This window comes from Triticum aestivum, chromosome 5A (genome assembly GCF_018294505.1).
Source record: "Triticum aestivum cultivar Chinese Spring chromosome 5A, IWGSC CS RefSeq v2.1, whole genome shotgun sequence".
Taxonomy (NCBI): domain Eukaryota; kingdom Viridiplantae; phylum Streptophyta; class Magnoliopsida; order Poales; family Poaceae; genus Triticum; species Triticum aestivum.
In genome coordinates this window covers 184622223-184694311 of record NC_057806.1, presented here as the reverse complement: position 1 = coordinate 184694311, position 72089 = coordinate 184622223, and positions in this window count along the sequence as shown.

Below are 72089 nucleotides of genomic sequence, written 5' to 3'. Positions count from 1 at the left end.
GAACTCGCTACTTTTACATCCTTAAGATAATTCCGTTCTCATTAAAGGGTGATGCTAAGATATGGTTTAATTCTCTTGATCCTAGTTGTGTGCGTAGTCCAGGATATGCTTTATTACTTCTCTGCTAAATATTTCCCTGCTCATAAGAAACAAGCTGCCTTAAGGGATATATATAATTTTGTGCAAATTGAAAAAGAGAGTCTCCCACAAGCTTGGGGGAGGCTTCTCCAATTACTTAATGCATTGCTTGATAACCCTCTTAAGAAAAATGAAATACATGATATCTTTTATAATGGACTAACCGATGCTTCCAGAGATTACCTGGATAGTTGTGCTGGTTCTGTTTTCAGGGAAAGAACACCAGATGAAGCTGAAATTCTACTGAATAATATGTTGAAAACTGAAAATAATTGGGCACTTCCTGAGCCAACTCCTAAGCCTATCCCTAAACCAACTCCGAAGAAAAGGGGTGTTCTATTTCTCAGTCCTGAAGATATGCAAGAGGCAAAGAAATCCATGAAAGAAAAGGGTATTAAAGCTGAAGATGTTAAGAATTTACCTCCTATTGAATAAATACATGGTCTTAATTTACCGCGTGTTGAAGAAATATATGGTTTTAATCCATCACCTATTGAAGAAACACATGGTATTGATAACCCGACACAGGTAGTAAAGGTAAATTCTCTCTATAGATATGATAAAGCTAAAATCCCATTTACTAAGTTTGCTAGCCCATGCTTAGATGAGTTTGATAAATTTATGGTTAAGCAAGAAGACTTCAATGCTTATTTTGGTAGAGAATTAAAATGCAGTGCTGATATGCTTGAACATTTGGGTGATTATATGGCTAATGTCAAAGGTGAACTTAAACTTATTAGTAAAACATGCTTCTATGGTTACCACTCAAGTAGAACAAGTAATTAAAGCTCAAAATGATTTGCTCAATGAATTGAATAGTAAGAATAAGGACTATGCTGTTAGAGTGGCTACTAGAACTGGTAAAATACCTAAGAATTGAGCAATCTGGTAATGAACCTGGAACTAGTGATAATGTTGATGAGAATGTTCATGTTGATGCTCAACCTAGCAATGATAATGATATAGAAATTGAACCTGTTGTTGATCTTGATAACCCACAATCAAAGAATCAATGTTATGGTAAGAAAGACTTTGTTGCTAGGAAACATGGTAAAGAAAGAGAACCATGGGTTCAAAAACCCATGCCTTTTCCTCCCAAACCATCCAAGGAAAAGGATGATGAGGATTTTGAGCGCTTTGCTGAAATGATTAGACCTATCTTTTTGCGTATGTGATTAACTGATATGCTCAAAATGAATCCTTATGCTAAGTACATGAAAGAAATTGTTACTAATAAAAGAAATATACCGAAAGCTGAAATTTCCACCATGCTTGCTAATTATACTTTTAAGGGTGGAATACCAAAGAAACTTGGAGATCCAGGAGTACCCACTATACCATGCTCCATTAAAAGAAACTATGTTAAAACTGCTTTATGTGATCTTGGAGCCGGTGTGAGTGTTATGCCTCTCTCTTTATATCGTAGACTTGAATTGAATAAGTTGACACCTACTGAAATATCTTTGCAAATGGCTGATAAATCAACTGCTATACCTGTCGGTATTTGTGAGGATGTGCCTGTTGTGGTTGCAAACGTTACTATTTTAACATACTTTGTTATTCTTGATATTCCCGACGACGATAGTATGTCTATTATTCTCGGAAGACCCTTTTTGAATACTGCAGGGGCTGTTATTGATTGCACCAAAGGCAATGTCACTTTTCATATTAATGGTAATGAGCATACGGTACACTTTCCGAGGAAACAACCTCAAGTCCACAGTATCAATTCTATTGGAAAAATTCCATCAATTATTTTTGGAGGTTTTGAATTTCCTCTTCCTACTGTCAAGAAGAAATATGATATTCTAATTATTGGGGATGTGCATATCCCCGTTGAGGTAACCTAGTGATATTCGAAAATTCTCCAGTTCCATGTTATTCGGAATGAGTTTGTTAACAAGACTTGATCAACCTTGTTACTGGATTCCTTTTGATGATCATGAGATGGATGAATTTAGAAAACACAACTCTCTGTACCCTCTTTCTACTTTCTTTTATTTATATTAAATAAGCAAAAATAGTAATTTTTGTCTATTTTCTGATTATCCGTGCAATAAAAAAATACCCCGAAAATAAAAGTTCTCCAAATGCCCTGAAATTTAAATATGATTTTTTCTGGAATATTTGAGAATATTTGGCACTGAGAACACAGCAGGGGGGTCATCCACCTGGCCACGAGGGTGGAGGGCGTGCCCTACCCCCTAGGCGCGCCCCCTGCCTCGTGGGCCCATGGTGGCCCTCGTCCACTTATTACTGCACCCACACACTCCTTCTTCCTCCAACAAACACCATTATCCAGCTCAAGCACGAGTTCTAGCTCATTTTGCTGCGATTTTCGATCTCCTTGCTCAAAGCAACTCTCACAAAACTGCTTTGGGGATTGTTCCTTGGTATGTGACTCCTCCAATAGTCCAATTTGTTTTTTTTCTAGTGCTTTATTCATTGCATATTTTTGATGCTTAGGTGACCCTATTCTTGAGCTTGCATGTCGAATGTATATGGTTCCAAGTAGTTTTGATGCATGATATAGGCTCTAGGCACTTGTAGGAGTAGTTGCTATCAATTTTGTTGAGTTTGGTTCACTTTTATTTTGAAGTTACTAAAAATTTTAGAAATTTTTCAGAGGAATAAATATGCTTAGGAAAATGTACCAAGGTGGTTCTTCAAGGAAACAAGGACCCAGGCTTGCAATGCGTGATGCTGATGATGAGCCACCAAGGGACGCTCCAGTGCGGCCTTGTGAATGGCCTTTAGAGGACTTCATGGATCGGGCAGGAATTAAGGAAGAATTTAACGCATATTTGTGTAATGCTGATCTTGTGAGCTTCGAGGCAGAAAAATGCCGTCAATGCCACTATCTCACTAGTTCCTTTGTGAGGAAGTCTGAATTTTCATCTTCACGTAATTCTCAAACTGTCCTATTTGATCTTTATGAAAATTCTTACACTATGGACTTAGGGGACTTTACCACTGCTTGCAAACTTCCACAATGGGGTAGTGCTAGTGAACCTTGCAAATCGGAATTTAGAGATTTTCTTGGTAGTATAACTGTGGGGGAATCTAGAGATATAGCACAAGCTATCATCGGGAGCATTCACTTTCCTGCTATACATTATTTTGCTCTCTTCATAGGTAGATGCATTAACGGTAAAGGTGAAGCTTGTCACATGTGTGTCCCTGACCTCAGTATTCTTAGGAGTGCTATGTTAGGAGATAAATCTTATAATTTGGGAGCCATTGTTGCACGTAGGTTGCATCTTAATAGATTTAATGGAGATTTCTTTGATGGAATTTATGCAACCAACATAGCTAATTTTCTTGGTATAACCATACGTGAGGATGATATTGAGTTGCCTCCTGCTTATTTGGATTATGAGGCTATGGTTCGTCATCAGTTTGTTGAGAGGAACGATCAGTTCCTCTAGTACTGACTAATCTTGGACAGACGACGCACCTATCACGTCGCTCTCCCTGCTTCTACTTTCTTTGACTTTCAGGCAAAAAGGAGATATTTTATAACCAGAGAGGAGGCAGAAGAGTATAAGAGGAGAGCTGAGATAGCTCGCCTCCAAGCTACAACCCATGATGCAATGACGGCTGCATCTCAGTACGACCCCAACTACAACTTTGGATATTCGCGAGGCCATCCGTGGCATTAGACCAACTTAGGCCAAAAGCCTAAGCTTGGGGGAGTACTTATTTCTCACCGACATTACATTCACGTTCACACACTCATTACTAGATGTCGGTGCTCATACTTTTTCATTGTAATATCCATGCTAGTTTATTTCCTTTTTATGCTTTCTTCTTGTGTGTTTAATAAACTTTAAGAAAAACCAAAAAAAATTAGTTGTAGCTTTTAGTTAGTTTACTTTCCATGCTTGTAGTAGTAATTAAAAAGAAAACCCAAAAAGATTTCTTGTTCTTCTTTTTTTTGTTGGGAGGTAGCTTTCCTGTGTATATAGTTTTATTTCTTTTATTTTCTTTGGGGGTCGATAGGAGAAGATCATGATTAAATTGTTGAAGTGGCTCTTAGATGCATTATTGTTGATATGACAAAAGAGCCCATATTGCCTTGTCATCTCTTGTTTATTGAATGCTTGCAGATTACAGCTTAGTACAATGCAGGTGCACCATTATTATTATTTACATCATTCGGTCATGCAAGTGAAACGCAATTATGACGATATATGATGGATTGATTGAGATGAGAGAAGCTGGTATGAACTCGACCTCTCTTATTTTTGTAAATATGATTAGTTCGTAGTTCCTGATTCAGCCTATTATGAATAAACATGTTTGCAATGACAATTAGAGATTATAGTTGCTTATGCCATGCTTAATTCGCTAGGAGCTTATAATGGTTTACCTTGTGTGCCAACATGCTATTAAAATGGTGGTGATGTGGTGTGATAGGGTGGTATCCTCTTTTGAACGATTCGAGTGGCTTGACTTGGCACATGTTCATGCATGTAGTTGAAACAAAATCAACATAGCCTCTACGATATTTATGTTCATGGTGCATTATATCCTACTCATGCTTGCATTCAGTGTTGATCAATTTTAATGCATGTTCATGACTGTTGTCGCTCTCTAGCTGGTCGCTTCCCAGTCTTTTTCTAGCCTTCACCTGTACTAAGTGGGAATACTTCTTGTGCATCCAATCCCATAAACCCCAAAGTTATGCCATATGAGTCCACTATACCTACCTATATACGGTATCTACCTATCGTTCCAAGTAAATTTGTATGTGCCAAACTCTAAACCTTCAAACAAATATCCTGTTTTGTATGATCGAATAGCTCATGTATCAACTAGGGCTGTCCGTATCTTCCATGTTAAGCGGGTTATTGTCAAAAGTGTGGACTCCACTCCTCACTCACAAGAAAGTGGCTAGTCACCGGGATGCCCAGTCCCATGCTTTATGCAAATCAAATCAAAAGAATTGCAAACAAAACTCCCCCTGGGACTCTTGTTAATTGGAGGCACTCGTTGTTTCGAGCAAGCCATGGATTGATGCTTGTTGGTGGAGGGGGAGTATAAACTTTACCATTCTGTTTGGGAACCGCCTGTAATGTGTGTAGCATGGAAGATATCGTCATCTCTTGGTTGTTATGTTGACAATGAAAGTATACTGCTCAAAATTTTATTCATCTCTCTTTTAAAACCGAGCTCTGGCACCTCTACAAATCCCTGCTTCCCTCTGCAAAGGGCCTATCTATTTACTTTCATGTTGAGTCATCATCCTCTTATTAAAAAGCACCAGTTGGAGAGCACTACTGTCATTTGCATTCATTACTGTTAGTTTACATTGAGTATGACTTGACTGGATCTCTTTTACCATGAATTACAATGTCTAGTCAGTCCTTGATCATTAAAGGTGCTCTGCATTTATGTTTTGCGGTCTCAAAAAGGGCTAGTGAGATACCATTTGTTATATCATATTATGATTGTTTTGAGAAAGTGTTGTGATCCGAGATTTATTATTATTGCTCGCTAGTTGATTGTGAATATGGTTAGTTTATAATCTTTGCCGAAAACTTGAATGCTGGCTTTACATATTTACAACAACAAGAGCAAACAGAGTTTGTAAAAGTTTTTCTTTATCACTTTTAGTTGGTCAATTGAATTGCTTGAGGACAAGCAAAGGTTTAAGCTTGGGGGAGTTGATACGTCTCCGTCGTATCTACTTTTCCAAACACTTTTGCCCTTGTTTTGGACTCTAACTTGCATAATTTGAATGGAACTAACCCAGACTAACGTTGTTTTCAACAGAATTGCCATGGTGTTATTTATGTGCAGAAACAAAAGTTCTCGGAATGAGTTGAAACTTCACGGAGCGTATTTTTGGAAATAATAAAAAATACTGGCAAAAGATCAATGCCAGGGGGCCCACACCCTAGCCACGAGGGTGGGGGGCGCGCCTGCCCCCTGGGCGCACCCCCCTACCTCATGGGCCCCCTGGAGCTCCTCGGCCCTCAACTCCAACTCTATATATTCGTGTTCGGAGAGAAAAAATCAGGGAGAAAGATTCATCACGTTTTATGATACGGAGCCGCCGCCAAGCCCTAAACTCTCTCGGGAGGGCTGATCTGGAGTCCGTTCGAGGCTCCGGAGAGGGGATTCCGTCGCCATCGTCATCATCAACCATCCTCCATCACCAATTTCATGATGCTCACCGTGGTGCGTGAGTAATTCCATCGTAGGCTTGTTGGACGGTGATGTGTTGGATGAGATTTATCATGTAATCGAGTTAGTTTTGTTAGGGTTTGATCCCTAGTATCCACTATGTTCTGAGATTGATGTTGCTATGACTTTGCTATGCTTAATGCTTGTCACTAGGGCCCGAGTGCCATGATTTCAGATCTGAACCTATTATGTTTTCATGAATATATGTGAGTTCTTGATCCTATCTTGCAAGTCTATAGTCACCTACTATGTATTATGATCCGGCAACCCCGAAGTGACAATAATCGGGATGTAACGCCCCGAGTTTGTTGCGCTAGGTATCTTCCAGTTATTCGTTGTCTTTGCCATCTTTTTTCGCTTGCGTGTTGCATCTTGCCATGCCATCATCCGCATTGCATCTTCATGTTTTCAAAACTTGCATCCGTCCGGGTTCCTCCAGTTCCATCCGTTGTCCGTTCTGAGCCCAGCCACACTCGCAGGCGCCCGCGGCACCTCCGAAATAGTTTTTTATAAGTGGACGGAAAATGTTCTTATGTTGAAAGTTGGCATGCGGTGTTGTTATGTTGTCAGTAGGTCGCCTGCCAAGTTTCATCGCATCCAGAGTCCGTTTGACGCCCCAACAGTTAACTATAGCGGCAATATAGTCGGTCAAATCACCGGACGTTTTCGGTCTCCGAAAACTGCTGCGGGTCTCTCTCTCTCTTCTCTCCCACTACCCTCAGGCTTCTACACAGTCACAACCAACCCCTCCTGAGCCCCCCTTGAATCAGTGCATCGAACCCCTTGCGCACGCGTCCGAAAGCTATCCCGGACCCGACCCGGGCAGTCGTCACCGTTGGATTCAGATCATCCCCAAACATCTATAAACCATCTCCGTTTAGTTAATTGGGCTCGCTAACCTATTTATCCGAGACTGTCCGATTTTAATCGAAGGGTCAAACCTAATCTTATTGTCCCTATATAGACCAACCCCTACCCAAAAAAAAGAACAACACCCCCACTGGGCCAACCAACCCAATTGGCAAAGGCCCAGCCGGCCACCCCACTCCCCCCATAACCCCCACCCCTGGTGAAACCCTAACCCAACCACCCGCACCCCCCACGTCGTTCCCATCCTCCCGATCCAATCTGGATCGGGGACGAAACCCCCACTTCCCTCGCTCCTCGCTCCCCCCTGCCCGATCTGGACCGGCCACGGCGCCCCGTCCCCGTCTCCCTGTCGCGCCACCGCCTTCCATCGACGCCCTTCGCGCCTCCGTCCTCCTCCGTGGCATCACCTCATTGGCGCCGCTTCCTTGCCGGGCCGCCCCGTTCCCCCGCCTCTGCTTCGCCCGTCGTCGCCGGACTGCCTTCGCCTCGTCCTCTCCCTCGTCAGACCTCCCCGACCTCCGTTGAGCCCGCTGCCCTTGACCCCTCCATCGTATGGTGAGCGCCACGCCCTCTCCTCGCTCCTTGTTCAGACGACCGCACGCGCGCGTCCGTGCTCGCCGCGCTCGCGCCGCGGCCAACGTCGCCCTTCGCCCAGACGCGCGCCCGCGCCTCCCTGCTAGCCCAGCCACGCCCGCGCACTGTCACGGCCCTGCCTCTGCGCCTGTCGCCGCACCATCCCGCAGCTCCGTCCGGCGCTCGTGCCGCTGCCCTGTTTGCCGCGGCCGCCCTTGCTCGGCCAGGTCCTCCCGTGTGGTCACCCGCACCCACCCCCACAAGCGCTCACCGCGGTCGGGCCGTGCCCTGGCCACGCGCCGCTCTGTCCGGCCGCACCCAACCGCGGCCGTCCCACCGGCCGCTCCCCTGCGTCAATGCCCCGCTAGCGACCGCTGCTCCCGCTGCCGCCCCTGGCTCCGCCTCGGCCGCTCCCCGACAGGCCACACTCGACCTCCCGGCCGCGCGCCCATGCGCTGGCCTCGCTGGCCTCACCGCTACCACCTCAGGCGACCGGCCTCGCCGTGCCGATGGCCGCCCCCTGTTGACCCGGGCATATGCCCAATCGGGCTGGGTGCCCGCGCCCGTTAGCGCTAACCCAGCGCACGCAAGGCCCCTGTGGGCCTATGAAAGATAGGCCCCACCTCCAGAACAATTTATAAAAAAGGGGGGAATTAAAAAATATATATATAATAAAAATAAAATTAATTAATTAATTAAAGAAATAATTAACTTAATTAATTTTGATTAACTAAACTAAACAACTAATTAATCTGGTTAAACATGTTATCTAATTAACCTGGTTAGTTAATTAGCTAATTAATTAGTATGACAGTGGGGCCCACCCCCCTAATTAGTACTAATTAGGGTAATTAAATTGTTTAATTAAAATGTGTCTCTGACCAGTGGGACCCACTGGTCAGGTTGACTAGTCAACCACTGTTGACTGCTGACGTCAGCATGACATCATGCTGATGTCATAAATCCAAATTCGAATTAATTTAAATAAATAATTAAATTCCAGAAATTAATAAAATCTTTAGAAAATCATATCTTTTAATCCGTAACTCGGATTAAATTATTTTCAACATGAAAGTTGCTCAGAACGACGAGACGAATCTGGATACGCAGCCCATTCGTCCGCCACGCATCCCTAGGATAGCAAACACGCAACTTTCCCCTTCATCGGTACCACCTTGTACCACGTTAGGGCACACCTAGCATCAGCTTTGCCATGTCATGCATCGTCATGCATTTGTTTGCATTATATTTATTGTTTCTTGCCCCTCTTCTCTCGCTAGACATCGAGACTGACGTCGCTGCTACCCAGTACGACTACGGTGTTGACAACCCCTCTCTCTTGCCACAGCAACTAGGCAAGCCCCCCCCCCTTGATCACTAGATATCGCCTACTCTCCACTATACTGCTTGCATTAGAGTAGCGTAGCATGTTACTGCTTTCCGTTAATCCTATCCTGATGCATAGCCTGTTCTTGCTACTACTGTTGTTACCTTTACCTGTAATCCTAATGCTTAGTATAGGATGCTAGTTTATCATCAGTGGCCCTACATTCTTGTCCGTCTGCCATGCTATACTATCGGGCCGTGATCACTCGGGAGGTGATCACGGGTATATACTATATACTTTATACATGATACATGTGATGACTAAAAGACGGGTCGGCTCGTAGGAGTACCCGCGTGTGGATCTTTGTGGCGAAGCGATAGGGCAGGTTGAGACCACCTAGGAGAGAGGTGGGCCTGGCCCTCGTTGGCGTTTGCGGATACTTAACACGTTTAACGAGATCTTGGTATTTGATCTGAGTCTGGCTACTGGCCTATACGCACTAACCACCTACGCGGGGACAGTTATGGGCACTCGACGTCGTGGTATCAGCCGAAACCTTCGTGACGTCAGCAACTGAGCGGCGCACACCGGATTGGACTGGAACGCCTGCTAGGCTAGGTCTGCTTCCGGCCGCCCTCGCAACATGCAGGTGTGCAATGGGCGATGGGCCCAGACCCCTGCGCCATAGGATTTAGACCGACGTGTTGACCTCTCTGTTGTGCCTAGGTAGGGCTGCGACGTGTTGATCTTCCGAGGCCGGGCATGACCCAGGAAAGTGTCTCCGGCCAAATGGGATCGAGCGTGTTGGGTTACGTGGTGCACCCCTGCAGGGAAGTTAATCTATTCGAATAGCCGTGATCTTCGGTAACAGGACGACTTGGAGTTGTACCTTGACCTTATGACAACTAGAACCAGATACTTAATAAAACACACCCTTCCAAGTGCCAGATACAACCCGGTGGTCGCTCTCTAACAGGGCGACAAGGAGAGGACCGCCGGGTAGGATTATGCTACACGATGCTACTTGGTGGACTTACCGTCTACTCTCTTCTCCTGCTGCAAGATGGAGGTTACCAGAAGCATAGTCTTCGATAGGACTAGCTATCCCCCTCTTATTCCGGCATTCTGCAGTTCAGTCCACATATGATACCCTTATTCCATTTGATACCAATGCATACATATGTAGTGTAGCTCCTTGCTTGCGAGTACTTTGGATAAGTATTCACGGTTGCTTTGCTTCCCCTTTTTCCCCTTTTCTATACCCGATCGCTGCGACCAGACGATGGAGTCCAGGAGCCAGACGCCACAGTCGATGACGACTACTACTACTCAGGAGGTGCCTACTACTACGTGCAGCCGCTGACGCCGACCAGGAGTAGTTTAGGAGGATCCCAGGAAGGAGGCATGCGCCTCTTTCGATCTGTATCCCAGTTTGTGCTAGCCTTCTTAAGGCAAACTTGGTTAACTTATGTCTGTACTCAGATATTGTTGCTTCCACTGACTTGTCTAGATTGAGCTCTTGTATTCGAGCCCTCGAGGCCCCTGGCTTGTAATATGATGCTTGTATGACTTATTTTATTTGTAGAGTTGTTTTGTGATATCTTCTCGTGAGTCCCTGATCTTGATCGTACACATTTGCGTGTATGATTAGTGTATGATTGAATCGGGGGCGTCACAAGTTGGTATCAGAGCCGACTGCCTGTAGGAATCCCCCTTCCACACTCCTTGGCCAAAGTCGAGTCTAGACATTACAAACTTTTACTAACATGGATGTGTGCCTTACGGGCCCACGTCGCCATCTGGGTGGTATTAGGATCTTTTACTCCTCGATCCTTACTCTGGGACTCTGAACTCTCTCCTACTCGGGTTAAACGATTTTACTAACTTTAACATTAGGATCCCGTGACCACGTTCACCCCAAAGTTGGATAAGCCCTAGCTATTCATTAGAGTAGTATATTGAACATTATCCACACTGTTAGTTGACTCCTTTGAAACATCTTTGTTTTCAGATGGAACCCATGAGACAGGTCGTGCGCCACACGACGGCCATTGGTGCCTCAGGATCACCTGCTGTGTTGGTTGAGATGATGACCTATCTGGGTTATCGCTGGCACCCTGAGTACACCGTCTATGAGGAGTATCAGGACTTCAACCAGGAGTAGTACCGTGCCATCGTCCACGTCTACTCTTGGGAGTATGACTCCACTACCGTGCTGCACACTGCTCATGGTGTTGGAGTGACTACCGATATGGCGGTTCATGATGCTGCTTATGCTGCTCTGACACGTCTTCATGGAGAGTATCAGGAGTTGGACACCTCCCCCTTCAGGCACATTGCTATCGCATCCGATGTTGGTGCGGAGGGATACTACACTGCTGCCTACTCCACTGTCACCCGAGAGCCCTTCTACCATCAGAACCTGGTTCTGCATGATGATGGGATGGATAGAGCTAACCAAGCTCTTGGCCACGAGTTGTACACCATTCGTCAGCGCCTGTATCGTGCTCTAACACTATTGCACCCCTTTGTCCGATCTGGTGATCTATCGTGTTCTGCGATCTACCCTGCCAGGACCGTGATGCCCCAGGGCGTCGGCTGGCCAGATGTGGGAGGCTACTCTCCCGCACTTGGTCCTCTCCTGCCACCTGCGCATCGGGTTCCACACCAGAGTATCCGCGGACCCCAGGCTACTCGCATGGAGGTCTTCCCTTTGCGTCATTACCAGTTGTCAGGCTACACCTACCTCCACAGTTCCTACTGGGACTGATGTAGGCTTGCTTGTTAGTGTTAGGTGCATTCGCCGCGAGCCTGCGTGCCGCCTATGATGATCTTAGTCTGTGTACTAAACTCTGTGTACCGAACTCTATGCATGATCACTTTTGTAAGATGTGCCAACTACTATGTAGTATCTATCGTGTTCCTTTCATTATGCATGTTTCATCATGAATGATTCTTGCCCTCGCGATTTCTCAATGCTAAACTAGTCATGTTATATATTAGCAGGATGGTTAGACCAGGTGGTCGTGGTCGTGGTCATGGTGGCAACGCCCCACCACCGCGTGAGTACATGGCTGGTATAATCCAACAGCTTGAGATGAATCGCCAGTTCATGGAGAATATGATGGCTCAGTTTCCTCGCCCCAATATGAACCAGCAGCCAACCCTAGTAACTCTGCAGGACTTCATGCGCCTGAACCCAACTGTGTACTGCAGCTCAACTGCGCCTCTGGATGATGATGACTGGCTCCGTGACATCACCTATGAGATGGAGTCTGCTGATGTAGCCCCTGCCAGCTATGTCACCTTTGCTTCCTTCTTCTTGAAGGGACCCGCTGCTCAATGGTGGGACAGCCACAGACGTACTTTGCCAGTTTGAACAATCGTCACCTAGCCAGACTTCCAAGCTGCTTTCCGTGCTCGCTTCATTCCTCAGGGAGTCATGGACCGTAAGAAGCGCGAGTTTCGCAACCTCACTCAGGGCAACAAAACTGTGGAAGCTTATCAGCGGGAGTTTCTGGATCTGTCCCGTTATGCTGAAGAAGACATTGCAACTGATGCACGCAGATAGGAGAAGTTCCATGATGGCCTTCAAGCTGATATCAAGCTCGCACTTCTAGTGCATGACTTTGCTGATTTCGCCACCCTGGTGAACAAGGCCATCAATGTCGAAACTGGTCTGCAGGAATACCAGGGCTCTCACAGGCGCAACCGTGACACGGGCTCATCTTCGGGCCCGCCCTCGCAGAAGCGCAAGATATGGATTCCCAACAGCATGTACCAGCCAACTGCACCTGCCCCAAGGCAGCCCTATGCTGCACCTCGTCTGCCTGCTCCTCCAACTAGGCAGCCAAGACTTCCAGCTCCACCACCACAAGCTCCTGTTCCCACTCCCAACAATGGTCTGTGCTTCAGGTGTGGTCAACCAGGGCACCGTGCTAGGGAATGCAACCAGAACCAAAATCAACTGGCCCTCCCAACAACTGGTCGTGGAAGCAACCAGCCCCGCAACAACAATGCCAAGTCTTATGGTCGTGTTCATGCCAACCACGTTGATCTCAATGAAGTTCTAGACCAGCCCGCTACCGTGATGGGTACACTCCTCATAAATTCAGCACCATCATCTTTTTTATTTGATACAGGTGCATCACATTCATTCATGTCAGAGGATTTTACATTCATGCATGGCATTAAAAGCGAGGACATGAACACTTCGCTATTAGTACACACTCCTGCAGGCCAATGTCAGACCTCCATGATTTGCAACGATGTCCCTGTTGAAATCGAAGGACTGGAATTCCTTGCCTCTCCCATCGTACTGAAGTCCTGTAGCATCGACCTCCTTCTGGGAATGGATTGGTTGAAAGCCCATACTGCTTCTAATGTTTGCGCCACTAAGGTCGTCCATCTGCTACACCCTTCTGATGAAATGATTGCTTACCAAGCTCATCTAGTTCAGAACACCGAGGCACGGCTTTATGCCTTGAATGCGTTGAACGCCGCACCACTCGAGGGCATTAAAAACATTCCCGTCGTTCGTGAATTCCAAGACGTCTTCCCAGAAGAACTTCCAGGGATTCGCCATGCTAGAGCTGTCGAATTCATCATCGACTTGAAACCTAGCACCACCCCTATAGCCGAACGACCCTACAAGATGCCGCCACATGAACTCATTGAGCTTAAGGAGGAAATCGACAAATCTCTTGTCAAAGGTTTCATTTGCGCAAGTTGCTCTCCTTGGGGAGCACCTTCTCTCTTTGTTAAAAAGAAGGATGGGACAAACCGATTAGTCCAAGACTACCATCCTATAAACCAAGCTACCATTCAGAATAAATACCCTCTTCCTCGGATCAATGTTCTTTATGATCAACTGGCTGGCTCATAAGTGTTCTCCAAACTCGACTTGAGGTTGGGTTACCACCAGATCCGTGTTCGTGAAGAGGAAATCCCAAAAACCGCCTTCGTGACTCGGTATGGGTCTTACGAGTACACAGTCATGTCATTCGGCTTAACGAATGCTCCCGCCACTTTCTCTCGCCTGATGAATTATATATATTCATGGATTACCTCGACAAGTTCGTCGTGGTTTATCTGGATGATATCCTTGTATTTTCCAAGAACAAAGAAGAACATGCTGAACATCTTCGTCTTGTGCTGGAAAAGCTTCGAGAGCATCAACTGTATGCTAAGTATTCCAAGTGTGAATTCTGGCTCCCCGAAGTAACCTATCTTGGGCATGTCATCTCCAAGGATGGTATTGCCGTCAACCCTGAACGAGTTCAGGCTATTCTCGATTGGACGCCTCCGAAGAATGTCAAGCAAGTCCAAAGTTTTCTCGGTCTCGCCAGCTATTGCCATCGATTCGTCGAGAACTTCTCCAAGATTGCCAGGCCTCTGACTAATCTTTTGCATAAGGGTGTCAAGTTCGACTGGACAGACAAGTGTCAGGAAAGTTTCCAGGCACTCAAAGACAAGTTGACCTCTGCCCCAGTGCTTGCTCCGCCTGATACTAAGAAGGACTTCGTCATTTACTGCGACGCTTCCCGTCAAGGATTAGGATGTGTCCTAATGCAAGAGCGCAGAGTGATTGCTTATGCCTCTCGTCAACTGCGCCCTCATGAAGAAAACTACCTAGTTCATGACCTCGAGCTTGCTGCTGTCATTCATTCACTAAAGCAGTGGTGACATTACCTTCTCGGTAATTGTTGTGGAATATCCACCGACCACCAAAGTCTGAAGTATCTGTTTACTCAGCCAGATCTGAACCTCCGTCAGCAGAGATGGATGGAGACTGCTGCAGACTTTAACGTGGGTATATCCTATACCCTCGACAAGGCTAATGTAATGGCTGATGCCTTGAGCCGCAACTATTACTGCAATCACCTCCAGGTTCACAAAGTTCAGCCCTCGCTTGTCAAAGAGTTTAGAAAGCTGAACCTTCATATTGTTCCTCCTGGTGCACTCGCTCCCCCTCCCCCGAAGTTCCGCAAGATGAACCTCCGTGTTGTTTCCCAGGGTTCCCTCAATACCCTAGCTATCGAACCAGATCTCTTGGAATCCATCAAGAGAATTCAGGGATATGACTCTCAAGTCCACAAGATTAAACGCCATCTAAAAGAAGGAAAGCTCTCATTCTTCACTATCACCGATGATGGCGCCTTGTACTTCAAAGGCCGCATAGTGGTGCCATGTTCAGGGATAAACAATGATATGACACAAGAGATTATGAAAGAAGCTCACGATACGCCTCTATCTATCCATCCTGGTAGTACCAAGATGTATCAGGATATTCGCCAGAGATTCTGGTGGTCTAACATGAAGCAAGACATTGCTCGATATGTTGCTGAGTGTGACGTTTGCCGCCGTATCAAAGCAGAGTATCAAAGGCCTGCTGGAACTCTGCAACCTATCTCTATTCCTGAATGGAAATGGGACCATGTTGAAATGGACTTCGTCACTGGATTTCCCAAATCGCAGAAAGGTAATGATGCTATTCTTGTCGTCATTGACCAGCTTTCTAAAGTTGCACATTTTTTGGCGATCAAAGAGACAATCACTGCTAGTCAGCTTGCTACTCTCTACATGACCAGAATTGTTTCACTTCACGGTATTCCACTGGTTATCAGTTCAGACCGTGGCAGCTTATTCACTTCAAGATTTTGGGCAAGTTTCCAAGAAGCTATGGGAACTCATCTGTCGTTTAGTACGGCATTTCATCCTTAGTCGCAAGGACAGGTTGAACGTGTCAACCAAGTTCTCGAAGACATGCTTCGAGCTTGTGTAATTTCCTTCGGCAAGAAATGGGAGGAATCTCTTCCATATGCCGAGTTCTCTTATAATAATAGCTATCAACCTAGTCTGAAGATGTCCCCCTTCGAAGTGTTATATGGACGAAAGTGTCGGACCCCTCTGAACTGGTCAGAAACTGGGGAACGTCCACTCTTCGGTCCGGATATTATCCAACATGCCGAAGAACAAGTCCGCATTATTCGCGAGAATCTCAAGACTGCTCAGTCACGTCAGAAAAGTTAGTATGACCGTCATCACCAAGACATGGTCTATCAACCTGGCGAAAAGGCTTATCTTCGAGTTACACCAATGAAGGGTGCTCACCGCTTCGGGATCAAGGGCAAGCTAGCTCCTCGCTATATCGGCCCCTTCACTATTCTCGAAAGGCGTGGAAAGGTGGCATATCAACTGGAGCTTCCGCCGAACCTTTCCCAGGTTCACGATGTGTTCCATGTGTCACAACTCCGCTGTTGCTTCAAGGATCCAATCCGAGCAGTGGATCATGAAGTGCTTGAATTGCAATAGGACCTCTCCTATAAAGAGCATCCGGTCCACATTCTTGAGCAAGTTGAATGCCGCACACGTCAGAAGGCGATCAAGTTCCTCAAAGTCCAGTGGTCGAATCACTCTGAAGACGAAGCCACTTGGGAACGCGAGGACCGTCTGCGAGATGAATACCCCGCACTGTTTCGATCTACCTCTTAAATCTCGGGACGATATTTCTTGTAGTGGAGTAGAATAGTGACGCCCGGGTATTTAAGCTACAGTAACTCCCTGTTAATCATGCCATGTCATCGTGGTTACTGTTGTTGATCTCACGTTAGTGCAAACCGTTTCATACTTAAATTCTAAATAAGTCAAATGACAAAAGTTTTCAAAATATTAAACAAAAATGTTCGGTGCGTGAGAATTATTGCTATGGTAATTATATTGAAGAAAGCATAATTTTACGAAATGCATAAATATTATAAATGAGAAAAAACAAAAATGTAAATAAAATAAAGGAAAGAAAATACAAAAAAATAGAAAACCAAAACTAACAAAAAAAAGAACAACACCCCCACTGGGCCAACCAGCCCAACTTGGCAAAGGCCCAGCCGGCCACCCCACTCCCCGCATAACCCCCACCCCTGGTCAAACACTAACCCAACCACCCGCACCCCCACGTCATTCCCCTTCCCCCCTCCCGATCCAATATGGATCGGGGACGAAACCCCCACTCCCCTCGCTCCTCGCTCCCCCCTGGCCCATCTGGACCGGGCACGGCGCCCCATCCCAGTCTCCCTGTCGCGCCGCCAGCTGCCATCGACGCCCGCCGCGCCTCCGTCCTCCTTCGCGGCATGACCTTGTCGGCGCCGCTTCCTCGCCGGGCCGCCCCGTTTCCCCGCCTCTGCTTTGCCCGTCGACGCCGGACTGCCGTCGCCTCGTCCTCTCCCTCGTCGGACCTCCCCGACCTCCGTCGAGCCCGCTGCCCTTGACCCCTGCATTGTACGGTGAGGGCCACGCCCTCTCCTCTCTCCCTGTCCAGACGCCCGCACGCGCATGTTCGTCACCGCGCTCGCGCCGCGGCCGACATCACCCTGCGCCCAGACGCGCGCCCGCGCCTCCCTGCTAGCCCAGCAGCGCCCGCGCACCGTCACGGCCCTGCCTCTGCGCCCATCGCCGCGCCGTCCCGCAGCTCCGTCCGGCGCTCGCGCCGCTGCCCTGTCTGCCGCGGCCGCCCTTGCTCGCCCGCGTCCTCCCGCGCGGTCGCCCGCACCCACCCCCGCATGCGCTCACCATGGTCGGGTCGCGCCCTGGCCACGCACCGCTCTGTCCGGCCGCACCCAACCGCGGCCGTCCCACCGGCCGCTCCCCTGCGCCAACGCCCCGCTGGCGACCGCGGCTCCCGCTGCCGCCCCTGGCTCGGCCGTCGGCCGCTCCCCTACAGGCCACGCTCGACCTCCCGGCCGCACGCCCACGCGCTGGCCTCGCTGGCCTCATCGCTGCCACCTCAGGCGACCGGCCTCGCCGTGCCGATGGCCGCCCCCTGTTGACCCGGGCATATGCCCAATCGGGCTGCATGCCCGCGCCCGTTAGCGCTAACCCAGCGCACGCAAGGCCCCTGTGGGCCTATGACAGATAGGCCCCACCTCCTGAAAGATATATAAAAAAGGGGGAATTAAAAAAATAAAATTAGTTAATTAATTAATTAAAGAAATAATTAACTTAATTAATTTTGATTAACTAAACTAAACAACTAATTAATCTAGTTAAACATTAGTTATCTAATTAACCTGGTTAGTTAATTAGCTAATTAATTAGTATGACAGTGGAGCCCACCCCCCTAATTAGTACTAATTAGGGTAATTAAATTGTTTAACTAAAATGTGTCTCTGACCAGTGGGACCCACTGGTCAGGTTGACCAGTCAACCACTGTTGACTGCTGACGTCAGCATGACATCATGCTGATGTCATAAATCCAAATTCGAATTAATTTAAATAATTAATCAAATTCCAGAAATTAATAAAATCTTTAGAAAATTATATCTTTTAATTCGCAACTCGGATTAAATTATTTTCAACATGAAAGTTGTTCAAAACGACGAGACGAATCCGGATACGCAGCCCGTTCATCCGCCATGCATCCCTAGCATAGCAAACAAGCAACTTTCCTCCTCCGGTTCATCTGTCCGAAAACGCAAAACACCGGGAATACTTTCCCGAATGTTTTCCCCCTTCACCGGTACCACCTCGTACCGCGTTAGGGCACACCTAGCATCAGCTTTGTCATGTCATGCATCGTCATGCATTTGTTTGCATTATATTTGTTGTTTCTTCCCCCTTTTCTCTCTCTAGACATCGAGACCGATGCCGTTGCTACCCAGTACGACTACGGTGTTGACGACCCCTCTCTCTTGCCAGAGCAACCAGGCAAGCCCCCCCCCCCTTGATCACCAGATATCGCCTACTCTCCTCTATACTGCTTGCATTAGAGTAGTGTAGCATGTTACTGCTCTCCGTTAATCCTATCCTGATGCATAGCCTGTCCTTGCTACTACTGTTGTTACCTTTACCTACAATCCTAATGCTTAGTATAGGATGCTAGTTTATCATCAGTGGCCCTACGTTCTTGTCCGTCTGCCATGCTATACTATCGGGCCGTGATCACTTGGGAGGTGATCACGGGTATATACTATATACTTTATACATGATACATGTGATGACTAAAAGACGGGTCGGCTTGTAGGAGTACCCGTGAGTGGATCTTTGTGGCGAAGCGACAGGGCAGGTTGAGACCACCTAGGAGAGAGGTGGGCCTGGCCCTGGTCGGCGTTCACGGATACTTAACACGTTTAGCGAGATCTTGGTATTTGATCTGAGTCTGGCTACTGGCCTATACGCACTAACCATCTACGCGGGGATAGTTATGGGCACTCGACGTCGTGGTATCAGCCGAAGCCTTCGTGACGTCAGTGACTGAGCGGCACGCGCCGGATTGGACTGGAACGCCTGCTAGGCTTGGTCTGCTTCCGGCCGCCCTCGCAACATGCAGGTCTGCAATGGGCGATGGGCCCAGACCCCTGCGCCATAGGATTTAGACCGGCGTGCTGACCTCTCTGTTGTGCCTAGGTAGGGCTGCGACGTGTTGATCTTCCGAGGCCGGGCATGACCTAGGAAAGTGTGTCCGGCCAAATGGGATCGAGCGTGTTGGGTTATGTGGTGCACCCCTGCAGGGAAGTTAATCTATTCAAATAGCCGTGATCTTCGGTAACAGGACGACTTGGAGTTGTACCTTGACCTTATGACAACTAGAACCGGATACTTAATAAAATACACCCTTCCAAGTGCCAGATACAACCCGGTGGTCGCTCTCTAATAGGGCGACGAGGAGAGGACCGCCGGGTAGGAATATGCTACACGATGCTACTTGGTGAACTTACCATCTACTCTCTTCTCCTGCTGCAAGATGGAGGTTACCAGAAGCGTAGTCTTCGATAGGACAAGCTATCCCCCTCTTATTCCGGCATTCTGCAGTTCAGTCCACATATGATACCCTTATTCCATTTGATACCAATGCATACATATGTAGTGTAGCTCCTTGCTTGCGAGTACTTTGGATGAGTACTCACGGTTGCTTTGCTTCCCCCTTTTCCCCTTTTCTATACCAGATCGCTGCGACCAGACGATGGAGTCCAGGAGCCAGACGCCACAGTCGATGATGACGACTACTACCCGGGAGGTGCCTACTACTACGTGTAGCCCGCTGACGGCGACCAGGAGTAGTTTAGGAGGATCCCAGATAGGAGGCCTGCGCCTCTTCCGATCTGTATCCCAGTGTGTGCTAGCCTTCTTAAGGCAAACTTGTTTAACTTATGTCTGTACTCAGATATTGTTGCTTCCGCTGACTCATCTATGATCGAGCTCTTGTATTCGAGCCCTGTCTCCGCCGCCTCGCAAGTTCCGCTGTCGGCGCCTCCTCTGCATCGCGACCTGCGCGCCTCATGCCTCCTCATCATCGCCAGGACCATCCTCGCGCCGCCTCTTCATCGGAGAGACAACGCCGAGGCCCTGCTCTTCTTTTGATCTAGCGTCGTCCCAGGAGCTTGCCGCCTCTCCGTTCACGCTGCCGTGTCCCGCCATTTTCAAGTCGCCGTCGCGTCCCGCTCGTGCCGTCCAAGTCGCCGTCTCCGCTTGCCTTCTCCGGCGCCCCTTGTCTTGTCTCGGTCCGGTGGATCCGGACGCCCGAGACCTCGCTGCCCCTTCGCCCCGCTCACCGGAGCTCCGCTCCTAGTCACCGGAGCCTTGCTCATCCCCTCTGCTTCGCCTCAGCTCGAGCAGGACGACCCCGCCCTGCGTCGTGTCTATACGGGCACGAGCGCGTGAGCGCGTTGACCACGCGGGGTCTGCCTCGACCCGATCCAGCAAGCGGGCCGGCCTGCCTGGCCTCCTTCCCACCAGCTGAGTTGAAGCCCATGGTGAGACAGCCCAATGCCCAACATTTTCAGCCCAGTAGTGTTTCTTTCAGTCCATACGATTTTAGCTTTTCCCAGGTTTTGTTGTTTTGCAGAAAAACGCTTGTAGATCATGCTTATAATAACTTAATAATCGTGCATCATTTTAAAATGATTTATATATGAAATATGGTTAGAATTTTGTCTAGTTTCATAATATCCAATTTTCATCTATGTTTAAAATGTTTAAAACTGCTATTTGCATTAATTTGCTCCTATGCATGCTAAAATGCTTTAATTCATAACTAAATAACCGTAGCTCCAAACTTAACAAACTTTATATGTAAATGGGGTAGAAAAATGCCTAGTTTAACATGGTGCGCTCAACTTGCATGTTTAATAACTCTAAAATATGGTTTAGGGTAGAACAATACCAAATCCATAAATATGCATATGAGTTTTTTTCCGGAATTTGTTGTTTGTTATATTCGGCCTCATTTAAACTTGTCTAGATAGGTAGTTTTCACATGCTTCACCCCCTTGACATGTTTAATAACATTTAACATTGTTGGGTACATAAACAAGAGGAACTAAATAATTGACGTGGTGTTTCGTCAATATGCAACGGAGTTGCATATTGAGCTCCACTTAATTTTTAGGATTGTGCATTTTGCCATGCCATGCATCATTAAATCGGACATGCATCATACTTGCTTGTGCATCATACCATGCTTATGTGATGGTTGTCTACTATGTTGCTTGCTTCTTTCCAGGTTGCTTCTCTCGTTAGCTTTGGTTTTGTTGTGAAGTTGTGAGGATCCGTTCGACTTCGTCCGTTTGTCTTCTTCATGGACTCGTTCTTCTTCCTTGCGGGATCCCGGGCAAGATGACCATACCCTCGAAATCACTTCTATCTTTGCTTGCTAGTTGCTCACTCTATTGCTATGCCGCGCTACCTACCACTTGCTATAACATGCCTCCCATATTGCCATGTCAAGCCTCTAACCCACTTTTCCTAGCAAACCGTTGTTTGGCTATGTTACCGCTTGCTCATTCCCTCTTATAGCGTTGCTAGTTGCAGGTGAAGATGAAGTTTGTTCCATGTTGGAACATGGATATTGTTGCGATATCACAATATCTCTTATTTTAATTAATGCTTCTATATACTTGGTAAAGGGTGGAAGGCTCGGCCTTATGCCTGGTGTTTTGTTCCACTCTTGGCGCCCAAGTTTCCATCGTACCGGTGTTATGTTCCTTGACTTTGCGTTCATTACGCGGTTGGGTGTTATGGGAACCCCTTGACAGTTCACTTTGAATAAAACTCCTCTAGCAAGGCCCAACTTTGGTTTTACCTTTTGCCTCACCACCACCTACTTTTCCCTTGGGAGTCGCGCTCCCGAGGGTCATCTTTACTTTAACCCCCCCGGGCCAGTGCTTCCCCAAGTGTTGGTCCGAAACAGAGCCATTTGCAGCGCCACCTCGGGAGAAACTGGAGGGTTGGTTTTAGTTGTACATAGTGTTCATCCGGTGTTTCCCTAAGAACGAGATATGTGCAGCTCCTGTCAGGATGTCGGTGCATCGGGCGGTCTTGCTGGTCTTGTTTTACCATTGTCGAAATGTCTTGTAACCAGGATTCCGAGTCTGATCGGGTCTTCCTGAGAGAAGGAATATCCTTCGTTGACCGTGAGAGCTTGTGATGGGATAAGTTGGGACACCCCTGCAGGGTTTGAACTTTCGAAAGCCGTGCCCGCAGTTATGTGGCAGATGGGAATCTGTTAATATTTGGTTGTAGAGAACTTGACACTTAACTTAATTAAAATGCATCAACCACGTGTGTAGCCATGATGGTCTCTTCTCGGCGGAGTCCGAGAAGTGAACACGGTTCTTGTGTTATGCTTGAACGTAAGTAGTTTCAGGATCACTTTTTGATCACTTATAGCTTCGCGATCGTGCGTTGCTTCTCTTCTCGCTCTTAGTTGCGTAAGTTAGCCACCATATATGCTTAGTGCTTGCTGCAGCTCCACCTTACTACCTTTCCTACCCATAAGCTTAAATAGTCTTGGTCTCGTGGGTGTGAGATTGCTGAGTCCTCGTGACTCACAGATACTTCCAAACAGTTGTAGGTGCCGATGATACCAGTGCAGATGACGCAACTGAGCTCAAGTGGGAGCTCGATGAAGATCTTGATCAATGTTTTGTTTCGTTTCTTGTTGATCAGTTGTGGAGCCCAATTGGGACGATCGGGGATCTAGCATTTGGGGTTGTCTTCCTTTTATTTTGGTTCCGTAGCCGGACCTTGATTGTATTTTGGATGATGTATGTTTAACTTGTATTTGTGTGAAGCAGCGATTGTAAGCCAACTCTTTATCCCATTCTTATTCAGTACATCGGATTGTGTGAAGATTACCCTCTTGCGACAAACCTACCATGCAGCTATGCCTCTAAGTCGTGCCCCGACACGTGGGAGATATAGCCGCATTGTGGGTGTTACACGGGACCACTTCCGGTGATGACCGTAGTTTGAGGAGTTTATGTATTCACTATGTGTTAATGCTTTGGTCCGGTACTCTATTAAAAGGAGGCCTTAATATCCATTAGTTTCCGCTAGGACCCCGCTGCCAAGGGAGGGTAGGACAAAATATGTCATGCAAGTTCTTTTCCATAAGCACGTATGACTATATTCGGAATACATGCCTACATTACATTGATGAATTGGAGCTAGTTCTGTGTCACCCTAGGTTATGAATATTACATGATCAACCACATCCGGCATAATTCTCTATCACCGATCCATTGCCTACGAGCTTTCCATATATTGTTCTTCACTTATTTACTTTTCCGTAGCTATTGTTACAATCACCACAAAATACCAAAAACATTACTTTTGCTACCGTTACCTTTTGCTACCGTTACCACTACTATCATATTACTTTGCTACTAAATACCTTGCTGCAGATATTAAGTTTCCAGGTGTGGTTTAATTGAGAACTCAGCTGCTAATACTTGAGAATATTCTTTGGCTCCCCTTGTGTCGAATCAACAAATTCGGGTTGAATACTCTACCCTCAAAAACTGTTGCGATCCCCTACACTTGTGGGTTATCATGCACCTTATTTACTTTTACTATTTGTTACCCGTTGCCAATTACCTTATCACAAAACTATCTGTTATTGATAATTTCAGTGCTTGCAGAAAATATCTTGCTGAAAACCGCTCCTCATTGGGTTCGACACTCTTACTTATCGAAAAGTCTATGGTAGATCACCTACACTTGTGGGTCATCAAACTTATTTTTGGACAAGAAGAACGTCATGGAGTAAAAGAGTTGGGCCAGAAGAGTCCTGGGCTGCCCACAAGGGTAGGGGGCGCGCCTCCCTACCTCGTGGACAACCCGGAGACCCCCTGACTTGTTCTCGATGCCAAAATCTCTTATATATACAAAAACCCCCAGAACATAACCTAGATTGGGAGTTCCGCCGCCGCAAGCCTTCGTAGCCACCGAAAACCAATCTATACATGTTCCGGCACCCCGCCGGAGGGGGGAATCCCTCTCCGGTGGCCATCTTCATCATCCCGGCGCTCTTCATGATGAGGAGGGAGTATTTCACCCTCGGGGCTAAGGGTATGTACCAGTAGCTATGTGTTTGATCTCTCTCTCTCTCTCGTGTTCTTGTTTTGCACGATCTTGATGTATTGCGAGATTTTCTATTATAGTTGGATCTTATGATGTTTCTCCCCCTCTACTCTCTTGTAATGGATTGACTTTTCCCTTTGAAGTTATATTATCGGATTGAGTCTTTAAGGATTTGAGAACACTTGATGTATGTCTTGCATGTGCTTATCTATGGTCACAATGGGATATCTCGTGATCCACTTGATGTATGTTTTGGTGATCAACTTGCGAGTTCCGTGACCTCGTAAACTTATGCATAGGGGTTGGCACACGTTTTCATCTTGACTCTCCGGTAGAAACTTTGGGGAACTCTTTGAAGTTCTTTGTGTTGGTTGAATAGATGAATCTGAGATTGTGTGATGCATATCATATAATCATACCCACGGATACTTGAGGTGACATTGGAGTATCTAGGTGACATTAGGGTTTTGGTTGATTTGTGTCTTAAGGTGTTATTATAGTATGAACTCTATGATAGATTGAATAGAAAGAATAGCTTCGTGTTATTTTACTATGGACTCTTGAATAGATCGATCATAAAGAATAACTTTGAGGTGGTTTCGTACCCTACAATAATCTCTTCGTTTATTCTCCGCTATTAGTGACTTTGGAGTGACTCTTTGTTGCATGTTGAGGGATTGTTATATGATCCAATTATGTTATTATTGTTGAGAGAACTTGCACTAGTGAAAGTATGAACCCTAGGCCTTGTTTGCTAGCATTGCAATACCGTTTACGCTCACTTTTATCATTAGTTACCTTGCTGTTTTTATATTTTCAGATTACAAAAACTTATACATACCATCCATATTGCACTTTTATCACCATGTCTTCGCCGAACTAGTGCACCTATAAAACTTACCATTGTATTCGGTGTGTTGGATACACAAGAGACTCTTTGTTATTTCGTTGCAGGGTTGTTTGAGAGAGACCATCTTCATCCTATGCCTCCCACAGATTGATAAACCTTAGGTCATCTACTTGAGGGAAATTTTCTACTGTCCTACAAACCTTTGCACTTGGAGGCCCAACAACGTCTACAAGAAGAAGGTTGTGTAGTAGACATCAAGCTCTTTTCTGGCGCCGTTGCCGGGGAGGTTAGGGCTTGAAGGTATATCTTTAGATCTTGCAATAGAATCTTTTTGTTTCTTGTTTTATCACTAGTTTAGCCTATAAAATAAAACTACAAAAAAGGGAATTAAGGGTACCTCATATGCTTCATCTTTTTAATATCTTTCATGAAAATAAGGATTCCGATAATTGTGCCAAAGTGTTAGAAGAAGAATGCTTTAAAATGGTTGGCACTAAATATTTGGATGATGAGCATGATTGCAATGTTGTTAGTATGAATTCTTTGAATATCCATGATGCTAATACTATACAAAACCACAAGCTTGGGTATGCTATGTTTGATGAAGATGATATTTTTTGTCCCCCAAGTTTGATGAGAAAATTTATTTTGATGATAGCATGCCTCCTATTTATGATGATTATATTGATAAAAGTGGGTTTGGATGAGTGTCAACTTTAGGAAGTAATGATCCCACTATTTTGGAGGGTGTTCAATCTTATTGTGGTAATTATTAAAGTGGGTTTGGAGAGGTCATGAATTTAGTTAATGTTAATCCCACTATTTTGGAAGAGTGTCAACTTTGCATACATCTGGATCATGTTAAGAATGATTTATGTGATAGTTATATTGTTGAATTAATTAATGATGCTACTGAAAATTATTATGAGATAGGAATATATGCTCGTAGGAATTGCAATAATATCAAGTTTCCTCTCTATGCGCTTAAAATCTTGAAGTTATGCTTGTTTTGCTTTCCTATGCAAGTGGATTCTTGTTCCCACAAGTTTTTTTCTCACAAAATCCCTATGCATAGGAAGTGGGTTTGGCTTAAATGTGCTAGTTATATTCTTCATGATTCTCTCTTTATGTTTCAATTCTTATCTTTTATGTGAGCATCATTGAAATCATCATACCTAGCTAGGGGAGTTAAACTATAGCGCTTGTTGGGAGGCAACCCAATTTTATTTTATTTCTTTGCTTTTTGCTCCTGTTTAGTAATAAATAATTAATCTAGCCTCTTTTTATATGTGGTTTTATGTTTTAATTAGTATTTCTTCCAAGTAGAACCTTTGGGAAGACTTGGGTGAAGTCTTTGCGATCTTGCTGTAAAAAACAGAAACTTTTGCGCTCACGAGATTAGCTGTCATTTTTTACTGGAGAGTGCGGTTAGGTTGATTATTTTTGCACATGATTAATAGACAAATTCCTCACGTGCAACAATTTATTTCAGAATTTTATGAGCTTCATAAGTATACGTTTGATACAGATTACCACCGACTGTTCTGTTTTTTTGACAGATTCTGTTTTCTATGTGTTGTTTGCTTATTTTGACGATTCTATGAGTAGTATCGGAGGGTATGAACCATAGAGAAGTTGGAATACAGTAGATATTACACCAATATGAATTTATAATGATTTCACAACAGTACCTAAGTGGTGATTTATTTTCTTGTACTAACGGAGCTTACGAGTTTTCAGTTAAGTTTTGTGTTGTGAAGTTTTCAAGTTTTGGGTAAATATTCGATGGACTATGGAATAAGGAGTGGCAAGAGCCTAAGCTTGAGGATGCCCAAGGCACCCCAAGGTAATATTCAAGGACAACCTAGAGCATAAGCTTGGGGATCCCCGGATGGCATCCCCTCTTTCGTCTTCATTCATCGGTAACTTTACATGGAGCTATATTTTTATTCACCACATGATATGTGTTTTTCTTCGAGCGTCATTTTATTTAATTTTGCTTTGCTTGATTTTTGAATAAAATACCAAGATCTGAAATTCTTAAATGTTAGATAGTCTTCACATAGTTGCATAATTATTCGACTACTCATTGATCTTCACTTATATCTTTCGGAGTAGTTTGTCATTTGCTCTAGTGCTTCACTTATATCTTTCTAGAGCACGGTGGTGGTTTCATTTTATAGAAATAGATGAGCTCTCATGCTTCACTTATATTATTTTGAGAGTATTTTAGAACAGCATGGTAATTTGCTTTGGTTATGAAATTAGTCCTAATATGATAGGCATCCAAGATGGGTATAATAAAAACTTTCATAAAAAGTGCATTGAATACTACGAGAAGTTTGATACTTGATGATTGTTTTGAGATATGAAGATGGTAATATTAGAGTCGTGCTAGTTGAGTAGTTTTAATTTGAGAAATACTTGTATTGGAGTTTGCAAGTCCCGTAGCATGCATGTATGGTAAACGTTGTGTGACAAATTTGAAGCATGAGTTGTTTCTTTGATTGTCCTCCTTATGAGTGGCTGTCGGGGACGAGTGATGGTCTTTTCCTACCAATCTATCCCCCTAGGAGCATGCGTGTAATGCTTGGTTTTTGATGACTTGTAGATTTTTGCAATAAGTATGTGAGTTCTTTATGACTAATGTTGAGTCCATGGATTATACGCACTCTCACCTTTGCATCATTGCTAGCCTCTTCGGTACCGTGAATTGCCCTTTCTTGCCTCGAGAGTTGGTGCAAACTTCACCGGTGCATCCAAACCCCATGATATGATACGCTCTATCACACATAAAACTCCTTATATCTTCCTCAAAACAACCACCATACCTACCTATTATGGCATTTCCATAGCCATTCCGAGATATATTGCCATGCAACTTTTCACCGTTCCGTTTGTCATGACATGCTTCATCATTGTCATATTGCCTTGCATGATCATGTAGTAGACATCGTATTTGTCGCAAAGCCACCATGCATAATTTCATACATGTCACTCTTGTTTCATGGCCCATCCCGGTACACCGCCGGAGGAACTCATATAGAGTCATATTTTGTTCTAGTATCGAGTTCTAATCATTGAGTTGTAAATAAATAGAAGTGTGATGATGATCATTAATAGAGTATTGTCCCAAAAAAGAGAAAGGCCAAAAAAATGGGGAAGGCCAAAAAAATGGGAGGCCAAAAAAAGAAGAAGGGACAATGCTACAATCCTTTTTCCACACTTGTGCTTCAAAGTAGCTGCATGATCTTCATGATAGAGAGTCTCTGGTTTTGTCACTTTCATATACTAGTGGGAATTTTTCATTATAGAACTTGGCTTTTATATTCCAACAATGGGCTTCCTCAAATGCCCTAGGTCTTCGTGAACAAGGAAGTTGGATGCACACCCACTTAGTTTCTTTTGTTGAGCTTTCATACTTTATAGCTCTAGTGCATCCGTTGCATGGCAATCCCTACTCCTTGCATTGACATCAATTGATGGGCATCTCCATAGCCTGTTGATTAGCCGCGTCAATGTGAGACTTTCTCCTTTTTTGTCTTCTCCACACAACCCCCATCATTATATTCTATTCCGCCCATAGTGCTATGTCTATGGCTCATACTCATATATTGCGTGAAAGTTGAAAAAGTTTGAGATTACTAAAGTATGAAACAATTGCTTGGCTTGTCATCGGGGTTGTGCATGATGAGAGCATTCTTGTGTGACGAAAATGGAGCATGACCAAACTATATGATGTTGTAGGGATAAGCTTTCTTTGGCCATGTTATTTTGAGAAGACATAATTGCTTAGTTAGTATGCTTGAGGTATTATTATTTTTATTTCAATATTAAACTTTTGTATTGAGTCTTATGGATCTGAATATTCTTGCCACAATAAAGATAATTACATGGATAAATATTTTAGGTAGCATTCCACATCAAAAATTCTATTTTTATCATTTACCTACTCGAGGACGAGCAGGAATTAAGCTTGGGGATGCTTGATATGTCTCCAACATATCTATAATTTTTTATTGTTCCATGCTATTATATTATTAACCTTGGATGTTTTATATGCATTTATATGCTATTTTATATGATTTTTGGGACTAACCTATTAACCTAGAGCCCAGTGCCAGTTTCTGTTTTTCCTTGTTTTTGAGTATCGTAGAAAAGGAAAACCAAACGGAGTCCAATTGACCTGAAACTTCACCGAACTTATTTTTGGACTAGAAGAAGGTCGTGGAGTAAAAGAGTTGGGCCAGAAGAGTCCCGGGCTGCCCACAAGGTTAGGGGGTGCGCCTCCCTACCTCGTGGACAGCCCGGAGACTCCCCTGACTTGTTCTCGACGCCAAAACCTCTTATATATACAGAAACCCCAAGAACATAACCTAGATCGGGAGTTCCACCGCCGCAAGCCTCCATAGCCACCGAAAACCAATCTAGACCCGTTTCGGCACCCTGCCGGAGGGGGGAATCCCTCTCTTCTGGCCATCTTCATCATCCCAGCGCTCTCCATGACGAGGAGAGAGTAGTTCACCCTCGGGGCTGAGGGTATGTACCAGTAGCTATTTGTTTGATCTCTCTCCCTCGTGTTCTTGATTCGCACGATCTTGATGTATTGCGAGCTTTGCTATTATAGCTGGATCTTATGATGTTTCTCCCCCTCTACACTCTTTTAATGCATTGAGTTTTCCCTTTGAAGTTACCTTATCAGATTGAGTCTTTAATGATTTGAGAACACTTGATGTATGTCTTGCATGTGCTTATCTGTGGTGACAATGGGATATCACGTGATCCACTTGATGTATGTTTTGGTGATCAACTTGCGAGTTCCGTGACCTCATGAACTTATGCATAGGGGTTGGCACACGTTTTCGTCTTGACTCTCTTGTAGAAACTTTGGGGCACTCTTTGAAGTTCTTTGTGTTGGTTGAATAGATGAATCTGAGATTGTGTGATGCATATCATATAATCATACCCATAGATACTTGAGGTGACATTGGAGTATCTAGTTGACATTAGGGTTTTAGTTGATTTGTGTCTTAAGGTGTTATTCTAGTACGAACTCTAAGATAGATTGAACGGAAAGAATAGCTTCATGTTATTTTACTACGAACTCTTGAATAGATCGATCAGAAAGAATAACTTTGAGGTGGTTTCGTACCCTACAATAATCTCTTCGTTTGTTCTTCGCTATTAGTGACCTTGGAGTGACTCTTTGTTGCATGTTGAGGGATTGTTATATGATCCAATTATGTTATTATTGTTGAGAGAACTCGCACTAATGAAAGTATGAACCCTAGGCCTTGTTTCCTAGCATTGCAATACCGTTTACGCTCACTTTTATCATTAGTTACCTTGCTGTTTTTATATTTTCAAATTACAAAAACTTATATCTACCATCCATATTGCACTTGGATCACCATCTCTTCGTCGAACTAGTGCACCTATACAACTCACCATTGTATTGGGTGTGTTGGGGACACAAGAGACTCTTTGTTATTTGGTTGCAGGGTTGTTTGAGAGAGACCATCTTCATCCTACGCCTCCCACAGATTGATAAACCTTAGGTCATCCACTTGAGGGAAATTTGCTACTGTCCTACAAACCTATGCACTTGGAGGCCCAACAACATCTATAAGAAGAAGGTTGTGTAGTAGACATCAGTTGCACACCAACAAGAACTTCGACCAGCAGAGGACCAACTGGGTGATGCTGGAGTAAGAGAAGGAGCGGGAGCTGGTCCTCTGCAAGATTTTCTACCAAATGAACACTAGGGCCAGGAGTAAAAAGATTATAAGTTAGTTTGTTATTGGTACTTGTACTACCTTGTCGTGCGCACGTTGGTATTGTTGTTAATGATCTTTCGGTATGAACATGGCATTTGCTTCTAACCATCATGCCGAGGGTCGACATGGATATAAAGTTGAATCATTTGTTTCGAAACGTATTTTCAGGCACCTAATTTTTATCTGATGGGTAGCACAAGCACCTGCCTTTGAAATTCCCACTTCTCCAAATTTTTCGAAACAAGTGCATGCACTTATTATCACGATGAAAAAACAATATACCTGCTGCATCCTAGTTACCAGTCTGTACTTGCAGAATTCTCTCGTTTATTGAGCAGGTATGCTGTTTTTTCAGGTCGAGCAAGTTTCAACTGGGCTGTAGACTGCCCAGGCTTGGTTTTGTATTTAACAGGCCCGGCCCATGATGACAACAGGGCACAAAGATCCAGCAGGTATCTACTGACCTCTGGCCCACCAGAGCTAGTTTTATTTTGTCTTACAATATCCACAGGCAGTTTTTTTACTGAATCAAACACACATCCCAGTTCTATTTTCCTCTTGAAACGCCATGTCCTACTTCCGTTTTATAATGTCTACCTATAGTTTTACTAGTTCATATACACGTATCATTATATTGAAAATACATAAAGTTCCATTTTCATATTTACATCCTTATTTTTGTGGTTGTTTTCCCTCCCAACACTGATTTTTTTACCACTTGTTTTCCCTTAAACCAACTCAATTGTCCCACGTATTATTTGCTTTGAAAAACAAAACGATTTTTAGGCAAATCAACAAGTTCTTCAAAAAATATTTATCATTTCGGGATTACAACAGTACGGACTCCACCGAAATATGCAAAATAAGGTTGAACATTTTGACAGTGGTCCTAGGCAGAAAATGGGTTGCAATAAATCACTTAAGAATTAGCAAACAGGCTGCAAATTATTAAAAAATAGCAAATGGGTTCTATGTTGTCTGCCACAAATTTGGAGGCTGACTTGTGGGCCTAGTAAGTTCATGCATACACAAGGTTTCTCAAAAAAAGAAACTTAGTCAACAATCGACTCGACCAGTGTCAGACCGTTAGATGTCAATCTAACGGCAATCATGCTTCTTCAGTCTCTGATCTTCCTGCTCCAGCCGCCCAAACCAGCGGCGGCGGAACCGCCTGCTCCCGCCTCCCGTGGCCGGCTGTGCTGCCGGGCAGGCCTCACGGCCCCACCATACTAGCATCCCTAGCCTGTCTGTCGCACTACTCACCCACACCTCCTGTTATTTTCCGGCGGCGGTAGCCGAACAAGTCAACCCTCGTACTCCCCACGGCGTGGGCAGCCACTGCCGTTTCTTCCCCGACTCCGTGTTGTTCCCTTCATAAGCCTCACCGTCGTCCACCGCCCTGGTGCTCTCGGAGCGGCGTGGTCAACGTGGTCAACGAACGACGTCCATCTAAAGTGGACTATACGTGGAGAGGCTGACAGCTGGGTACACGGCCGCACACAAGGCAATGCCTCCTTATTACGCGCAAAATAATGATTCCTCCACCTGACATCTGGGACCCATGTCGGTGTCAAAACCGGCGGATCTCGGGTAGGGGGTCCCGAACTGTGCGTCTAAGGTGGATGGTAACAAGAGGCGGGGGACACAATGTTTACCCAGGTTCGGGCCCTCTCGATGGAGGTAATACCCTACTTCCTGCTTGATATATCCTGATGATATGAGTATTACAAGAGTTGATCTACCACGAGATCGGAGAGGCTAAACCCTAGAAGCTAGCCTATGGTATGATTGTTGTTGTCCTACGGACTAAACCCTCCGATTTATATGGACACCAGAGGGAGCTAGGGTTACACAGAGTCGGTTACAAGGGAGGAGATCTACATATCCGAACGGCCAAGCTTGCCTTCCACGCAAAGGAGAGTCCCACCCTGACACGGGATGAAGTCTTCAATCTTGTATCTTCATAGTCCAACAGTCCGGCCAAGGGATATAGTCCGGCTGTCCGAGGCCCCCCTAATCCAGGACTCCCTCAGTAGCCCTTGAAGCAGGCTTCAATGACGATGAGTCCGGCGCGCAGATTGTCTTCGGCATTGCAAGGCGGGTTCCGCCTCCGAATACTCCATAGAAGATTTTGAACAGAAGGATAGTGTCCGGCTCTGCAAAACAAATTCCACACACCACCATAGAAAGTATAATATTTCCTCAAATCTAATCTGCTAACAACTTTTCATAACGTGACATCACGCCATGGCCCCGGTTATTATTCGAACCGTTTTTCTCAACCAGCTACTGCACATATTGCGAGGCGGTTTTCTTGGCACGTCTTGTCGAAGCAGAGATCGTGTCCCCTTATCCCAGGATTCTCATCAATACGGGTGTGGGTAACCCAACCGCGCCATCAATCACGACGCTTGGGAAATAAGTGAGTTTTACCAGGCAAGTGGGGAGGCACGCAGTTTCTACCGCCCTTATAAAGGGATAAAGACTCCTCTTTTTTACCCACGCCTTCTTCCTCCCTGCCCATCCATTATTGCGCACTCGAGCTCCAGCGCCCATGTTCGCATCTTCTCCGCAAAAACACTCCGAACATGTCTGGTGCGGGAGGCAAGTGGATGGCCTCCTCCGCTATGGAGGAGAACATCATGAAGCTCCGGGAAGCCGGATACCTGGCCACGGATATCGTGCACCGGCTCCCAAGTGCAGGGCAGATTGTTCCTACCCCCGAGCCCTACGAAAGGGTTGTATTCCTTACCCATTTCGTCCGCGGGCTAGGATGTCCCCTCCACCCATTTGTTCGCAGGCTTATGTTCTACTACGGGCTGGACTTCCATGATCTGGCCCCCAGTTTCATCCTCAACATCTTGGCGTTTATCGTCGTGTGCGAGGCTTTCCTCCGCATCAAGCCCCACTTCGGCCTGTGGCTGAAGACCTTCAATGTCAAACCGAAGGTGGTGGTCGACCAGCAAGCGGAGTGCGGAGGCACCATGGTGGGCAAAATGCGCAACGTCACATGCCTCGAAGGCTCCTATGCGGAGGCCGTGAAGGGGTGGCAATCGGCGTGGTTCTACATCATCAAGCCGCCCGACACCAACTGGGTGGCGGCCCCCGAATTCCGATCCGGCATCCCTATGTGGCTAACCTCCTGGAAAGAGAAGGGCTTATCTTGGGGTTCATCGGTGGAGCTGACTGGACTCCAGAACTGTGTTAAAAACATGATAAGCAAGAAAATCAAGCTTGTCAACGTGGTCCATGTCATGCTCTTCCGCCGGATCCTCCCGTGTCAAAGACAGGCATTCAATATGTGGGAGTTCGATTCGGCAAAGCACCAGACGCTGTGAGAGCTCTTCGACACGACGCACCAGGACATCTAGAGGGTGATGTTCACGTCTGCCGAGGTACCTCCTGCCCTCACCGAGGACCGTGGACTCAGCTCAAAGCATCCTTCTAATACGGTAAGCTCCTTATATCTCATAAGGTGTTTCTTTCCATAGTATAATTATGTGACAGATCTGAGCCTCCACAATATTTGACAGGAATGGGTCGCAACAGCAGAGTGGATCGACTGTCCGGCCCCACTACCCGAAGATCCAGAAAGTACTCTCCTGACGGATATGCTGGTTCTAGCGCCCTATGAGGCGCCGGAGAAGAAGGGCAAGAAGAAGGCCGCGGGGACCAAGAAAGGTCTCCGGCGCAAGGTTGTATCGGAATCGTCGTCCAATAACACTAAGACGCCCTCCTCCCACGAAGACGAGGAGGAGGAAGAGGAAAATTCTCCCCATCCAGCCGGGGGGGGGGGGATAAGAAAAGGAAGGTCACCTCATCCAGGGAGGCCAAAGGGTCCAAGAAGGGAAGAGCCCTCCTTCCGGACCGCTCCACCACGGCCGCGTTCAACGACGAGGAGTGGTTGCCCAGGGACAAGCCCCTGGCGAAGTCGTAAGTATCCGGATACCATAACAGTTCTGGTATATTTCATTTTATTGTTTCTTATCATGCCGAACATGATCATGCAGCCCACCCAAGGACCGTTTTGACGTATCCTCTTCGGATGGGTATCTAGGCCTGTTGGAGATGAACAGTGGTTCGCTCCCGACCGCCTCCTCCCCCCGCCCTATGGACGACGCCGAGGTGTTGTCCCGAAGGGCACCAAGCCAAGGGGAGGTAGTTCTGGGGGCGCCCCAAGGAGACCTCCCAGACGCCGGGCGCACGGGAGGCAAGGCTCCCATGGGCCCTAAGGACGGGGGAAGCAAGTCCGGCCCCCGGCCGAATACTGCGGCGGAACCTCCCATGGTTCTGGACTCTGTCGGGCGACCCCTCACAAAGGGGGGCGAGCCGTCTATGCCGATGGCCTCTGTCCATCCAGAGGCACCGGACAACATGCTGGAAGCGCTTCGTGGCGCTTCCATTGACGAAGAGCACCGCACTGTCATGAGTGCGGTGGTAGAGAAGGTTCAGTCCGCAAAAAGCGGACTGACTAAAGCCTGTGCCAGCCTCTTAACATACTTTGAGGTAAGTAATCAATTTATAAGAAAATGCTGTAGCATAGACAGTAACCCGTGATTCTCTATTTGGCGTTCACATAGAAAGGCCGAACAGAGGATCAAATAATAATCACAGGAGTCTAAGCAGACTTCGTTGCTGGCCGTTGCCGCTCGCACTGCGGAGGTCTCTGCACTGAAGCGGGACCTTGAGCGGTCCGAAAAAGAGCTCGGCCTTACCAAGAGGCATCTCGAAGAGAACAAAGGTAAGTAATACCCGTCTGTATATTGATGAGGAATAAAAAAGAATGTGGTCGTTAAGTCACAGGATCATCATGAATTTTGCTAGGGGCCACGACCGAAGTGGCGGCCCTGAAGGAGGCGCTGTCCGAGGCCGATGACAAAGCGGACAAGGAGCGCACCGAGCGCGAGAAGCAAGAGGCTTGAGTCGGCGAGGTGCAGCAAGAGCTCCAGGATTTCATCAAAAAATACGAGTCCTTGGAGGGTGACTAAGACGCAAGGGTCTAAGCTTGCGAAGGCCCTTGAGAACGCAAAAAATGCCAAGGCCGAAGCCCACAAGGCCCTCCAGGAGCTTTAGGCGGTCCAGAAGATAGCGGCGAGTAAGGAATTCATTATGCAAAGCAAGCATGTGAAGGAAAGTTTCCTTTTACTTACCCGAGTTTGGAGCTGTCTAGGAGCGTTCGCAGATCTTCCCCGCAGTGTGTCTGATGCCGCGGAATTTTACCGGGCCGAGGAAGGGAGATCGACGGAGAAGTTGTTCTGGTCTCAGTATACTGGGACCGAACAAACGATGCGCTTGAGCGACCAGTTGAAGCAATTGGTCGAGCTCCACAAGGCGGCCGAACAGGCCATGAAGGGCCTCATAGTCCGGATGTGGCCTGGCGAGCCCCTTCCTGGCAGCTACTTCGGCCTGGTGAGGCGGCTTGTGAATGCCTGCCCACGGCTTGAAGTCATAAAGCGGTTTGTCTGCATTGAGGGTGCGCGCAGGGCTTTTGCCCGAGCGAAAGTGCACTGGGCGAAGATGGATGCCGAGAAGATGGTGAAGGAGGGGCCACCGAAGGGCAAGGAGCATCGCCGCCCCAAAAAGTATTATGACAACGTCATGAAGGGTGCCCGCCTTGTGTCGGAGGAGTGTTCTAAGGATGTAATATTTGAATGAATGTACTCATGTGATCCTGTAATATGAAAACGAGTTTGTCTGTGCTATATAACGCTTGTTGATTTAAAATATTACCTTCAGTGCGGCCGTTTATAAAATCTGAGAGTTGGCCAGTCGTCGGCTTCTGCCCTCATGTAGCTAGTACTGAGGTGTTCAGGATAAATCTGATCACTCTATATCCTAGTTTTGGGTCCTTCGAAGGAGGTGTTCCGCACAACGTACCAGGCAATCGGACTATAAGGCTTTATCACTCTCACTTCGCCATAGAAGTCTATAATTTTAAATTTTGGCGAAGCCCCTATTATTCGAAAGGCCGAACTTGGGGCGCTATGAACGCCTAAATCGGACAAGGCCGACTCCTCGTATGAAGCAGAAAAAATCTTTAGGGATTTGGGACCTCTCGAACAGCGACCAGCTCTCGCCGCATCATGACAGTCAGTTTTCGGCTTTTCTCTACTGAGGTGCTCGTCCGGAAGAACCGGGACACAATCACAGTAGTTCTCCCAGTGCTACCTTAGCCGATATAGCGGAACGTAAGGCACCAAAACATGGGAGCCGGGCAAACCCAACTATTGACCCAAGACATGATTCGGAGCTGATGCATATAATGCTATAAGTTCGGGGTGCCGCACTGTCGAAAGTGTTCGGACTTTTCTTGCCGTGTTATGGGGTACACTGAAGCTCCTGGTGTACTGAACGTACCAGAATGTACGGGAGCAACTTGTCGTGAATAGACAAACAAGGAAAAAAAAGAAGACGAAGAAATGTAATAACAAGCTGACGCTGTGCATTGTTATTTATAGGATACGTCAAAGCGTATGTGTATAAGTAGTACAATAATCAAAAATAGGACTATCTGACATGTCCGATCCAAGGGCGAGCTGCGTGCGGGTATGTAAAATAGGTATAACCATTGGTATGAGAGACCACCTGGGTATTCCCTTGTACGTCAAAGATTCTTGCTCCCTTGGTGCTTCCCTCCCGTGATGGGTCCGATGATCTAGCTATCGAAGAGGGCCTCCAGACAATAGGGTCCTGAAAGGAAGAAAATGATAAAGATATACTAGTCTTGAGGCAGTTGAACCGCATTGTGGGACGTGCCATAGTCGTGCCTCCGCCTATACCCATGTTATCTTTAGTGCGTAGTTATGTACGCGCGGCGTAAATTTCGTTGCTTGATTGGGACTAGGACGGAGGCCGAATTGCTAGGCGAGCTCTAAATGCGCCTGGAGATTCTGTTGCAGGTTATTCCGGACTCGCTTGAATGTGTTTGTGGACCTTGTCGCCGCATTGGCGGTTTGCCTCAAAAGGCTGCTTTGCATTTCTGCTGCAAGGGTCGCAGTGTGATCCTCCATGCGGAGCAAGCGTTCTGTGTTTCCGTTAACTGTTATAACCCCACGAGGTCCTGGAATTTTGTGCTTGAGGTATGCATAATGCGGTACCGCATTGAATCTAGAAAATGCGGTTCGTTCGACTAGTGTGTGATAGCCACTACGGAAGGGGACGATATCGAAGATTAACTCTTCACTTCGGAAGTTATCCGGAGATCCAAAGACCACTTCCATTGTGATTGAGCCCGTGCAACAGGCCTCAACACCTGGTATGACACCTTTGAAGGTGGTTTTTGTGGGTTTGATCCTCAAGGGGTCTATACCCACTTTGCGCACCGTATCCTGATAAAGCAGGTTCAGGCTGCTGCCACCATCCATAAGGACTCAAGTGAGGTGGAATCCGTCGATGATAGGATCAAGGACCAATGCGGCAGAACTGCCATGACGGATACTAGTGGGGTGGTCCCTGCGATCAAAAGTGATTGGACAAGAAGACCACGAGTTGAACTTTGGGGCGACTGGCTCCATCGCGTAGACGTCCCTGAGTGCACGCTTCCGTTCCCGCTTGGGGATATAGGTTGCATATATCATGTTCATCGTTTTCACTTGGGGAGGATATTTCTTCTGTTCTCCTATGTTCGGCGGCCGAGGCTCCTCCTCGTCGTTGCTATGCAGCCCCTTTTCCTTACTTTCGGCATTCAACTTGCTGGCCTGTTTGAACACCGAGCATTTTCTGTTGGTGTGGTTGGCTGGCTTATCGGGGGTGCCGTGAATTTGACATGAGCAGTCGAGTATGCAGTCCAAACTGGACGAGCCCGGATTGTTTGTTTTGAACGGCTTTTTCCGCTGACCGGATTTAGTGCCACTGAATCTGGCATTGACTGCCATGTCTTCAGCGTTACCGCCGTTGTTGCGGCGCTTGTATCTGTTGCGACATGGCTTGTCGTTGCTGTCTCTGGCCTCCGATGTGCTAGGGTTGCTTGCTGTGTTGTTGCTACGGGCCAACCAGCTATCCTCGCCCGCGCAGAAGTGGGTCATGAGTGTTGTGAGGGCTGCCATGGACTTTGGCTTCTCTTGGCCGAGATGTCTGGCGAGCCACTCTCCACGGATGTTATGTTTAAAGGCCGCTAGGGCTTCGGCATCTGGACAGTCCACAATTAGGTTCTTTTTGGTTAGGAACCAAGTCCAAAATTTCATGGTTGACTCTCTGCACTGTTGTGTTATGTGACTTAAATCATCAGCATCCGGTGGTCGCACCTAAGTGCCCTGGTAGCTGTCCAGGAATGCGTCTGCCAGGTTCTCCCAACTTCTGATGGAGTTTGCTAGCAAGCTATTTAGCCAATGCCGAGCTGGTCCTTTGAGTTTTAATGGGAGGTACTTGATGGCGTGTAGATCATCCCCGCGGGCCATGTGAATGTGGAGGAAGAAATCCTCTATCCATACCGCGGGGTCAGTAGTACCATCGTATGATTCAATGTTCACGGGTTTAAACCCTTCTGGGAATACATGATCCATTACTTCAACAGTGAAGCATAGGGGGTGTGCGGCGCCTCTGTGCCGGGCTATGTCACGACGGAGTTCGTACGAGTCTTGTCTGCTGTGTTCGGCCCGGCCAGATTTGCTTTTGCTATATCCGGCATGACGGTCATTGTGATGTGTTGGGGCGCGCCCTCGTGATCCTAAGATCGATCTTTTGTGTCCTGCTTTGTTTTCCAGTACGTCCCGCAGGTCCTGTGTGTTACCTCGGGCCTTGCTGTTTTTGTTTGACTGGCGATGGGGTGCCGGCTAGACTTCGGGCTTATATGCCACCTTGTCTCGGCCACGAGGTGGCCGGTCTGCCACATCATATGCTAGAAGCGCAGGCTTTAATGCTTCCTCTTCAAGTTGGGGTAGCAACCTGTGCTTTGGGAAACTTTTGATTTGGTGCTCGAGTTCGTGTTCCTCGGCTGCTAGGACCTCAGTCCATCTATCTACTAGCAGATCTTGCTCAGCTTGAAGCTGTTGTTGCTTTTTCTTCGGGCTTTTTGCTGTGGCAATAAGCCAGCGCTTGAAGTGCTCCTGTTCGACGGGATCCTCAGGCACGATGAATTCTTTGTCGCCAAGGCTCACCTCATCTTCGGAGAGAGGCATGTAATTGTCATCCTATGATTCTCCGTCTGCTGCCTGTTCCTTGGGGCTGGCTTGCCCATCCTCCTGCTCAAAGCCTGGCTAGATGGGATTGTCTTCGTCTTCGGCACTATTTCCAGCGTTATTGTCTCCTGTACCGGTATCGCTGGTTTTGCTATGGCGGGGCTTAGAGCGGCGCCGATGACGCCGGTTATTGGATTGCTTCTCGGGGCGATTATCCTCCGTTGCCTTATTGCCGTCGCTTTCTTTGGGGGTGTCCACCATGTATATATCATACGATGAGCTGGCAGTCCAGCGCCTTGTGGGCGGTGGTTCCTGTTAGTCTCCCGCATCGTCGTCCATACCGTCGATGTCTTCAGAGTCAAAGTCGAGCATATCGGTTAGGTCATCGACAGTGGCTACTAAGTGGGTGGTGGGTGGGGAATGAATTTCTTCGCCGTCCGCTTCCCACTCAAGCCGGACATAGTTCGGCCAAGGGTCTCCTGACAAGGAGAGAGACCGTAATGAGTTTAGCATGTCGCCTAGGGGCGAGTGCTGAAAGATATCCACGGAGGTGAACTCCATGATCAGTGCCCAATCAGATTGGATGGGCACGGATGTGAGTGGTTCGGAGTCTGTGGCCGGGGACGAATCGGAGTGTCTGGCAACACAGGTCTGATAGGAGGTGAAGTCAGCATTCAGCTCTATCGCTGCTGAGTATGCGGCCTCCGTGGCGGGGTCCATCAACCCATCCTCGGACGGCGCGATCTATTCCGGATTGAGGGCCGGAGTAGTTACAGGTGTGATCTCCCTAAAACTGTCCGATGGCAGAGCCAAATCATGCTCATCGTGACTGTCCGGCGTACCTGACATGGGTTCGAATCCGTCGAAGATCAAGTCTCCGCGGATGTCAGCGGTGTAGTTCAAGCTTCCAAACCTGACCTGATGGCCAGGGGCGTAGCTCTTGATCTGTTCCAGATGGCCGAGCGAGTTGGCCCGCAGTAAGAAGCCACCGAATACGAAGATCTATCCGGGGAGGAAAACCTCACCCTGGATCGCATCGTTGCTGATGATCAAAGGAGCCATCAAGCCTTATGATGACGACAGAGTGGAACTCTCAATGAAAGCATCAATGTCGGTGTCAAAACTGGCGGATCTCAGGTAGGGGGTCCTGAACTATTCGTCTAAGGTGGATGGTAACAGGAAGTGGGGGACACAATGTTTACCCAGGTTCGGGCCCTCTCGATGGAGGTAATACCCTACTTCCTGCTTGATTGATCCTGATGATATGAGTATTACAAGAGTTTATTTACCACGAGATTGGAGAGGCTAAACCCAAGAAGCTAGCCTATGGTATGATTGTTGTTGCCCTACGGACTAAACCCTCCGGTTTATATAGACACGGGAGGGAGCTAGGGTTACACAGAGTCGGTTACAAGGGAGGAGATCTACATATCCGAACAGCCAAGCTTGCCTTCCACGCAAAGGAGAGTCCCACCTGGACACGGGACAAAGTCTTCAATCTTGTATCTTCATAGTCCAATAGTCCGGCTGTCCGAGGACCCCCTAATCCAGGATTCCCTCAACCCACCGGAAGGGCCTCTATATTTCGTGAAAAAAAACAATCCCGCTGCTGACAGCTCGGACCCACCAGCTATATCTTCGCACGCAAGGAAGTGCTTCCTTATTACACACAAAAAAATGAATACTCCCCCTGCTAGGTGGGACCCACCATATGGGAGGCTGACTTGTCAGCCTACTAAGTTGATGCGGATGGAGGGCTTTGTCAACTTAGTCAATATGAACGAGTCTAGCTCCAGAGACCGTACGATGTCCATCCAATGATTGTTGATGCGGAGCATCCCACGACCATCCCCATGGACGCCACCTCAACTATCCAAGCTCCAAGTGGACCAATGACAAGGGCTAGGGCACGTGCTATTCAATCCGAGGTGACATCACTCCTACTTGAGTTTTCTCCCTCTTCAAGTGAGACATGGCTACTGCCTAAGTCCGAGATACCATGTGTCATCAGGTACAACTCTCAAGACTCGGAGCCGAGGACTGTAGAAGAAGAGACAGGCGTCAACACTCTGGACAGCCCGGAACTTCCGGCCCCCGGACCTTCCGGCCGACCCGGAGCTTCCGGCCGCCGATGACTTTGACCAGCCCAAGCGTGCCAACTCTTGGGTTAGCCCGGACCCCGTCCCGGACCTTCCGGTGCCTGGAACCTCAGGCCTGCCCAGACCTTCCGGCGCTGGGAACCACCAGCCTGCCCGGACCTTCCGGCCCCCGGATGCCAGCACATCTCCACCGCGCCAACTCTCTGGTTAGGCCGGACCCTCCCCGTAACCTCCGGCGCCTAGAACTTCCTGCTCTTCCTGCGCGTAGCCACTTGGGCCGAGGCCCGTGTACCCTTTCGGCACCTAGACTATATATACTCTATCCCGTACGAATTTCTAGGGTTAGCGTTGGTTTAGCTCATACTTAGAGATAGAGCTTCGCTCATCCATCCGGATCTACTCCACGAGAGAGACCGCGACCCCTTTTCGGAGAAGATCCACTTGGATTCAAGACCTCCTCACGAAGAAGATCCCCTTGTGGATTCAAGATCTCCTCGCGGAGAAGAACATCAAGACCTCCTCAAGGAGAAGAACCGGCTACCTTTGTATCATCCCTAGTTGATCGTGGATCGTGTATCTTACTTTATGTATTCGTGGATCTAGCGCATGTGTAACTTGTTCTTGTTGGTTGAGTGATTCTCTTGTGTTTCCCCTTGTGTTTCCCTCGTTTCCCCCTCGTGTTCTTCGCGGGATCCGCTCCTTTCGTGAAAGATCGGACCACTAGGGTTCTACCCTACATCATCTTGGTATCTAGAGAAAGGTTGATCACGATTTCGGAGCCTCCCCGTTGTGTTTCTAGCCTAATTTTGTTGTTTTTCGTCCTAATCCAAAAATCCCCACCAAAAATAGCCCCAAATTTTTTTTGTGATTTGTTCGTGTGTTGAGATTTTGTTGGTTTTGATCCGTGAATTTTGTGTGTGGCTCGTAGATCTAGCCTCCCCACCTTTCTTTTCCTCCAATTTCTTATTTTTCCCCTTCGGATTTGGGCCTTTCCCCCAGTTTTTCCGCCCAAATCCACGATCCCGAAGTCTCTGTTCTTGGCAGAATCCAGACCACCGGAATTTCCGGTCCAGCCCGGACTTTCCAGCCCCCGGACCTTCCAGCCTTCCCCGAAACCTCCGGACCCCGGACCCTCCGTCTTGCCCGGAACTTCCGGCTTTGACAGAAAGTTCGTACTACTTCCACGACTCCGCCCAAATTCCACCAAATTTTGTTCCGGTGCTCACCATATACCATATATACTTCCTCATACCTCCTCCACTTCCGCATAACCCAAATTTTTTTAGACCGTTTCGCTCTCCGACCCAATTGCTACTTTGAGGTTTGAGAATTTGAGTTGCGGTACCGTATCCTTTTGTGTTTCGCCTATCTAGGTACGGTTCGACATAGACATCACCGCTGCTCATCTCCGCCACAGACGCGTCATCAACAACGACCACCTTGACTACGACTTGGTATTTGTGCCACCATTTTGACACCATACCGGAAGCAAGACCGGTAACCTCATCTTGGTATTGGACATATCACTCTTGCCACTACATTGATAGCCATCATAGCCTTACTCCTTTGCATTGCTTACCCATCGAGACTAGCCATTGAGTATTGCCGGCAACGAGACATGTGCACATTAGTGATCATACTTCCCATAGCATACATACATCACTGTTGCCTATATTGGTATCATCTCTTGTGTCACAAAGTTGTCATCCCATACTCACTTGCTATCTTGGTTCGTCAAGCATTGCATGAGAAAAGAGCTCAAACATCAAAGAGCCGACCAAGCTTTTAAGCAAAGAGGAAAGAATAGCAAAGAGCTTTTAAGCAAGAACCATCGCATCATACAACATTAAAATTGTCATACTCGACCATCTTGGATCATATCATAGCAACACCTTGCATACAACATATTTGGGATAGAAGTCGTTGCATTTTTGCTAAATAGGTTGTGCACAAGTTCTTGTATCCGCCTATCGTGAAATCGTGCTAGCGTCTCTCTAGTCTTGTGAAACAAGAGCATTTTCGTGGATTCCACATTTTGGCTCACCCTTGGTTGCACAACCCCACTTATCTTTTTGCGTGTGTGTTTCTGTATACCTTATATGCTTGGTCTACTTGATACATTGCATCTTGCGAATCTTTTCCAACATTATTGAAGCTCACTTACAATTACATCAAATTTTGTGCCACCATCCTAACCAAGCTCCACCAAAAGCTTTTACTTTTGTAGGTGTGAGAAACCGACAAGAACTCGTACCAATTGTGCTATTTCCTTGTCCTGCATTGGAGTGATCCTCGATCCACTTTCAACTTCTGTCAAGGTACATTTGGTACTCGTTCTTCTCTTTCTACCACTCACATTTGTCTTGGAATGATGGATAGGCCAAGTACTTCTACCAACCCACTCTTCATGGAGAAAGACAACGACATGAACTCCTTCGTCACCAAGAGTCACCTCTTTGGTGCACAACGTGCTTTGCATCAAGAGCAACAAGCGATGAGTGAACACATCAACAACCTTGCCGCCGACTTGCGACTTTCCGAGCAACATACAAGGGACTACTTCGACCACAAGCTCGACGATCACAAGCAAAAGAATGACGCAAGGATGGACGAGATTCATGCTTTGTTGCTCAACCGCTCTTCTTCCACTTCAAGAAGGACCCGTTCAAGTCGCCATTCTGACTCAAGTACACCGACATCGAACACTCTTCGTCGAGCCGCGCGCACCGACCGTCAAGCAAACCTCAATCCGCTTCGGGATACCGACTCTCAAGAGTGCCGACAACGTCAAGCCGAAGAAGCCTTTGCGCTAGCTCGAGAACATCAACAACAACGCCAACATGAAGAGGAAGAACACATGCGTCTACACCAAAATGCACAAGATGTCGAGGCTCAACGTCAAGAACAACAACTCCGTGATGCTCAAGCACTTGAGGCGCAACAAGCTCTACGCGATGCGAGTCGAGCCATTGCCGACCGAGGCCAACAAGCCCGTGAAGAAGAGGAAGCACTTCGCGAAGAAATTCACGAGCGATGATTTCAAGATCGCATGCATCGTCTAGTTCCCCCTCGAGCTCAACGCGTTCCTCCACAAGCTCGCCAAGACCAACAAGTTCATCAAGAGCATGAAAACAATGGGAATCCTCTACGACAAGAGCAACACGAGGTTGTCAACCCTCCGCGTCAAGAGCACCACAAGTTGGACAATCATCTTCAACATGGGCGTCATCATCCCCGACCCCAACACAATGAAGAGCAATGCTACGGCAAGCTCAAGTTCACCATGACCAAGTTCAACGGAAGCAATGATACCGAAGAATACCTTTCATGGGCATTGAAAGTTGACAAGATCTTCCGTTTGCACAATTATGAAGAAGAGAAGAAGATCGCGATGGCATCCCTTGAGTTCCAAGACTACGTCCTCATTTGGTGGGAACAAGTCATTGAGCGCCACGAGGCAAGAGGTGATCCACCCATCACTACTTGGGCACAAATGAAGGATGTCATGAGAGCACGCTTCATGCCTACCTACTACAACCGTGACCTCTTCAAGAAACTCCAACAACTCAAGCAAGGAACCAAGAGCGTTGAAGAATACTACAAGGAGATGGAGATTGCAATGATAAGAGCCAATGTGACGGAAGATGATGAGCAAACTATGGCATGTTTCTTGAATGCACTCAATCATCCTATCAAGAAGATCGCCGACTTCCAACCATACTCAAATCTCATCGAGCTCGTGCACCAAGCTAGCAAAGCGGAATGCCAAGTGCAAGATGATTTCAAGTATGCCAAGTTCTCATCCAAGTCCTACGGCTTCTCCAATAACAAAGCTTCAATGACTCCAACACCGACTACAAGACCGTCTACTTCCAACATCGACAAGTCGACTTCCAAGAAAGCTTCGCCTACTACAAGGAACTTCAAGCCAAGAGCTTCATCATCATCAACCCCTACCGATGAGACCGTCAAGACAAGCTCCCTCAAGTGTTTCACTTGCGGAGGCCGAGGCCACAAGTCCTATGAGTGCACCAACAAGCGCACCATGGTCTTCAATGATGATGGCACTTATGACTCCATGAGTGAAGGCGAAAAGGAAGCCCTTGAGCACGTCGCCATGCACTGCCAAGTGAACAATGAAGAAGAACAAGTCTTTTGTGATGAAGACTCAAGTCCCGCACTTGTTGTCTCCAAAGTCTTGACTCTCCAATATCACCAAGAAAAGAATAACGATGCCACATATTCCACACCAAGGCCGGCATCAATGGACGATCCGTCAAGGTCATCATAGATGGAGGGAGTTGTCACAATCTCGCAAGTGAAGAACTTTGCTCCAAGCTCCAATTACCCAAGACGAAGCATCCACATCCATACAAAGTGCAATGGCATAGTGACTCCGGCACCATCCAAGTCGAGCACCGAGTACAAGTCTCCTTCAAGATCGGTGCCTACGAAGACACCTTGGAATGCGACGTCGTTCCAATGACCGTTTGTCATCTTCTCCTTGGACGGCCATGGCAATTCAATAGAGGAGTAGTCCACAATGGTCAAACGAACCACAACAGCTTCAAGATGAAGGGCAAGGAGTACGTCCTCCGTCCAATGTCGCTAAGTCAGGTGATTGCCAACAAGCAAAACAGCCATCGTGGAGAGAATAGTGAGAGAGTGAGCCACCAGAAAGAGAGTGAGTGCCACAAGCCCAAATTGAGTGCCTCCACGATGAGAGAAAACAAGAACCTAGTTCTATTTGCCACCAAACGTGAGATGAGAGAAGTGTGTGAGAATCCATCTAGTGTCCTACACTACATCCTTGTGTGCAAGGACAATGCACCACAAACTAACACCTCTCACACTCTTCCTCTAGTGTTGTCTTCTCTTTTGCAGGAATTTCAAGATGTTTTCCCCGATGAGCTACCTCCGGGACTACCTCCGACGCCTCCCTCATCGTAGAGCCACCCTAGTCACCTCCTGGCACCCCACTGCGCCACCACCGCAAGCCACCACTGCCGCCCCGCCAGGCTGCTGCCATGGACGGCGCCGCCCGAGCTACAGCCGCGCGCCAGCTCGCCCCTGGACAGCCCGAGCTTATCCGCGAGCACATCCTCTAGCGCTCGTCGCCGCCACGCGCCCCCTTGGCAACACGACGAAGGAATCCGACGATCTTATCCCTGGCCGCCGCGGGACCGACCTCGACCTCCTATAAAAGGAGCCCCCGAGCTCGTCCAGACCCTCGGGCGACCTCAGGCCATCTCCCTAGAGCTCCCATAGCCAGAAATCGATGGAGGGAGGCCGCCTTCCTCATCTCCGGCCAGTTCGGCCGCCGCCACGCTCCGGTGCCGTACGTCGCGAGCATAGCCTCCCCTGTCCTTCCAGCGCCACAATCCGGCTCCCCTCGACCGTGCGGAGCCACCCAACACCCCAGCCTCGACCGGGAGCCACCGTAGCCCAAGCCCCCAATTGTTCCCGAAACCACCGTCTGCTGCGGAGCTCGCCGCCGGTGACCCCCTCCACCCCGCCAACCTATCGACCATTGGGAGGACCGCCCTGGACCAACGGATCCACCCCAGCCCTCAGAATCCCGCGGGGAGCCGCCGTCCGTTGGAGGCGATCGCCGGAGCCCCGCCACCACTCGGCCAGAGGAGAAGAAGGCACGGGCGACTTGTCAAACCTGACCAATGGGCCCAAGGGACCCACTGTCAGTGACCCACGAGTCGACCCGTGCTGGCTTAAGTGGAAACGTATTCCACCGAATACGGCTTCTCTTGGGGAAAGCGTAAGCCCCTGAACCATTTTCTTTTTCTGATTTTTATTAAAAACAGAATTTTGACTAAACTTTGACTAGCTATAACTTTTAAAATACAAGTCCAATTGATTTGATTCTTTTTCTGTTGTATCTCAAAAAATTTCTAGTTTATTTTCATATTTATTTGAAAATTTTACAAACAACTTTTTTCTACTGTTTTGAAACTATGTGTTAATTTAAATTTTCTTAAAATAGGACTTTTGAAGAAGGAAGCAACTTTCAAAAAGTGCACCCCACTTACATACTCTTTAAGGCAAGCATTCTAAACCCTGTCATAATATTGTTGGGTGTTGTTTGATACAGTTACAACACCACCTTGACACGAATAATTCGTTATTTTATGTGAGGATATGATCATACTCATGAGTGCATAATGATGATTCCTAGCTGTTGGAATTTGATATGCTTGTGATAATAATCACCCTCGTATGCCTTTCATGCCTACCGGAAGGAATCCGGGAAAGTCTCTGTCTTGGGTAGACACGAACTTGTCTCAAATAATTCGTTGAGACGATTATGTCCGGTAAGGCATGGTGAGGTATGATGAGTGGTGATTCTATTTGTTGGTGTGAAATATATTTGTTATACTAATCCTGCAGGGAATGCCTTAACCTCTTGAGTCGACCGTAGATCGAGTCTTGTTCCAGTAACCCCCATACTTGTTTCATAATACCACTTGTCCCTGCCATAGGTAGGGTACAGTTCAGTAAGTTGTCAACCCCTTCCTAGCACACACCGTACTGAGAGGCCATGGTGGAAGATACTGGCTGCATCCGGTAGGCATGCCACCTGGTCCGGGGGCATGGGTGTTTCCGGTTGGAGCCGAGTGGGTAGCTCCCCTAGTTTGCGCGCGTTATAAATTTTGTGATCCCATGCTAGTCGAAGTTGTTGCCTCCCCACTTAGAGTTTTGCTTAACGGGTGTCGTGGGTGATTCCAGACACCGGTAAGTTAGGCTGGTGTGTGCAGTCAGGTGTGTTTTCAATTAAAAGACCGTAGACGGAATTAGTCCCGATGGACTAAAGGAATCCGTTACTCGTGGCTAAAGAGTACACCCTCTTCAGAGATTATATATATTCGAATAGCTGTGTCCATGGTTAAGGACTATAGTCTATGATGGGTCAAGTGTCGGTCATAGTGTCGGTCTTCGGAGGAAAAATTGCTAAACCAGAACATGGATCATGACCTGTGACTCGTGATGATTATGATTACTATTATTATGGACTAACCATTTACATTATTTGAATTATTGAGTATCCCTGGGACGGTTCTACCTCCTGGATATTCACTGTGATTATTCTCTTATAAGCCGTTTATGTGGTGTCGCTCAAACGCCCGACTATGGCATGCTTGTTATTTAAATTATTTATAAGCCCTTTATGTGGTGTCGCACAGACGCCCGACTGTGGCATGCTTGTTATTTCCTTTATTTATAAGCCCTTTATGTGGTGTCGCTCAGACGCCCGTCTGAGGCATGCTTTATATTATTATCCTTTCGAGGCGTCGCTTTAGACACCCGATCGGTGCATTCTATTTCTACTCCCTTATTGCATATTCATGTTGTATATGAATAACCTACTTGCGTGCATCATGGATTGTTATTTTGTGACTGACGTTGTGACCATAGAATATTTCAGAGCACGATTGTCATTTGTTGTATTATACCTGTGTTCATAATGTTTGCGAGTACATTCAAAGTACTCACTGGCTTGTCCCTGGCTATTGTCTTGGCCAGATTTCATGCATGGAGAGGATGCATTGAAATGACAGCCCCGGAATCTACGCAATGATGATAGCAGCCTCGCGAAGATAAGAGTTATCCAGGTCAGCTGTTCCTGTGGGAAATGGAGTCCCATAGACACTGATGAACCACAAACCGCTTCCGCCATCAGCCACTAGAAACCTTGTGTTGTACTCATAGGCCAGAATGGTCTTGTACTACCTATTTTCTATTTTTGCTTGGAATTTCTGTATCAAGTTGGTGCCTCATCAGCTAACAGTAATCCTGGGGCTGGTGAGCACAAGGACCATTCTCTGGGAAATATACCCTGAAAAACCGGTCCTGACAACCGGGTCGGAGAGGTGCGGATGCCATCGCCGCCCTTCTATGCCGGAGGAGGTGCGGCCATGCCAGGCTGCTGGGTCCCCGAGGATGTGGCTGCCCCCTCCTTTTTCTTCTTCGATGACGGTGTCGGCCTAGCAGCAAAAGAAGGAAACTTCAGGAAGCCGCAACGGAAGAAGGAGCAATTGCAAGGTCATGACAGGACACTCACTGGTCCACGGCGGCGTAGTCCCGCCGCCTCTTCAGAAGTGCGGAGCAGGGGGGCCTCACAGCCTGAGGTGCGGGTGCGCGGGACCCGGAAGTCGGCGAGGCCGCGGTCGCCCCGGGTGGTGGTCAGGCAGGGGCTTGGCCTGAGAGATCCGTGATGATCTGCTCTTTGTCGGGACACTGGCGTCAACTTCATCGAGGGGGAGACCCTGGACCTCGTAGTGACCCCAGCAGGGGGCATGACTTCCATCACTAGGTGGTTGTCAACATCGTCATCGTCGCGCAAGGCGCTGAGGAGATTGGCCTTGCGCGAGGGGGAGGTCTCCCAGACCCCTCCGGGGTGGCCGTCGAGTCCTCCTCCTCCTCGCTAGAATCGCTGGAGGACACCACCACAGAGTTGTCCCCGCTGGGGCCTCTGAGGGCGCCGGCGGCACAAGACCACATCCATCAAAGACAAGCATGGCGGCGGCAATCTTCGCCCCATCCGGACGGCGGTACAAGGGAACGAAGGTGTCCGGCGGGTACCCCTGGTCGTCCCCAACCAAGGAGCGGAGGGCCGTGCCCAGCTCCACATCAGACAAGGCCTCCGGACGCGGGCGGTGGTCGTATCATTCACCCCCGAGCTTCCACAAGGGGCGCGAGCATGCCTGGAGGGGAGCCACGCGCTGCACCATGAACTCCTTGACGATCATGGCCCCCGCCAGCTTCATCGCCCTTGGACCGTTAGGCTTCGGGTCGGCGGTCATCCTCTCCAGCACCAACTCCACCCGAGGGTCGTCGTTTTGGGGAACGTAGCATAAATTCAAAATTTTCCTACGTGTCACCAAGATCTATCTATGGAGTCATCTAGCAACGAGGGAGGAGTGGATCTACATACCCTTGTAGATCGCGCGCGGAAGCGTTCAAGAGAACGGGGTTGATGGAGTCGTACTCGTCGTGATCCAAATCACCGATGATCCTAGCGCCGAACGGACGGCACCTCCGCGTTCAACACACGTACGGAGCAGCAACGTCTCCTCCTTCTTGATCCAGCAAGGGGGAAGGAGAGGTTGATGGAGATCCAGCAGCACGATGGCGTGGTGGTGGAAGTAGCGGGATTCCAACAGGGCTTCGCCAAGCGCTGCGGGAGGAGGGAGATGTGTCATGGGAGGGAGAGGGAGGTGCCAGGGCTTAGGTGTTGCTGCCCTCCCTTCCCCACTATATATAGGGCCAAGGGAGAGGGGGGGGTGCAGCCTTGGCCCTTCCTCCAAGGAAGGGTGCGGCCAAGGGAGGAGTCCATCCTCCCCAAGGCACCTAGGAGGTGCCTTCCCCCTTTAGGACTCTTCCTTTCCCTCATCTCTTGGCACAAGGGCCTCTTGGGGCTGGTGCCCTTGGCCCATATAGGCCAAGGCGCACACCCCTACAGCCCATGTGCCCCCCCCCCCCGGGGCAGGTGGACCCCCGGGACCCTCCCGGTGGTCCCGGTATGTTACCGATAAAACCCGAAACTTTTCCGGTGACCAAAATAGGACTTCCCATATATAAATCTTTACCTCCGGACCATTACGGAACTCCTCGTGATGTCCGGGTTCTCATCCGAGACTCCGAACAACTTTCGGGTTACCGCATACTAATATCTCTATAACCCTAGCGTCACCGAACCTTAAGTGTGTAGACCCTACGGGTTCGGGAGACATGCAGACATGACCGAGATGACTCTCCGGTCAATAACCAACAGCGGGATCTGGATACCGATGTTGGCTCCCACATGTTCCATGATGATCTCATCGGATGAACCACAATGTCAAGGACTTAATCAATCCCGTATACAATTCCCTTTGTCTAGCGGTACGATACTTGCCCGAGATTCGATCGTCGGTATCCCGATACCTTGTTCAATCTCATTACCGGCAAGTCTCTTTACTCGTTTCGTAACACATCATCCCGCGATCAACTCCTTGATCACATTGTGCACATTATGATGATGTCCTACCGAGTGGGCCCAGAGATACCTCTCCGTTTACACGGAGTGACAAATCCTAGTCTCGATTCGTGCCAACCCAACAGACACTTTCGGAGATACCTGTAGTGTACCTTTATAGCCACCCAGTTACGTTGTGACGTTTGGCACACCCAAAAAACTCCTACAGTATCCCGGAGTTGCACAATCTCATGGTCTAAGGAAATGATACTTGACATTAGAAAAGCTTTAGCATACGAACTACATGATCTTGTGCTAGGCTTAGGATTGGGTCTTTGTCCATCACATCATTCTCCTAATGATTTGATCCCGTTATCAATGACATCCAATGTCCATGGTCAGGAAACCATAACCATCTATTGATCAACGAGCTAGTCAACTAGAGGCTTACTAGGGAATGGTGTTGTTTATGTATCCACACATGTATCTGAGTTTCCTATCAATACAATTCTAGCATGGATAATAAACGATTATCATGAACAAGGAAATACAATAATAACCAATTTATTATTGCCTCTAGGGCATATTTCCAACACGTTGAGCTTCGCGCGGAACAACCCGTCGTGAAACGTGGGCACCTCCATCGGCAGCACCAGCCGAGGGTGAGAGCACTTGGGATCCATCAGGACCCACTTGCTCCTGAAGACCTTGGCCTTCTTGCTAGCCTTCGAGATCACATTGGTCTTGTTGGATGCGACGAAGTTGGCACACCCCAAGCAGGGGCCGTCCTTGATCCGGAGATAGAGGAAGTGGCGCAGCAGCGCCACGGACGCAATCACCCCAATGTACGCCTCGCAATAGAAGGCGAAGATCGACAATAGGAGGATGGTGTTGGGATGAAGGTGGAGGGCGTGAAGCTTGTAGTGGATAAGGATGGAGTAGAAGAAGTCGGAGAAGGGGGGAACCAACCCCGCAACAACGCTACTCAAGAATAAGGGATAGAAGGTGCTACCCGAGGGCTCCGGCTCGGTGGAGCCAGCCCGGAGCGTGGTTTTCCTCTTCTCATCGCCCGTCGCCGTCATCATGAGCGCGGCGGCAAGGTTCTTCTCTGAAACGCTTGGCGCGCTCAATGCAGGCTCGTACTAGGATGGCAGAGCGACAGCCCGAGCTTTGTTGGGCACCATTGGTGGTGGGTTCGGAGGACGATTTGGCCGGATCTGGAGTCCTTCGGAGTGAGGAGTAAGAAAGGGGATATGGAGCAAGATGATGGGGAGCAATGAAGGCAGCGCAGCCCGTGCCAGCCTTTTGTCAGTCGAGCAGTTGCCAAGGCAGTGTGGGGAAGCGGAGACCCCCACATCCCGTCAGTCGCCATGCGTCAATCAAGGCCGCAGGCAGTTGGGGCCCTTGGCGCTCCGCACTTGCCCCTTGGCTTCACCTCGAAGCTAAGTCCGAGTGCACCTTGGGCCTAGGGGCTACTGTCGGTGTTCTGGGAACGTGGGTCCCCAGACTTTCCTGCCTGCAGCCCATGGCATGGCTCCACTAGCAGCCTGGTACGACCCATATTCACCAGCAAACACTCAAGACCCTCACGAGGGGCCAAGCCTTGCGAGGCGGACGCCACCAGACCTTCTTAGGGGCAGCCTCACTAGGCTGGCTCGCGAGGAGCGGAGAGATCAAGGTGAGGGGCACCTCGTGAGGTTCCCGTGACATGAGCAATGATGACCAAGGCCAGGCGGGTGCTAGGCGAGCGCCAGGCGGGCGCCAGTGGGCGTAGAGCACCAGTTACCTCTTTGGTGCTAAAGAAGCAGGAGCAGGCGAGGAGTCCCAAGGCATCAGGCATAGGTTTCCATATCGATGCAACAAGACCAAGACCAGCAGGACAGCAGGATGGAGGTCATCGCGGAGCGCACGACGGCGTCACCACCAGAGCCTTTGGCAGGCGCAGACCACATTTGTCAGAATAGCTTGTACTAGTTGTCCCCCTTCAAATTGGCCTCTATAAATAGGAATAGCCTCCATCATAGGTAAGGAGGAGAGCTGGGATTAGATCCATTCCACCCTCAGATGCACCAGCTCACCAAGCTTAAGAACACCTCTCCTCAGGAGGTTGTTCTTCCCTTGTACTTGTTAATGCTCAGCCTACAAGGCAATCCACCACACCACATTTGAGTAGGGTATTACACCACATCAGTGGCATGAACCAGGATAAACTCTTGTGTCCCTTGTTCTTCGAGTTCGACGAGCTGAGCTTTGAGATCGTGGTGAGTGAGTGAGCTACGGGGAAGGTGTCGGATTTCGGGTTCCGGCAGACCCTTGAGGTTCGAACACTGGGGTGCGCGCGGAGATTTTGCCTCCTACCTACCTGCACCCCTCCGCCTTGCTAAGATCTAAGCTATGGAAATAACAGCACAAGAGACACAGGGTTTATACTGGTTCGGGCCACCGTTCTGGTGTAATACCCTACTCCAGTGTGTGGTGTGGTGGATTGCCTCTTGGGCTGATGATGATGAGCAATACAAGGAAGAACAGCCTCGCGAGGGTCTGTTCTTGGCTGGGGGGGATGAACTGCTAGGAGGAGTTCAGTCACCCTTCTCTCTCTCTCTTCTCGATTCTCTCTCTGATTTCGATCTCCAACCGACCGATCGAACCGATCGATCTCCAACCGATCGATCTCCCTACCCTGTGGGTGGCTGGTCCTATTTATAGGCAAAGGCACTGGGCCTCTTCCCAAATATTGAGCGGGAAGGGCGCCAACAATTGGCCATTTTGAAGGGGAACATCTGGTACACTTATCCTGACTAAAGTTGGTGCTCGCCTGCCAAAGACTCTGGTGGTAACGCTGACTTGGGCTCCACAATGACATTCTCCCTGCCGTTGGACTGGTCTTGGTCTCGTTGCACCGAAACGGGTGCCTTTGCTTGATGCTCTCGCCTGCACTTGATCCCTTTGCACCAAAGAGGAAAGGAGGACACTGCGCGGTTGGCGCCCGCCTGGCGCCTTTGGTCGTCATGGCTTGTGTCACGGGCACCTCGTGAGGTACCCCGCCTTGATCTCTCCGCCTCCTCGCGAGCCAGCCTGATGAGGCCTTGCCTGAGGAAGCTCTGTGTCGTCCGCCCCGCGAGGCTTGGCCCCTCGCGAGGGTCTTGGGTCTGTGTTGATGAAGATGGGCCGTGCTGGGCCCCCCTTTGAGCCACGCCGCAGGCCGCAGGTAGGCAAGTCCAGGGACCCCCGTTCCCAAAACGCCGACAGTAGCCCCCGGGCCCAAGGCGCGCCTGGACTTGGCCATGCAGGGAGGCGGAAGGGCAAGCGCGAAGCGCCACGGGCCCTAACAGCCTGCGGCCTTGGGCGCCACGTGGCGTTTGATTGGACGTGAGCGCCTTAGCAACCACGCGAGTTGATAAAGGAGCGGCATCCGCCTAGGCTTTGCTTTTTGCTTTCTCCGGTTGCTGCTCAGATCCCCTTTCTTGCGCCTCTCCTTCCTTCCTCCAAAATTTCCAGATATACTCTGACCGCGTGACCTAGGAAGCCATGGCGCCTCGTCAGTCCCCGGCCGTAGCTTGGTACTCGTCTGCCCTGGACTCGCCGAACGTGTCGGAGGCGAGCCTCGCCCGGTTGCGCCGGATGGCGGCGGTGCGGGGCATCGACGGGGCGAAGGTGTTCAAGGCCGGCTCCGCCACCCCTGAGGGTCAAGGGAGCACCTTCTATCCGTTCTTCGTAAGTGCCATTGCTGCTGGCCTAGTGCCTCCCTTCTCCGAGTTCTTCTTCTCTGTCCTCCGCCATTATAAGATACAGGCTCTGCATCTCCACCCCAACTCCATCCTCTCCTGGCAATCTTCGCCTATTACTGCGAGGCTCACGTAGGGGTGCAGCCCTCAGTGGCCTTGCTGCGCCACTACTTCTACCTCCGGACCTCTCGCGGTCTGCGCCACTACTTCTACCTCTGAACAATCAAAGCAACAAGTGGATGTCCTCGAATGAGTAAAATATGCAATCAGCATGCTCACACAATAAGATAGCAAATGAAATATGTGGCAAAGCATGCACAACCAATTCTAGCATCTATCAAGCAATTTGCGATGACTAGGTCATCTATATATGAGTATATTGACTTAGGAGTCAAGTGAGAACACTTGATCGTAGGTCATACTCATTGTTTAAGCTCAAGTGGGGTTACCACTTTTACATAAAGCATTGTTTTGTTCACATCTTTAGAGTTGCTTTAGCTCAGTCTTAGAGTAAAGCTCCCCCTAGATGTGATATCCCCCCTAAGAGGGATGAACTAACCTTGGGTTTTGTCGATGATGACTTCATGTAGACATTGAAGATGTGGATGCTCAATGTTGATGTAGATCTCTTGGAGCTATCCATTTGAGTGAATTGCACTTTCAATACCTACATGGGTTAGTCCCACAAGGAACAAACAAGGATATCCATAGACATAGAGTGATGCACACAAAAGATGATGTCCATGAAAACTTTTAGGTTACCTTGTCCCTTGTCTTACCAACAAGAGGGTTTGTGACTCCTTGAACTAGTGCAAGATGTGGAAGTTGATTGCACTTGTTCTTGCCAAAATGATAAGAGTGAAGTATGTTGGCGGAGTCACCCTCAAGAACTCTCTAGTTCTTCTTCTTTTGGATCCACATCATCTTGATGGGAATCCTTGGAGTTGTAGTCGTACTTGTTGAAGTGGAACTTGAGGTATTCTTGGGAATCCACTTGACTAAGGTGTTAGGAGCTTCTTCAAATGCATCAATTTCCTCTTGAAGCTTGTCCTTGCCTTTTTGCTCGTAGTCTTGTGGTGGAAGATCATCTTGAGCTTGTGTCCCCTTGAAAAACTTCTCTTGTTGAGGGACAAACTTTGTCTTGGGGTATTGATCTTCTTCCCACTCAACTCCATTGGCATTGAACTTTCGTTCAAAACCAATACCTTGATTCTTCCGGTGCATTCCTTGCTTGCGCACAATTTCCTCGAATTGCTTACTCCGGGCAAGGCTTTTGTACACTCCTTTCTCTATAATTCCCTTCAATAAGCTATTTTCTTGCTCAAGTGTAACTTGGCTAAGAGAATCATTAGTGGAATCAAGAGAACTACTAGAAGCAACAATATTGGATTTAGCATGATCATTGTTACTACTAGCGGAAGAATCTTTCTTGTTAGATTTGACTTGAGGCATGTAAGTGGATAAGAGTAAACGCTTGGCAATGTAAGAAGAACTTTCTTGCGGAGATCATCATTGATTGCCTTTAAGAACTCATGCTCTTGCTCAAGATTGAGCTTTTCAAAGCGTAGCTTCTCATGAGCTCTTAAAAGTTCTCGATGATCTTCGAAGATAGTGTCATGAGCTAACTTAAGAGTTTTTAGTTCTTTAGTTAGAGCCTCAATCTTCTCCTTATCATTGTCATTCGTTTTATCTTGATTAGCATGATTAATTGGTCTTTCATCATAGTATTCATCACTAGAGTTGTCACCAAGCAAATCATCACCTAACAAGTCATCTTCATCACTATTGAAATCAACATACTCGGGGTGTGTTACCTTAGGACCTTTGGCCATGAAGCATCTTCCAATTCCTTCATTTGGTGAGTCAAATATGTCGTAGGAGTTGGTTGACACAAGTGCTAGACCGGCAACACCTTCATCTTGAGTATCTTCGGAGTCGGAGTGATAACTTCTCTCGGAGTGGCTGTCGGAGTCGGAGCCGGATACCCATTCACCAACATGAGCTTGATGTCTTCGTCTTGTGTAGCTCCTTGATGATTTTTCCTTCCTTTCCGAATCCTTGCTTCTCCGTGAGTATCTTCGTTCATAACGATCATCTCTACTCCTTCTCTCTCTTGGTGGTGATCCTTTGCTTCTTCTTTTTGGAGAATCTTCTCTTCTCTTGTAGGGAGCCGTACACTCATTGGAATAGTGTCCGGGTCTTCCACAATTGTAACAGTTTCGCTCTCGACTAGAAGATCTTTTGTCATTGTAGGACCTTGACTTGGAGCTTCTATCTTTGCTTCTACTCTTGTAGAACTTGTTGAAGTTCTTCACCATTAAGCTCAATTCTTCATTGAAGTCTTGTTTCTCACTTGATGATGTAGGGGCTTCACATGAGGCTTTATAGGCACCACTTGATTTGTTGTGAAGTTCCTCTTTATCCTTAAGTGACATCTCATGAGCAACAATTCTTCCAATCACCTCCGTTGGCTTGAGATCTTTGTAATTGGGCATCATTTGGATCAATGTGCACACGGTATCATATTTTCCATCCAAGGCTCTTAGGATCTTCTTGATGATGAATCTATCGGTCATCTCTTCACTTCCTAAGCCGGCAATCTCATTTGTGATGAGAGCAAGCCTAGAGTACATTTCAGCGACACCTTCACCATCCTTCATCTTGAACTTGTCAAGTTGGCTTTGAAGCACATCCAACTTGGATTCCTTGACGGAGTCGGTACCTTCGTGCATATCAATCAAAGTGTCCCAAATTTCCTTTGCATTCTCAAGGCGGCTGATTTTGTTGAATTCTTCTGGGCACAATCCGTTGAAGAGAATATCACAAGCTTGAGCATTGTATTGCAACATCTTCAACTCATCCGCGGTAGCTTCACGGTTTGGTTCTCTCCCATCAAAGAAGTCACCTTGCAAACCAACACACACAATAGCCCAAACAGCGGGGTTATGTCCAAGAATATGCATTTCATTTTATGCTTCCAACTAGCAAAATTAGTACCATCAAAGTAAGGACCTCTACGGTGATAATTTCCCTCGCTAGACGCCATACTCTCCTAGGTTGTGAAACCAAGGCTATGACCACCAAAAGCTATGGAGATCAAGCAAATGGAGACCAAAGCTCTGATACCACTTGTAGGATCGAAAGTATGTCTAGAGGGGGGTGATTAGACTACTTGACCAAATAAAAACTTAACCTTTTCCCAATTTTAGTTCTTGGCAGATTTAGCTTTAGGACAAGTCAAGCAATCATCACACAATTCAAGCAAGCATGCAAAGAGTATATGGGCAGCGGAAAGTAAAGCATGCAACTTGCAAGAATGTAAAGGTAAGGGTTTGGAGAATTCAAACGCTATTGGAGACACGGATGTTTTTCCCGTGGTTCGGATAGGTGGTGCTATCCTACATCCACGTTGATGGAGACTTCAACCCACGAAGGGTAACGGTTGCGCGAGTCCACACAGGGCTCCACCCAAGGGCAACGGTTGCGCGAGTCCACACAGGGCTCCACCCACGAAGGGTCCACGAAGAAGCAACCACCCACAAAGGGTCCACGAAGAAGCAACCTTGTCTATCCCACCATGGCCATCGCCCACGAAGGACTTGCCTCACTAGCGGTAGATCTTCACGAAGTAGGCGATCTCCTTGCCCTTACAAACTCCTTGGTTCAACTCCACAATCTTGTCGGAGGCTCCCAAGTGACACCTAGCCAATCTAGGAGACACCACTCTCCAAGAAGTAACAAATGGTGTGTAGGTAATGAACTCCTTGCTCTTGTGCTTCAAATGATAGTCTCCCCAACACTCAACTCTCTCTCATAGGATTTGGATTTGGTGGAAAGAAGATTTGAGTGGAAAGCAACTTGGGAAGGCTAGAGATCAAGATTCATATGGTAGGAATGGAATGTCTTGATCTCAACACATGAGTAGGTGGTTCTCTCTCAGAACATATGAGTTGGAATGGTGTGTGTGTTCTGATGGCTCTCTCACTAAATGAGAAAGAGGTGGAGGGGTATATATAGCCTCCACACAAAATCCAACCGTTACACAGTTTTCCAATCTCGGTGGGACCGAATCAATAACTCGGTCGGACCGAAAATGTAAACCTAGTGACCGTTAGAGATTTTCGGTGGGACTGACATGCAACTCGGTAGGACCGATTCGGTTAGGGTTTGGGCATAACGTAATCTCGGTGAGACCGATTACACAAACTCGGTGAGACCGAATTTGGTAATTAGCTAACCAGAGAGTTGGTCAGGCAAACTCGGTGGGACCGATTTGCTCTTTCGGTGAGACCGAAAAGTTACAAAGGGGAAACACTGAGTTTACAGTGCAATCTCGGTGGGACCGATTCGCTCTTTGGTGGGACCGAAAAGTTACGAAAGGGAAACAGAGAGTTTGCAACCCCATCTCGGTGGGACCGAGATCCTTATCGGTAGAACCGAATTGCTAGGGTTTGGCAGTGGCTAATGACAAGTGAAACTCGGTGGCGCCGGATAGGAAGAATCGGTAGGACCGAGTTTTGCTTAGAGTTTAGGTCATATGTGGATATGGGAAAGTAGTTGAGGGTTTTGGAGCATATCACTAAGCACATGAAGCAAGAGGCTCATTAAGCAACACCTCATCCCTCCTTAATAGTATTGGCTTTTCCTATGGACTCAATGTGATCTTGGATCACTAAAATATAAAATGAAGAGTCTTGAGATTTTGAGCTTGAGCCAATCCATTGTCCTTAGCATTTTGAGGGTTCCACTTTCACATCCATGCCATGCCAATCATTGAGCTTTCCTGAAATAATTATCTTGGAATAGTATTAGCTCAATGAGCTATATGTTGTTATGAATTACCAAAACCACCTAGGGATAGTTGCACTTTCAATCTCCCCCTTTTTGGTAATTGATGACAACATATAGATCAAAGCTTCGACAAAGATAATAAGCATGAAATATATCGTCGCTTTGAGAAGTATGTGATAAGTATGAGCTCCCCCTAAATTCGTGCATATTTAAAATATGCCTTGGACTGCAAATGCACAAAGAGTTAGAGTCATGGGTTACTCTTCCATGTCACATACATCTTGGTGGAGCGCTCAAAATGATAAGAATGAAATACACGCACTCATCACCAAGAATAATAAATGATCACACAAGATAGATAGGATAATAGCAGTAAGCAAGCATTAAGTGTAGCTTATGATCAAACACATGATCATCAATGTCTCATAAGCATAGGGACGTAGTATCTCACACACAAGCAAACAAGGTTCGAAAAAAAACACCAAATAAAGCAAGAGAGAAAAGCAACACTCTCTCTCTCTCGAAGCCTATGATCTATACATCTTCTCCCCCTTTGGCAACAAGTTACCAAAAAGTTCCTAGAAAATGCATAGCACTAGATCAACGCTCAGGCTTGATCTTCAGGTGGTGGTGGAGTCCAGAGCACTCCAAGGACAAAGCCTTCGGTAGACGTGGTCGGAGTCGAGGCTGAAGTGGATGCTGGAGCTGGTGGAACGGAGGCTATGGCTGGTGCAGACGTTGTAGCTCTGGTGTCAGCAACTGGCAGTGCAGACGATCTCGGACCTTGTGGCACCCTCGCAAAAGCATGAGTCGTGGTCCTGCCTCTCCTCTCATTCATGTCGTCCTGGAGCTGCTCCACGGTAGTCTGTATCTCTGTCACCTTGATGTCCAAGTCATAGAATCTTTGTTCCATGATCCTCTCTAAGCTCGCCTGGTTCTGAGTCAGGGTGGCTATACTCTGCTCAATCCGCAGGGTGGACGCAATCAAGTAACTGAGCTGCTCTTGTTTGGTTTTTAGGAAGTAATCAGATGCCTCCGCTTGAGTAGGCATCCTGCCAGCTTTCTCCTTCTTCGCCTTCTCCTTCTGAGCTTGTGCATGGGCAGATGATGGTTCATTCTCTGTCATCACAACTTCATTGTTCTCGAAATCTGGACGGATGGGCAGGTGTTCCTTATCCAACAAATATACGCCCGTGCCCATCTTGGAGTTGATGAGCTCCTGAATCTGAGGGGCATATCCACAGCTCCTCTTCTGATCTGCCGCAGTCCTTTTGATTGTTTCCACTATGAGGCTCATAACTTTGAATTTTTGAGGCACATCAAAAACATGAAGCAAATTGATCGCGTGACCTCTGATCATCTTGTGATCTCCAGACTTGGGCAGAAGGGTGTGCCTAAGGATCTAGTTGATCGTAGGCAATCCTGAGAGCAGATAATGCACTGAGCCAAACTTGAACGTGTCAAGTGCTTCATTCGGAATCTCCTTGTACATGTTGGACATGGAGTTGTGGTCCATCTTTTTCTTGGCATAAATGTCCAAGTCATTTGCTTTCTCCTCTGGGGCATTGATTAGCTTCGCCCATTCCTCAACAGTAGAGTTGTACCTTGTACCTTCTGACATCCATGTGATCCTGCCATCCGGATAAAAGTGTGTTGTGGAGTAGAATTGCATGATCAGTTCCTCATTCCACTTTGTGAGCTTCTGCCCAAGAAAGTCCTCTACTCCACACGCCTTGAAGTTGTCCTGAACTCCTGGGTAGTACTCTTCATTCTCCTTGATATAGGTCCAGTCGACCCATCTCATGCCACATACGATTGGCTTCTTGTCAAGTAGCACTGTCTCATAGAAATCTTGCTGCTCCTTGGTATGAAATTTGTAGTCCACTGCAGTCCTTCTCCTAGAAGCATATGGATCTGCTTCTCTCCACTTCCTGAGCCTTGAGTCTCTCCTGAGCTTCATATCCTCAGCCACAGGATGAGCATCGTTGTGGTCTGGGATCTTGGGCTTGAGCTTCCGAAAGACATTCTCTTCCTCATCCTCAGCAACAGTCTTAGGCACTGGGGCCTTGTTCTTCTCAGCTGCAGGAATGCTCCGTGTGTTCCTCTTTGGTGCACTCTTAGGCTTAGATGCAGCCTTAGGTGCTTCCTTGGGCTTGGATGCAGCTCCCACTGACCTTATGGCATCTCTCATAAGTTTGGCTGCCTTGGGCGCTGGTGCAACTGCCTCTTCTTCCTCCTCCTCTTCTACCATGATGGAGGCTTTCCCAAGCAGTCTGGCTACAGTCTTCTTCACTCTTTCTTTCCTCTTCTTGCCCTCAGCTGCAACGGGCTCAATGGGAGCAGGCTTCTCAGTTGAGGCTCTAGCCTTTGACATGGGTTGCCTGCCTGCTGGCCTCTTGATTTTCAGGCCTGGCTTTGAGCCTTGAGCTGGCTCAACTCTCTTGGAGGTGGCCTCTTCCTCTGCCACATAGTCCTCATCTTCTGAATCTGAGGTTTTCTTCTTCCTTTGTCTCGTGGCAGCCTTTGGCAAATTGCTAGGAGTGCTTCTGCTACCTTCATCAGATGAACTGGAGGGACTAGTGCCCTCACTCATCACCACTTGCTGCTCCGACAGGTTTTGGCTGTCACTCTGGTCTGACATGCTGCAAACTGACTGCTGACCCTGTGAATAGATTATAGAAGAGATAGAGTGGATGAGCATCACAAAATGCAGAGATTTTTGCAAAAAGAATGATCCAAAAAGTTAGTTTTAGTTTCCCACTGAAATCATCTCGGATCTACCGATTTTCAAACTCGGTGATACCGAAGCAGTTTTGGAACCTAAACTAGTGAACTCGGTCAGACCGAGTCACAGTTCGGTGGCACCGAGACTGCCAGGGCTTCACTAAGTTCAAAAATCGGTCACACCGATAGTAATTCTCGGTCAGACCGAGTTTTACTTGTGCAATGGCATAAGCCAAATCGGTGGGACCGAGTTTTTCAACTCGATGGGTCCGAGATGGTTTTAGCGGAAACCTAAACCTAGAATTTTCGAATCAAACCTAATCTATGAGCGTTTTGACTGGATAGAAGTTTATCAAACGTGGCCAGAAACAATGTGATCACAATGTGCTAGGAATCAGATTGAGGAATAGCACAAAGATCAAGTCCATACCCTAGTTCGGCGTGGACTTGCTATGGCGGCAACGGCTGGGCAGAAATCCCGTTGACGGCGACGGAGACCAGCGACTGGAGGCTGCTGGCGGCGAGAAGACGATCCGGAGACCTCGGGGGCAGAGCAGGCTATCGCGCGGGCGAAGGGGTTCGGAGAAATTTCCAAATTTTGCCCGTGACTATATATAGCCCAACCCTGTCGGTGTGACCGAGTTGAACAACTCGGTGGCACCAAGATTCAAAACTGCGTGCAGTTACTGAAACTCGGTGAGACCGAAAGGTTCAAATCGGTTGCACCGAGATTGAAAACTTAGATCAACTTAATGATCTCGGTAGGACCGAAAGTGGAGTATCGGTCAGACCGAGAATGATAAAGAGCTTTTGGAAGTTTAAGTCTATGACGAATCGGGGACTCCGAGCACTCCTCACACAGAGTGGTTCGAATCTGACTTGATCAAATTTTGTGATGTAGCATGAATAGAGTTTGAGATGAGAAAAGCATAGATAGCTAGAGGAGGTTCTTAGGCATTCTTGTCCATCCACTTGGCAAAAGAAGATAAAGCCGAACAATCAAAGCAACAAGTGGATGTCCTCGAATGAGTAAAATATGCAACCAGCATGCTCACACAATAAGATGGCAAATGAAATATGTGGCAAGGCATGCACAACCAATTCTAGCATCTATCAAGCAATTTGCGATGACTAGGTCATCTATATATGAGTATATTGACTTAGGAGTCAAGTGAGAACACTTGATCATAGGTCATACTCATTGTTTAAGCTCAAGTGGGGTTACCACTTTTACATAAAGCATTGTTTTGTTCACATCTTTAGAGTTGCTTTAGCTCAAGTCTTAGAGTAAAGCTCCCCCTAGATGTGATATCCCCCCTAAGAGGGATGAACTAACCTTGGGTTTTGTCGATGATGACTTCATGTAGATATTGAAGATGTGGATGCTCAATGTTGATGTAGATCTCTTGGAGCTATCCATTTGAGTGAATTGCACTTTCAATACCTACATGGGTTAGTCCCACAAGGAACAAACAAGGATATCCATAGACATAGAGTGATGCACACAAAAGATGATGTCCATGAAAACTTTTAGGTTACCTTGTCCCTTGTCTTACCAACAAGAGGGTTTGTGACTCCTTGAACTAGTGCAAGATGTGGAAGTTGATTGCACTTGTTCTTGCCAAAATGATAAGAGTGAAGTATGTTGGCGGAGTCACCCTCAAGAACTCTCTAGTTCTTCTTCTTTTGGATCCACATCATCTTGATGGGAATCCTTGGAGTTGTAGTCGTACTTGATGAAGTGGAACTTGAAGTAGTCTTGGGAATCCACTTGACTAAGGTGTTAGGAGCTTCTTCAAATGCATCAATTTCCTCTTGAAGCTTGTCCTTGCCTTTTTGCTTGTAGTCTTGTGGTGGAAGATCATCTTGAGCTTGTGTCCCCTTGAAAAACTTCTCTTGTTGAGGGACAAACTTTGTCTTGGGGTATTGATCTTCTTCCCATTCAACTCCATTGGCATTGAACTTTCGTTCAAAACCAACACCTTGATTCTTCCGGTGCATTCCTTGCTTGCGCACAATTTCCTCGAATTGCTTACTCCCGGCAAGGCTTTTGTACACTCCTTTCTCTATAATTCCCTTCAATAAGCTATTTTCTTGCTCAAGTGTAACTTGGCTAAGAGAATCATTAGTGGAATCAAGAGAACTACTAGAAGCAACAATATTGGATTTAGCATGATCATTGTTACTACTAGAGGAAGAATCTTTCTTGTTAGACTTGACTTGAGGCATGTAAGTGGATAAGAGTAAACGCTTGGCAATGTAAGAAGAACTTTTCTTGCGGAGATCATCATTGATTGCCTTTAAGAACTCATGCTCTTGCTCAAGATTGAGCTTTTCAAAGCATAGTTCTCATGAGCTCTTAAAAGTTCTCGATGATCTTCGAAGATAGTGTCATGAGCTAACTTAAGAGTTTTTAGTTCTTTAGTTAGAGCCTCAATCTTCTCCTTATCATTGTCATTCGTTTTATCTTGATTAGCATGATTAATTGGTCTTTCATCATAGTATTCATCACTAGAGTTGTCAACAAGCAAATCATCACCTAACAAGTCATCTTCATCACTATTGAAATCAACATACTCGGGGTGTGTTACCTTAGGACCTTTGGCCATGAAGCATCTTCCAATTCCTTCATTTGGTGAGTCAAATATGTCGTAGGAGTTGGTTGACACAAGTGCTAGACCGGCAACACCTTCATCTTGAGTATCTTCGGAGTCGGAGTGATAACTTCTCTCGGAGTGGCTGTCGGAGTCGGAGCCGGATACCCATTCACCAACATGAGCTTGATGTCTTTGTCTTGTGTAGCTCCTTGATGATTTTTCCTTCCTTTCCGAATCCTTGCTTCTCCGTGAGTATCTTCGTTCATAACGATCATCTCTACTCCTTCTCTCTCTTGGTGGTGATCCTTTGCTTCTTCTTTTTGGAGAATCTTCTCTTCTCTTGTAGGGAGCCGTACACTCATTGGAATAGTGTCCGGGTCTTCCACAATTGTAACAGTTTCGCTCTCGACTAGAAGATCTTTTGTCATTGTAGGACCTTGACTTGGAGCTTCTATCTTTGCTTCTACTCTTGTAGAACTTGTTGAAGTTCTTCACCATTAAGCTCAATTCTTCATTGAAGTTTTGTTTCTCACTTGATGATGTAGGGGCTTCACATGAGGCTTTATAGGCACCACTTGATTTGTTGTGAAGTTCCTCTTTATCCTTAAGTGACATCTCATGAGCAACAATTCTTCCAATCACTCCGTTGGCTTGAGATCTTTGTAATTGGGCATCATTTGGATCAATGTGCACACGGTATCATATTTTCCATCCAAGGCTCTTAGGATCTTCTTGATGATGAATCTATCGGTCATCTCTTCACTTCCTAAGCCGGCAATCTCATTTGTGATGAGAGCAAGCCTAGAGTACATTTCAGCGACACCTTCACCATCCTTCATCTTGAACTTGTCAAGTTGGCTTTGAAGCACATCCAACTTGGATTCCTTGACGGAGTCGGTACCTTCGTGCATATCAATCAAAGTGTCCCAAATTTCCTTTGCATTCTCAAGGCGGCTGATTTTGTTGAATTCTTCGGGGCACAATCCGTTGAAGAGAATATCACAAGCTTGAGCATTGTATTGCAACATCTTCAACTCATCCGCGGTAGCTTCACGGTTTGGTTCTCTCCCATCAAAGAAGTCACCTTGCAAACCAACACACACAATAGCCCAAAACGGCGGGTTATGTCCAAGAATATGCATTTTCATTTTATGCTTCCAACTAGCAAAATTAGTACCATCAAAGTAAGGACCTCTACGGTGATAATTTCCCTCGCTAGACGCCATACTCTCCTAGGTTGTGAAACCAAGGCTATGACCACCAAAAGCTATGGAGATCAAGCAAATGGAGACCAAAGCTCTGATACCACTTGTAGGATCGAAAGTATGTCTAGAGGGGGGTGATTAGACTACTTGACCAAATAAAAACTTAACCTTTTCCCAATTTTAGTTCTTGGCAGATTTTTAGGACAAGTCAAGCAATCATCACACAATTCAAGCAAGCATGCAAAGAGTTATGGGCAGCGGAAAGTAAAGCATGCAACTTGCGAGAATGTAAAGGGAAGGGTTTGGAGAATTCAAACGCTATTGGAAGACACGGATGTTTTTCCCGTGGTTCGGATAGGTGGTGCTATCCTACATCCACGTTGATGGAGACTTCAACCCACGAAGGGTAACGGTTGCGTGAGTCCACACAGGGCTCCACCCAAGGGCAACGGTTGCGCGAGTCCACACAGGGCTCCACCCACGAAGGGTCCACGAAGAAGCAACCACCCACAAAGGGTCCACGAAGAAGCAACCTTGTCTATCCCACCATGGCCATCGCCCACGAAGGACTTGCCTCACTAGCGGTAGATCTTCACGAAGTAGGCGATCTCCTTGCCCTTACAAACTCCTTGGTTCAACTCCACAATCTTGTCGGAGGCTCCCAAGTGACACCTAGCCAATCTAGGAGACACCACTCTCCAAGAAGTAACAAATGGTGTGTAGGTAATGAACTCCTTGCTCTTGTGCTTCAAATGATAGTCTCCCCAACACTCAACTCTCTCTCATAGGATTTGGATTTGGTGGAAAGAAGATTTGAGTGGAAAGCAACTTGGGAAGGCTAGAGATCAAGATTCATATGGTAGGAATGGAATGTCTTGGTCTCAACACATGAGTAGGTGGTTCTCTCTCAGAACATATGAGTTGGAATGGTGTGTGTGTTCTGATGGCTCTCTCACTAAATGAGAAAGAGGTGGAGGGGTTTATATAGCCTCCACACAAAATCCAACCGTTACATAGTTTTCCAATCTCGGTGGGACCGAATCAATGAACTCGGTCGGACCGAAAATGTAAACCTAGTGACCGTTAGAGATTTTCGGTGGGACTGACATGCAACTCGGTAGGACCGATTTGGTTAGGGTTTGGGCATAACGTAATCTCGGTGAGACCGATTACACAAACTCGGTGAGACCGAATTTGGTAATTAGCTAACCAGAGAGTTGGTCAGGCAAACTCGGTGGGACCGATTTGCTCTTTCGGTGAGACCGAAAAGTTACAAAGGGGAAACACTGAGTTTACATTGCAATCTCGGTGGGACCGATTCGCTCTTTCGGTGGGACCAAAAAGTTACGAAAGGGAAACAGAGAGTTTGCAACCCCATCTCGGTGGGACCGAGATCCTTATCGGTAGAACCGAATTGCTAGGGTTTGGCAGTGGCTAATGACAAGTGAAACTCGGTGGCGCCGGATAGGAAGAATCGGTAGGACCGAGTTTGGCTTAGAGTTTAGGTCATATGTGGATATGGGAAAGTAGTTGAGGGTTTTTGGAGCATATCACTAAGCACATGAAGCAAGAGGCTCATTAAGCAACACCTCATCCCTCCTTAATAGTATTGGCTTTTCCTATGGACTCAATGTGATCTTGGATCACTAAAATATAAAATGAAGAGTCTTGAGCTTTTGATCTTGAGCCAATCCATTGTCCTTAGCATTTTGAGGGTTCCACTTTCACATCCATGCTATGCCAATCATTGAGCTTTCCTGAAATAATTATCTTGGAATAGTATTAGCTCAATGACCTATATGTTGTTATGAATTACCAAAACCACCTAGGGATAGTTGCACTTTCAGCTTGACGTCCGCATCTCTTGGATAGGCTAGCGCCCATAGCAAAGAAGCTAAAGGGAACTCCTGAGGTTCCATCCGTGGCAGCGCCTCTGCCCGCGAAGGAAGGTGACCGCGATGCACGGGCTTCTCCTGCCCGGTCGTCCTCGCGAGGCCTGGCTGAGCCGGCTGGGGCGAGCTCAGCCCCCAAGGCCCAAGTAACTCCCGAGGTGCCTTTGCCTGCTGCCGCCACTACAGCCGTTGGGGCGCAGCAGACTCCGCCTCAGGATGCTGTGGCCGCGGTGCCGCCTTCTCCTTCTACTCCACCGACTACTGTCTCTCCGCCTCCTCCTGCCGTTCTGGATCGTGCTGCTGTTGAGCTGGACTGGCTGCAGCAGGATCTTCTTGGCGCGGACCCTCGCTTGGTGGCCGTGCGCTTGGAGCTAGCTTCAGGATGGATTCGCTCTGATGCTTCGATTCGGGCGGCGCTGGTCTAGGCCTCGACGGCTTGCGATGAGGAGAAGCAGGCCGTCCTTGAGGCGAAGGCTGCTCGTGACGCAGCCCTGGGGGAGGTGGTCGACATCCGTGGTCGCTGCAAGGCGCTGGAGGGCGAGCTTCAAGGCCTACGGGACACCCTCGCGAAAGAGGTCTGCCTTCACCAAGAGCAAGAAGAAGGCGTGAAGGCTCGCGAGGCGGCCATCAAGGAGAGGGAGGTCAAGCTCAGGAGGCGCCGCGACCGCCTAGGCGCGCTGGAGTAGGAGTTGGGGGCGAGGAAGGCCGAGTTGGACGACAAGGCCCAGGTTCTTGCCGAGGACCGCGTGGCCTTCACGGAGATGGAGGCGAACACTCGCTCCTCACTAAGGATGCTTTACGACAGCGGCCTGGAGAGCCCGCTGGCTGGCGCCGAGGACGGCCCCGCCAAGCTGCTTCCCTTCCTGGTTCGCGCTCTTGAAGATGTCACCCTTGGCCTTGGCCCCACGACCGAGGCGGAGGCGCGTGTCCTGTCTTCTGCAGCGCTGACGCGGGTCCTCACCCACATCTACCTTCGCGACCCCGGCGTCGACCTCGACAGCCTGCTGGAGCCAGTAAGCGGCGAGCATGCCGCTGCCGCTACCGAGACCGTGAAGGGTCGCGCAGAGGCTTTGCTAGGGAAGTTCCAGGCCTTCAGCACCAAGCCGAAGCAAGGCACTGCCGACCCCACTGCTCCATGAGGTGAACCCACTCCGCGCTGCTCCACTGCCGACAAGTGACTCCATTGCGGCTCCTGTCCTGCCTTTAATTCCTGCACATGTATCATGCCTCGGGGAGGCGTTTAAACTTGCGTTTGGCATTGAGATAAAAGTGTGGACTGTAATATTTGCTTTTGAATTCCTTGAAATTTACGCTTTTCCTTCCTACTTGCTTATGTTCTACGCCGGCAGAGCCCAGCCCCGCGCATACCTTAGCCGCCGTTAGCCCCGACCGGAAACCAGGACGGGACCAAGGAGTGAGGGGCTACGTGACAAGTTAGGCTCCTGAGTCGTGATGCTCAGGAGTCCCCCTTGGCGCACGAACAGCAAGTAGGGAGGTGTGATGTGGGTGGATCTACCGTTCTATGTCTGCAGAGCCCGGCCGCGCGCATACCTCAACCGCCGTTAGCCTTTCCAAACTAAGGAGTGAGGGGCTATGTGACCAGTTAGGCTCCTGAGTCGGGATGCTCAGGAGTCCCCCTTGACGCTCAAACGGCCTTTGTACCTTGGCTTCGCTCGGGGAGAGACGTGCGACGAACCAGGCCCGGGGGGCCTGGCTGGGCGGCGTGCGTCTGGGCGTGACCCAGGCGCAGCCCCCGTGCCCAGCCCCCTCGCACCGCACTCCCGAGGGGAGGCGTTATGATGAGGCTAGACACTGAGCTCTGGGCTCCCTAAGGTTTATGTGGCCCGGGGGCCACCTCAGTTGTTTATCACCAGCGCGGAGCATAGCGCTTCTGTATGTGTACGGGCATAGCCGCTCCTCGGCGGTGTCGTCAACCAGCGTGGAGCATGGTGCTTCCACTGGTACGTGGGAGGGGGCTCCCCTCCGGGAGGAGCCCCCGGGGCGTGTACAACCCCGCCTTGACACGTGGCTGGCACGGTAGGCCCTGGCGAGGTGTATCTGGGCACCCGTGAGCCAGCACGGGACTCACGGGGCCCTACCTCTAGGCGGGTTGCGCCTGGCACTGGGCCTTATCTTGTGATGTGTCCCTGCAAATTTGGTTAGATGCCGGCACTCTACGTCCTCGGGTCCCATCCCTCGAGCTGGTCTCAGCCGTCGCTAGTATGCCAGGTCGCGATGCCGTGGACAAGGCCAGAGCATGAGCGATGGAGAGCCAGTAAGAGCCCTGAGTCGCGATGCTCAGGTACCCCCCCTTTAATGTGCAAGTGGTCGGCATGGAGAAGAAGAGGTGCCGTGGACCGGCATCAAATAATCAAGCATGGTGGGTCGAACGCATAACCGGAAATAAACGCAAAAGGGATACATGCCGCCGGGTCTGGCCCGAGCGACTTGGGGATAATGCAGCCCGAGGGGCGCCCCCAACAAGGTAAGATAACAACATTAAATAAAAAGGGGTACATGCTGCAGGGACGGACCCACGTGGCCTGGGATTAATGCAGCCCTGGGGGGCGCTCCCAGCTGGAAATGAAACTTGAAAGATGTCACCTGATGATGTTGAGGACGAAGGAGTGTTGGTGTAGCAGACTCGGTGGGCTGCGGAAGCCGATCCTCACGAGCCCCCAGGCCCAGGGGCCGCGGGAGGCTCCGGAGGCGCTGGTGGCTCCTCGCGGACCATCTCCATCTCCGCCAGGGCTGCGGAACGCCTGGCCTCTTGAGCCTCCATGATGTCCCTCATGAGGCGCTGGTACGTGGCAGCCGTGTTTGGCAAGCCGTAAGGCATGCGAACGTAGTTGTGGGGTGGACCTCCGCAGCGCCCCACTCGCGAG